Source organism: Prunus dulcis, chromosome 1, assembly GCF_902201215.1.
Source record: "Prunus dulcis chromosome 1, ALMONDv2, whole genome shotgun sequence".
NCBI lineage: Eukaryota > Viridiplantae > Streptophyta > Magnoliopsida > Rosales > Rosaceae > Prunus > Prunus dulcis.
Window position 1 is genome coordinate 27,665,478 of NC_047650.1, and position 59,196 is coordinate 27,724,673.

General features: G+C 37.1%; 9 protein-coding genes, 1 long non-coding RNA gene and 1 other non-coding gene across 17 annotated transcripts in view; 6 read left to right on the forward strand and 5 right to left on the reverse strand.

Moving 5' to 3' along the window:
* The window catches only part of LOC117617620 (probable sulfate transporter 3.3), a 3,740-nt gene extending 648 nt beyond the window's left edge, over positions 1-3,092 (reverse strand). Inside the window, exons 1-5 of the mRNA XM_034347074.1 lie at positions 2,782-3,092; positions 733-1,919; positions 578-626; positions 292-499; positions 7-157 (exon numbers count right to left, since the gene is read on the reverse strand). Coding sequence (XP_034202965.1) covers positions 7-157; positions 292-499; positions 578-626; positions 733-1,116 — 792 coding nt within the window. The 5' untranslated portion in view covers positions 1,117-1,919; positions 2,782-3,092. The remainder of the gene's footprint in view (positions 1-6; positions 158-291; positions 500-577; positions 627-732; positions 1,920-2,781) is intronic.
* A 717-nt stretch (positions 3,093-3,809) lies between these two features.
* TRNAS-AGA lies at positions 3,810-3,891 on the reverse strand. Its single transcript has one exon. It is a non-coding gene; the product is annotated as a tRNA-Ser (tRNA).
* Positions 3,892-5,406: 1,515 nt separating this feature from the next.
* On the reverse strand, positions 5,407-6,073 carry LOC117616004. 2 transcript variants are annotated; one of them, XR_004584092.1, is made up of 3 exons: positions 5,940-6,073; positions 5,809-5,864; positions 5,407-5,636 (listed from the first exon to the last, which is right to left on the reverse strand). It is a non-coding gene; the product is annotated as an uncharacterized LOC117616004 (long non-coding RNA). The 2 variants fall into 2 exon arrangements; XR_004584091.1 differs by having other exon boundaries at positions 5,809-6,073.
* A 4,288-nt stretch (positions 6,074-10,361) lies between these two features.
* Positions 10,362-11,233, forward strand: LOC117614206 (10 kDa chaperonin, mitochondrial-like). The gene is made up of 3 exons (XM_034342931.1): positions 10,362-10,629; positions 10,726-10,865; positions 10,974-11,233. The coding sequence occupies exons 1-3, from the start codon at positions 10,525-10,527 to the stop codon at positions 11,020-11,022; spliced, it is 294 nt and encodes a 97-aa protein (XP_034198822.1). The 5' UTR covers positions 10,362-10,524; the 3' UTR covers positions 11,023-11,233.
* A 3,106-nt stretch (positions 11,234-14,339) lies between these two features.
* On the forward strand, positions 14,340-20,671 carry LOC117637327 (protein ESMERALDA 1). The gene is made up of 10 exons (XM_034372193.1): positions 14,340-15,014; positions 15,713-15,782; positions 16,014-16,081; positions 16,218-16,306; positions 16,809-17,006; positions 17,918-18,122; positions 18,232-18,399; positions 19,014-19,181; positions 19,269-19,459; positions 19,817-20,671. Exons 1-10 carry the CDS (start codon positions 14,649-14,651, stop codon positions 19,977-19,979), a joined length of 1,686 nt encoding a protein of 561 aa, XP_034228084.1. The 5' UTR covers positions 14,340-14,648; the 3' UTR covers positions 19,980-20,671.
* A 1,658-nt stretch (positions 20,672-22,329) lies between these two features.
* Positions 22,330-25,286, forward strand: LOC117636634 (phytanoyl-CoA dioxygenase). Of its 3 annotated transcripts, none has more exons than XM_034371235.1 (9): positions 22,330-22,503; positions 22,622-22,746; positions 22,840-22,900; positions 23,148-23,216; positions 23,329-23,447; positions 24,057-24,204; positions 24,355-24,499; positions 24,606-24,692; positions 24,944-25,286. In XM_034371235.1, exons 1-9 carry the CDS (start codon positions 22,449-22,451, stop codon positions 25,008-25,010), a joined length of 876 nt encoding a protein of 291 aa, XP_034227126.1. In that variant the 5' UTR covers positions 22,330-22,448; the 3' UTR covers positions 25,011-25,286. The 3 variants fall into 3 exon arrangements, with proteins under 3 accessions (XP_034227126.1, XP_034227134.1, XP_034227143.1); XM_034371243.1 differs by having other exon boundaries at positions 24,921-25,238; XM_034371252.1 differs by lacking the exon at positions 24,606-24,692 and having other exon boundaries at positions 24,944-25,238.
* Positions 25,287-26,794: 1,508 nt separating this feature from the next.
* On the reverse strand, positions 26,795-30,445 carry LOC117616502. The gene is made up of 7 exons (XM_034345838.1): positions 30,206-30,445; positions 29,044-29,321; positions 28,788-28,843; positions 28,605-28,683; positions 28,375-28,513; positions 27,486-27,599; positions 26,795-27,328 (listed from the first exon to the last, which is right to left on the reverse strand). Exons 2-7 carry the CDS (start codon positions 29,211-29,213, stop codon positions 27,137-27,139), a joined length of 750 nt encoding a protein of 249 aa, XP_034201729.1. The 5' UTR covers positions 29,214-29,321; positions 30,206-30,445; the 3' UTR covers positions 26,795-27,136.
* Positions 30,446-40,252: 9,807 nt separating this feature from the next.
* Positions 40,253-43,554, reverse strand: LOC117614162 (pentatricopeptide repeat-containing protein At2g01510, mitochondrial). 3 transcript variants are annotated; one of them, XM_034342876.1, is made up of 2 exons: positions 41,445-43,554; positions 40,253-41,369 (listed from the first exon to the last, which is right to left on the reverse strand). In XM_034342876.1, the coding sequence occupies exon 1, from the start codon at positions 43,420-43,422 to the stop codon at positions 41,530-41,532; it is 1,893 nt and encodes a 630-aa protein (XP_034198767.1). In that variant the 5' UTR covers positions 43,423-43,554; the 3' UTR covers positions 40,253-41,369; positions 41,445-41,529. The 3 variants fall into 3 exon arrangements, with proteins under 3 accessions (XP_034198767.1, XP_034198768.1, XP_034198769.1); XM_034342877.1 differs by having other exon boundaries at positions 40,253-40,744; positions 40,847-43,554; XM_034342878.1 differs by having other exon boundaries at positions 40,253-40,635; positions 40,711-43,554.
* Positions 43,538-46,976, forward strand: LOC117614163. 2 transcript variants are annotated; one of them, XM_034342879.1, is made up of 7 exons: positions 43,545-44,061; positions 44,606-44,847; positions 44,954-45,076; positions 45,197-45,313; positions 45,416-45,598; positions 45,818-45,959; positions 46,563-46,976. In XM_034342879.1, the coding sequence occupies exons 1-7, from the start codon at positions 43,668-43,670 to the stop codon at positions 46,736-46,738; spliced, it is 1,377 nt and encodes a 458-aa protein (XP_034198770.1). In that variant the 5' UTR covers positions 43,545-43,667; the 3' UTR covers positions 46,739-46,976. The 2 variants fall into 2 exon arrangements, with proteins under 2 accessions (XP_034198771.1, XP_034198770.1); XM_034342880.1 differs by lacking the exon at positions 45,416-45,598 and having other exon boundaries at positions 43,538-44,061.
* Positions 46,977-49,152: 2,176 nt separating this feature from the next.
* On the forward strand, positions 49,153-50,116 carry LOC117615137 (MLP-like protein 328). Its single transcript, XM_034344149.1, has 2 exons — positions 49,153-49,523; positions 49,651-50,116. The coding sequence occupies exons 1-2, from the start codon at positions 49,337-49,339 to the stop codon at positions 49,914-49,916; spliced, it is 453 nt and encodes a 150-aa protein (XP_034200040.1). The 5' UTR covers positions 49,153-49,336; the 3' UTR covers positions 49,917-50,116.
* A 4,315-nt stretch (positions 50,117-54,431) lies between these two features.
* Positions 54,432-55,316, forward strand: LOC117615171 (MLP-like protein 28). The gene is made up of 2 exons (XM_034344198.1): positions 54,432-54,741; positions 54,830-55,316. Exons 1-2 carry the CDS (start codon positions 54,468-54,470, stop codon positions 55,093-55,095), a joined length of 540 nt encoding a protein of 179 aa, XP_034200089.1. The 5' UTR covers positions 54,432-54,467; the 3' UTR covers positions 55,096-55,316.
* Positions 55,317-59,196: the final 3,880 nt, after the last annotated feature.

Consider the following 59,196-nt stretch of genomic DNA (forward strand, 5'->3'; position numbering starts at 1 on the left):
AAAAACAGAGCTCAAAACAGGGACTACAGCCATTTTTTTGGTGAAATTTTGTATTCCAAGGAGGCTCTTAAGCTGTTGCAGAGAAACTATCACAGCAGCTCCAGCCATAAAACCAATAAGAGTGGCCTTTGAAAGGAAATCAATGATAAATCCAAGCCTGCATCCACCAATACCAAAACATTGATCAATTTTGTTTCTTATAATATTGTCTTTTGTCCTTTCAAGTTTTAGATAAGAAGGCGGCAAAACTACAGCAAATTATGCTGGGAAGTGAAGGTGGGGGCCACTTACCTCAATAATCCTAGGGAAGCTTGGATAATACCACTAAAGAAGGTTGAAGTAAAGGCAAGTTGAAGAAACAAGTTTGGATCTTTTGTGGGAGAAACTTCTTGCATAAGCATTGATCCCATTATAAGAGAAGCAATGGACACAGGTCCTACTGCAAGGTCTCTTGAGCTTCCAAGAACAGCATACACTAAAGGAGGAACAAAGCTGGAATCTACAGGTCCAAAAAAGATCAATTAACAAATGCAACACATTCAGAATTGTAAACAAGTAACAGAAGCAAATTACTCACAGAGACCCACAATTGCAGGTAGATTAGCAAGCTTAGCATAACTGATTCCCTGAAGAAGAAGAAAAAGAAAGAGTTAAATTAAGAACAGGGTATATGTTGTTTTCAAATTTCAATCATGAAATTGGGAAATCAAAGTTGAAAATCAAGCTTTGTACCTGAGGGATGGCTAAACTAGCAATGGTGACACCAGAAATAATGTCAGACTTGAGGAGCTTGAAGCTGTAAGTAGGACCCCATTCAAGGATAGGGAAGACATACTGAGCTCCAAGAATCCATTGCTTCTTTGGTGGCTGTCCTTTGAACTGGTGCAAAGGGTCATCTGGGAAGAAGGTTTCTTTGAGCCTGGCCATGAGCTTCTGCAAGGTGCTTCTATGGGGTGGAGGAACAACCTTGTGAACCTCCAATCCCCCCATTGGTATGTCCATGCAGTGGTGCATATTGTTGTTGTTGTTGTTATTTGGTGTGTTTATGGTGGGATGCGGGTTATTTAACTTTGAGGGAGAGGAGCCCTCTATTTTATCATGTGAGGCTTCTTCCATCAATCAACTTCTCCAGGGGACCGCTAAAAACAAATTAGTACTACTACTACTACAAATCTTGCTAGCTACTATACTATTACTAATTGACTAGGGGTGGCTGAGCCCGCAACTTTTGCTAATTACTCATGAAAAGACACAAAGTGAATTGGTTTATCTCTAGCTCTCTATCTGTATATGTACAATTAGCTAAGCTAGTTAGGCTAAAAGGGGTGCTCAAAGAATAAAATGAAAAGTTCAAAGGGGGGAATCTGTAAAATATTAAATGTGGAGGGAGATGATAAAAGGAAAGCTTACAAGTAAAAAATTTTGTTGAAAGGTACTAGGCCTGTAAAAGATGGTTGAAACATTGAAGAAGGTACATAAACTAGTGTGCCATGCAAATGGGTTGGGTTTGTAATTGGCTGAAGATGATCACCGCGGCAGGTAATATTCTGAGGGATATTCTCAGTGTTCATCTAAGCTGTAAATAAATGGTCTAAACTCTGTAGGAATTTTATGTGGACAGTTGCTAGACATGTTAAATACAGTAACACAATTGTTACAAGTTTACAACTGATCAGAGTAGAAGAAGAAGAACGTCGATCGGTGGTGTTTTCGGTTTGGGTCGGTACCTTTGTTGTGATGAGGATGAGGAGGTGAGCTATAAGCTATAAGAAGCTAGCAGCCTAGCAAGCACCATATTGGTAAATTGTTTGTCATGCATTAAGCAAAATGACAGGAAGCCAGTGTGAGCAGATATGTCCAGTCCAGGTGACGTGCCACAATATAATGCCACAAAATCCATATTCATTCGCATCTTCCTTCTGCAATAAAAAAATTAGCTATACTTTTGTTAGATTTGTTGTACCCCAGAAACCAAAAGGTTAAAAAACATCGATCACCTTTAATTTTGGTTTCTACTTTAGGACAAACATAATTTATTTACAACTTTGGCATGTACAATATTTTAGTCAACAGTTAACTCTAGCTACGAAGAGGAAGGAGGTGCTGCTGCGCCAACTTTGTGCCCTTAAAAAGACCAAATGATGTTATTGTATTTTTTTTTTTTTTTCAATGTCTTAGGGTAGAGAAATGTGCGCATATATACGCCAAGTTACTACTTTTAACATACCTCTTTCTTGCCAACCATATAATATATATGGTGTTGGTATGTGTATAAATATTGTACAGAACAAACTACTTTATATGTCCTTTCATAAAATGTGCATGGAACCGAATATGAGCCATGCCTGCTAATATTATGTCTGAATCCACTTCACAATAGGGTTTGGTCTTGGTTATCTGCATCTCTTTTAGAAAGAAAAAAAAAATTGTTCCTAATACCAAGTGGTATGTCGAGGTAGTGTTACGAGTTGATTCAAATTAGTGTTAAACGTAATATTGATGGACCTCCACCACCAAATTTTTCTTAAGTAATTAATAGCACACGGAAGAAGAAGAATAAAAGATGAACTTCCACAATATCACATCCATAAAAGAGATTAAGATTTCTAGGAACCATAAACAAATAAAAGTGAACACTTTCTTTCATTCTCAAAAGACAATCTTAACAACAATCTTGAATCTAAAATAAAAGCAATGAATTAAATACGGGAAAAATTATTATTTATAATTGAAAAAAAAAGGAAAAAGAAAAGAGGTAGGATTCTAGAAAAAAAAACATACCAAAGTTGATCATCCATAATTAGGTTGGATGTAGTTCGCCTTCCAATTCAAATAATCTACAACCAACTTTAGAAGTTGTTGAGTTTTCCATGAACATACGAGGAACCGATTCTAATTCAAGAATCATCCCCTATATCTTGTTGATATAGAGGCAGAGTAATCAATCTGTAAATATATACTCGAAGCAAACTTTTCCAGGGATTCGTTGATTGTTCAAAGTAGAACAAAACTCAAAAATTCAGAAGACTCTTCTTAATTTCAAAAGATTAAACAACGAGTTTATACAAGGGATAAACCACAACAATACCCATAAATCCAATTTTTTTTATAAGGAAAAATATGAAAAAGGGAAAGACATTAGAAATATAAAAAACTGAGTCGAATAAATTTGAGAAGCAAAAATAGTAAAGTTCAAAATTCATCCCCCACTATAATATTGGTGAATCACATAATAAATATCAGGCCTGAACCCCTAGTTCTTTAGTTAATCATACGTATGTGTGTGTGGCTTGGAAAGTTGGCTTAACCATTACCGCATAATTTGTAAGTAACAAGCTTGGAGAGGTTATTAGCTTAACAATCAAGAATGGCCGGCCAGGCAGCCACTGAAGCTCACCCTCCACCACCACCATTAACTGTGATGATGGTGGAAAGAGATAAGTGGGCCCTTTCGAATATATATTGGAGATTCAAGTGGCGCTAAATTGGAGAAGAATGTTGGAGTTATCCTCAGACACTGAACCCTACTACTTTTCCTTCCTACCCAACATGTTTGAATGATGAGGTGAAAAAGAAGATACTATCTTAGAATATATAAAAAAGGAGAAGTCATTTCATTTGCTTCAATGTTGAGGTGCAAAATGTCATCTTTGATCAGATAATTGGAGGGTCACGCACTTTGTTTTCCAGGGGCCTCCACCCTCCATTGTGCAGTGCTTGCTGCTGTCCATAAAATTATAAAATATATATATATATATATATATATATATATATATATAAAGTTAATGTGTAAGATTAGAGAGTCAAAACGTGGGCGGCAGGATTCGAACCTGCGCGGGCAAAGCCCACATGATTTCTAGTCATGCCCGATAACCACTCCGGCACGCCCACTTGACGATGTTCAGATTCTTTGATCATTATTATTTAACAGAAGAGTTTACTTGTAGCTGGCAGGACCACATCTTTGGACTTGTAAAGGAGATTCCTGTATATGAGAGAGAGGACCCAATTGATATCCCAAAAGAATGTGCAGGATCTAGCCTTTCCAAAAGAAAGGAAATTGCAACAACATTCATGGATCACTCAAATTTTGTTTTAATGAAAGAACAAAATTCATGGTTCAATGTTATATAGAAATTGTCGTAAGTTCACAAATAAGAAAAATGAGGGAAACCCGGAAATGATTAAATTTCTGACTATGAGCAAATGTGTGTTTTGTGTTTATAATGAATGGTCCCCTCCCGAGTTCTGTTTATGTATAGTTCTCGTTAGGTGAAAAATTGCATGTAACAGAGTGATAGGACACAAATTAAGTATATGTGTAAGTTTTTCTCCCTTGTTAGAGTGTTTTGATTGTTTGCACCATCAGTTAGGGTATATTTCATATGTGACATGTCCAGCTAGCTATATACGTGGCAAGCAATGATGGGTTTGGCTTCCTATATTCTCAAAGCAAATATTGACAGGTTTTCATCCATATATGTGTATGAAAAAATAAAAAACTATACACGCAACTTATCATCGCAAAGGTTCTTGAGATAATTTTTCTAAAGCTAGATTCTGCATGAAATTGTAAGCAAAGGTATTGTAATTTGGACATGTCTTTGAAAGATAACGAGAATCCGATTTTCTAGATAAAATGTGATGGTCCTTAAAGGCTACAAAGCTATAAAGGTAGGAAACTATATGTGATTTTAGTGGGAACCTTCTGAACCGCAAAAACCCATCACACGCTATTGGAAGGGATAACGAAGTTATGGCCAATCCCCAATTGGGTTGCAAAAAGATTTTGGCCCTAAGTATGTCAACCATATATATAGATTTCAAAAAGTTTATGGTCCTTCTTATTTTCTTTTTTGCACAAAATGGACAGGAATATGCATGACTTTTATCATGATTAACCTAGCACGAGGAGTGGTCTAGAATTCTTGTATCGTACGAGTCATGACTTGATCCAGTTAGGGCTTAACTTTAGCTGCTTGTCGAGCCTAAAAAAAGTGTACTTTTTGCAGGGACGGACTTGAAGGTTCCCTGTGTATTGTTTTTTAATAAAAGACACACTGATCGGCACTTGCACGCACTTGTAGTTATCTGTAAATTTCTTTTTAGGGATGGGACTTGGTTAGATGAAGTAGACCTCAACTTGAATTTCGATAGTTGAAAATCATAACAAAAAGGTCTTCAATCAAAGTACCAGATAAACTATGACAAATTTTATGTTTAATTTTTATCGTTCATTAACTTAATTATGTGATAGTAAAAATCCGTATACCCATCCTATACCCCACCTGTATAAATTTGAGAACCATTTGAATTAAAGACCCATAAGAGAGATTACTTGAGCCTCAACTAAACCAACATATTCCATTGCAAACTAAGTAGTGCAACCATAAGAAATAAAACACAAAGCGAAAGAAAGAAAACATAGAAAAAGAGCCACAAATAAGGATTGTGACAACAATTCAAGTAATTTCCATGGTATTTTTATTATCGATGTACGTACAAAGAGTGTTCCATTCTTAAGAAGCACAGCAGGTCACAGTTAGCATAACTTGTTCATTTCAGCCTTTGAACTGCTAGCATGGCTTGAGTTTCCTCATTCCACATGTGAAAGACCCCCACCTTTAGCCTTTGTCCTGCAAACAACATAACATCAGTTCTTTTCTCCACTGGCAAATAGCCTCAAATTCATTCGACAAGACATGAAATTCTACAGAGTTTTACTGATAAACCCACAAGGAGTAACCCAACCCACATTTCTTTGAAAAAGACCAATTTTTCCATTCCGCAAGGATAATGAAAGCTTACTTGTGATCGGAAGGATTTGGCCTGAGTTCATGAACAATTGTTGCCACAACATCCCTCTTCAACGAAAGCACTCTAAGTCGCAGCATAAAGAATGCACAGATAAAAAGAGTGAATTGTTGGGAAGAGCTAACCTTTACGTTGTTGATAAACGATGAGAAAGAGTGAGTCGCTAGCTTGATGCATTTGCAGAGATGCCAGACCCGCCCAGGAACCATTTTCGAACTTTGATTGTTGGTCATTAGACCATCTCCAGCGCAAGACCAAAACCGGGGGAAAGGCCCCCTAGGCGAGCCCAACAGCGCTCCAGCGCGAGAGAAGCAGCCCGGGCAACTGCTGGGTCCCACCAGCCTAGGCAGGTCCAAGGGCAAGTTCCGCCTGGGCTTCAGCCTGAGTTTTGTGACGTCAGCGTTGACGTCAGCACACGGTAACTCAAATTTTTTTTACCGTTGGCGCGTGTAAAAAAAATTTGATTTCCGCGCGCTGACGTCAGCTCTGACAAAACCCAACGGGCAAGTGCTACGTGTCGCGACAGAGACGCTTCGATGGTTTTTTTCCAGAAATCCGATGGTCCTCCTTTTTTTGGCTACAAAAATTGCAAAAAAAATCGAAAAAATTCTGAAATTTTAAAAAAAAAATACCAAAAAATTCTGTATTTTTTCCGTATAAATACCTAACCATTTTATTTACTTTTCACACCAAATCTTCATACAATTCTTCTCCATCCCCAATATTTTTTACTCTCCACTCACATTATTCACTTTCCACACCAATTCTCCATACAAACTCTTCTCCTTCCAATATTTTTTACTCTCCACTCACATTTTTCACTTCCCACACCAATTCTCCATACAAACTCTTCTCCTTCCAATATTTTTTACTCTCCACTCACATTTTTCTACTACTTTCCATTTGTATATAATAAAAAAAAACAAATGGCATCTTTTGTCGAAACCGGAGGCTCGTGGTCAACTCAGGAAGATATTGCGTTGTGTCAGTCTTGGGTGAACGTTAGTCATGACCCTATCACGGGCAATGAGATGAAGTTCCATCATATGTGGAGCAAAATTCATGGAGAATTTTGTCAAAGATCGGGTTCCATTCGGACCGAAATGGCCTTGTCTAGTAGATGGAAACTTCTGAATAAAGAGTTAGGGAAATGGAGAAATGCCTTGACAAAAGCAAGGGAGAACATTCGAAGCGGTCAAAATCTATCCGATGAGGTAAAATATTTATAATTGCCATTTTAATCAATTTAATGTAACTTTTTTTTATTGCATATTCTATTTCTTTTTCTTGCATAATCTTTTTTTTTTCTTTTTGCATTTCCAATTTGTCTATATTTTCTTGCATAATCAATTTTATTCTTGCATTTCAAAATAGTTTATATTTTCTTGCATAATAATTTTTTTTTCTTGCACTTCCAATTATTTATTTTTAATAGATCATACAAGCACAAATGTGGTTCGGTGCCATGGGGCAAGGCAAAAAAAGTTTCGTGCATTTTCAATGTTGGGAAGTTGTGAAGGATTGTTCGAGATTCAAAATTATTCCCACCGGTCCTTCGGTTGTGTTGAATGAGACGCCGCTCCACGATTCACCATCAACCGATTCGCCATTGGACTCCCCAATGGAAACGGAGTCACCACTCCCACGTCCGCCGAGACCTATTGGGAGAAAGGCGGCAAAGGCCAAGAGAGGGGGCACTTCGAACAATGAATGTGTACAATTATTGGAGCAAATAGCTAAGAACACCTCACTAAGAATTGAGAGAGACTTGAAAAGAGATGAAGTGGACAAGGCACGAGAGGAAGCATTTGTAATTCAACAGCAGCAGGCACAAGACAAAGACATGGATGATAGAGAGATGAAAATCATGGCCATGGATACGAGCCATATGTCTCCTGAAACAAAGGCCTATTGGAAGCATAGACGAAGGGATGTGATGAGAAGAAAACTTTTCCATGACGACGGACCTAGCAATACGGATTGGTTAAATGATGAAAACCATTAGGTTGTATTGAAACACCTTTGCCATATGTTGTATTGTTGTATTGTTGTATTGTTGTATTGTTGTATTATCCTTTAATTTGTTGTATTGTTTCCTTTTCATTAAATAAAAAAAGCATTAAATAATATGACTATTTATTAAAAACATTTGAGCATCAAAACAAAGATTAATTAAAAACAAACCTTAATTTATTGCAAACAACACACAAAACAAACCATACATAAAAGCATAATAATAATAAAAAAAGCATAATTCCAAAAAACACCACACACAAAATAAAGCATAATTAAAAACAAAGCATAATTCCAAACAAAGCACTAATCTTGACTTCATCCATTGTGATTGCCTTTCATCTCCCACAAGTGCTCGATCAAGTCAACTTGACGTCTCTCGTGAACATATGAAGATTGCATTTCTTCATAACGATCAATCATGGGGTTGTTGAATCGACCATCCCGAACTAACGGTTCGGGCTCCATTGGTAGTCCATTTGGTCCCATCGGCCTTTCATATATTCTTGTCAACGCCGTGTTCATGGGATCGGGTTCAAACACCTCTGGAGCATCGTAGTCATACTCATCCTCCACAATCATGTTGTGGAGGATGATGCAAGTCATCATAATACTCCTCAGCACCTCCTCGTCTAGCATCCGAGCAGCACCCCTGATAATTGCCCAACGAGCTTGCAAGATACCGAAACACCTTTCCACGTCTTTCCTGTAACCTTCTTGAAAGGAAGCAAAGCTTCTTTCCTTCTCGGATTGGGGATTCGGAATTGTTTTCACGAATGTCGTCCACCTAGGATAAATTCCGTCGGCAAGGTAGTACGCACCAGAGTATACGGTATTGTTGATTTGGTATGTGACCTGAGGGGAATGACCTCGCAATACCTCGTCGAACACCGGGGATTGACCAAGGACATTGAGGTCATTCTGAGATCCGGCAACCCCAAAGAAGGCATGCCAAACCCAACAGTCGAATGAAGCTACGGCCTCCAAAATTATACTTTTTTGGCCCTTTCGATTCCCGTACTCTCCTTGCCAAGCAGTAGGACAATTCTTCCACTGCCAGTGCATGCAATCAATGCTTCCAATCATGCCTGGGAAACCTCGAGCCTCTGCTTTTTGTAGCAGCCTTTGCAGGTCCCTCGGCGTGGGTTTGCGAAGGTACTCCCTCGTGTACAAATTTTCCACTGCATCACAGAATCTCACCAAGCACTCTAGGATAGTTGATTTTCCCATCCTTGCAATCTCATCCACCTGCTCTGCAGATGCCCCATAAGCAAGCATCCACAAAGCAGCTGTAAGTTTTTGCTCCGGGATAAGACCCAAAACTCCAACAGCATCATGCTTTTGAATGAAGTATGTGTCGTAATTACAAATATCATGCATGATTTTTTTGAAACAAATGTGGCTGCATTCTATATCTCTCTCGAAACTTATGAGCAGGATATAACGAATTTGGGATAAAGTAATCCTCCAAGAGATTCTTACCCCGAGACTCTCTACGTCTGTCCACATTTGGGGCACGAGGACGACGGTGTTGCCTTGATTGATTAAGCATACACACCGCTACTGCAAGCATTTGTTCCTCTTCTTCATCGGCGTCCCGATCTTCTTCAGCACGTCTACGCCGGATTTCTTCCCTTTCTTTCTGTTGCCTCTCCAACACCCTCCTCAAGTTTGACATTGAGAGTAGAATGTGTTTTGTAAAATCTGAGAAATGAAGGAATAGATAAGAGATGGTGTGAGAGGTATGAGTTGATGGTGTAGTTTTATAGAGGGATTCAGAAGATAGAGATGACACGTGGCACAATTTTAGAGGATGAAAATCTTATCTGAAATTTGAGATTATAATTTTAAAAAAATATCTGAAAATCTTATCTAACAGAGATGACATGTGGCACAATTTTAGAGGGTGAAAATGTTATCTGAAATATGAGATTATAATTTTTTTTAATGAATATCTGAAAATTTTATTTGGAATAAGACACGTGGCAACCGAGATTCTCATTCGAAAATCTTTTCTGAAAAATAATGGACACGACAACCAAAAATATTATGAAAATTTAATTACAAAAGAACACAATGAATAGTATTTGCCTTAGACTTGCCCTAGACTTAGCCCTCATGGGTGGAACCACAAATGGCAAGGATGCCACTATTCACAGTGGCAGCCCTTGCCCTAGACTTAGCCATTCTGGGTGGAGTTGCTCTTAAAGCACAGTCGTTCTGGACTTGATTGTGGCTCGCTTCTTTTTCTCGCGTGGGACCCAGTTAGATTTCATGGGCTTCAACCAGTTCCATACATTTATGGACTTAGTTGCAAGCTTCCGATGGGCTAAAGAACTGTGAGGGCCTTATCTTTAGGTGAGGCCATATCTAAGACCCTCACTATAGATTCTCGAGGAAAGGTAATGACAATGAAGGTAAGACCAAGCAAACAACTTAATGCATTGGGCTTTTTATATTACCAAACCTTCAGACCGATGCCCACAAGCCCACACCATCTAAACAAACCCTAAAACCCCCAAAACCCTAAGACCTAGAACCTTCTATCGTCTGCTAGAACTTGATCGCCAAGTAGTTCCCCTCCTCCCCAAACCCACACGTTTTAAAAGAAAGATCAGCAGTCGCCCTCTTCCCCAAAGAAAAACCCAAATCCAATCTGAGCCAACAACAGTAGCAGTCTCAGAAACAGAGGCACAAATGGCTAGGCGTTTGATCCCAACCCTCAACCGTGTCCTGATTGAGAAAATCATCCCACCCTCTAAAACCACCGCCGGCATTCTCCTCCCCGAGTCATCCACCAAGGTAAATACTACCATTTTCTTCTTAAAATGTGTCTCTGAGTAAATTGTCAATGATTGATGACTTTGTGTGGATTTTAATTTATATGGGTGTGTGCAGCTAAACTCAGGGAAGGTGGTTGCTGTGGGACCAGGAGCCAAGGATAAGGCTGGGAATGTGATTCCAGTGGCTGTGAAAGAAGGTGATACAGTTCTTTTGCCTGAGTATGGGGGCACCCAAGTCAAGCTTGGTGACAAAGAGTAAGCCTTATCGTTCTATTTTGCTCTGTTTTGCCATTGTATGTTTTAGGGGTTTCTTCCATTTATGACTTTTGGTTTGGGTTTTTGGTGGGTTGGTGTTGTGTGCAGGCTCCATTTATACAGGGATGAGGACATCTTGGGCACTCTCCATGAATGAGTCATTGGATTGGATAGTATGTTTTTTTTAAAGGATATTGCTATTCAATTTGAGGGTCAGATGTAACTGATTAATTAGCGGATTGGAATTTCTCATGGATGTTAGTTTTCTTTGAAATGAACTAATGGAAGCCCCTATCAGTCTATTTATTTCCATCTTCTGTTAGGTTTGGATTTTTGCACTGGAAATTATGGGCAAAATTTAGAAATAATTGTGTATCTTATTTGTTGCAAACTAGCCTGTGAATTTGTCAATTATGCTTTAACTCAAGGGATTCACCCAACACATGCCACCATTATAACCAAAATGTGATTTATAAAGTAGCTTAGATTGTGATTGGATTTTGAAAATTCTTCTTGCTTTCATATCCTTGACCTCTTTCTTTTATAAAATGGGATTTGATTTCCGCACTTGTTTCAAATGTGGTGTGTTTTCGGTCAAATGTGTCCTCTTGATTTATTAGGAAAGCTGCGTGATTATAATTGATGCATATTAATTCTCCTAATTCTGCGTACGTACTGTGTTTCAAACCTGATCTATTCTGTTTACTCTGTTTCCATCCGCATCATGGGGACCCATGTATGTACAAATAATGCATGAGGTATGTTCATTTTAAATGTGCAAGCAAACACTATAATTTACTTACTACGTTGTGATTTGAATTGGATTACATAATTCCTTGCCCTTTCCTTTGATTTTCACGGAAATGCTATAATGAGAGGGTTTTTAGTGAGGGGTTTTAATATGTGGTTTCATCCCATCATCCAACAAGAGAGAGAAAATGTCGGAGTTAAATTTTTTAAATGAATGAATAGTGGGATGAAATGAACCCACATTGAACCCCGGAAGCCAAATTCCCTCATTATAAAGGCTCCCTTGATTTCATATTCTTGTTTACCCTCTTTTGTCTTTTAAGTTCTGGATTGGATTTGCAATCTGAAAATCAATTGGGCCTTGAATTTGCTGTGGCATGTGTGTTTAAATCGCATGTTGTGGTCCGCTGAAAAGTTCTCAACGCTTCTGTTATGTGAGCCCAATTCCGAGAGAGGGAGAGAGAGAGATTCCGAGAGAGAGAGAGAGAGAGAGAGAGAGAGAGAGAGAGAGAGAGCTTTCAATATCGATTCGGACTTGCTGATTTATGGCAGCCTTGTCTTGTGGGATTTCCGGATTTGTATTCTGATTCTCGTAACACCGTTTTCTCCTTTAGTTCCTCTCAGCATCCTCATTCCTGTAAATTACTTCTCGTCTTTTTATATATATATTTTTTTTGGACGAAATCTTTTTTTAGTTCCTTCTCGTCTTTTTCTAGTTCCTTCTTATATAATAAGGTTAATTAGTGATGGCTCTTTACTCAAAGTTCCAACTACTACTCTATTAGGAGTTGATTAAAACGTTTAAAATGTCTCTTATGGAAGTGGAAAATGCGTTTGCGAGGGGTTTTAGTCTTTAAGATATATTTCAATTATCATTTCCAAGTTGAACTGAAAATCGTTGTAGTTTGTTTTATAATGTTCCATCCTTTTCACCCCTCTTATTTGTATCTCCATCTTCACTCATTTGAATGAAAAATATCAGCAAATAGAGTTAGATCAGTTGGCCAGGGCATTAAGTATGTGCTTTTGAACTCAAGTTCGAGTTCCCCTTCTCAAAATAGATTGAGAATTTAAATTATTACTTGTATAAAAACAAAATTATAAAAGAAATACCCGCAAAAAATGATCAAAGGGTTCCTGCACTTGTCACTTTCCAATTTCCATCTGTAAACGTGAATGTTGAACACCACAAGCCAGACAGAAGATTCAATGTTAGAAATTAAAAGCTGGCAATGAAGGGGAGCGGGTCCATGTGGATTACATACATTACCTTATGTTTTCCCAACTTTATGAGTTGGATCCCAACGTATAAGAGGACGAGTAAAACAGTTGAGTAGCTAACTCATCCATCCATTTCTAGAGATCTCGTTTGTTCGTTGGGGCTACTTTTATTTTCCCAACTCCATTATAATTGGAAAATCTTTTTTCTTGACAGGATCCCTTAAATTTTGTCTATGGCATTGGCAGTTGGCACATAGCCCATATTTTCTGCTCCCAATGTAAGTGTAACACATATTTAATGTAAAACGAAATCATATGGTAATTTCCATTACACTAAATTAAAAAAACAAGTAAAATATAATTTCCATTTCACATGATTGGCATACATATGAATGATACAACCAACTAGTGCTACAGCCAATTTATTTATTTATTTATTTAAAAAGCATGGCCATTTGAATGGTAATATCCGAATAAAATAATATTCCAAATTGCCCTAAAATTAGTATGTCAAACACAATCCCCCCAATAAAAAAATATCAATAGCACCTCATTATGCCACGTGCCCCTCCCCAACCAAAGGTAGATCCTATTTTAACATAAACAAAAAGGAGTAAATAATTAGAGAAAAATAATAGGGCAACCCTTCTACAGCACACAATTACTTGTACCGGGAGGCACGATATCTCTTTTTATACTGCAATTAATTATTCCTATTTTGCAGTTCCCCCTTAAAAAGAATCGAATAAACAAAGTAATTTGTTATTGTGGGAGTATTTTTGCTCATCACTTTAATTAAGGTATACTATCATCATTCTTTTTAACACTTGATATGTGTTCATTGACATAACAATAGTTTCAAAAATACAAAGTAAAGAGTTAATTATGATTATGCCAATAAACACGTATTAAGTGTTGAGAATGATATGAAAATACAACTTGAGTTAAAGTGATGAAGAAAAATATTTCCATCATGTACATCATTAGATAACAACAATAATAAATGTTGACCCTATCCGATAAAGAATGTTGATATTTCACGTTAGGATATATTCCTCTAATCTAATTTGTTTACCCAAAAAACAGAAACATAGAGTATGTATGGATATTTACATTTGTGATATTCAGAGAAACGTATCTATAAAGAATCTCTGGATCCATTCCACATATACAAGTAATTTGTGGTGCAGTCAACTTTTTGCCATTTTCCTGATAATCATCAGCCGAATTTCCCATTTTGATAAGTGGTCTCTTTTTTTTTCCTGCCCCCCACCATCTTTCACCAAAAACCATCATGTCAAATGCATTCAATCTTAATCAACATTGATTAGCATAATCCTCTCATTGCATCATCTTATCAAATTAAATAAATCCTCATTGCATTTATTTATGCTAAATAGATTTGACAACACTTGACATAGTTTTGAAAAAAAAAAAATTACTTTCAATTGGCTTTGGTCTTCTAGGCATTATTTTTGCAAACAAGTCATCCTCATTTCAAAGCAAAAAAAAAGAAAAAAAGAAAAAAAGAAGCCCATGTCATCCCTGAGAGGAGAAGCACGTGCACGCCCAACTCATTCTTGTTCGAATCTATTTCATTTCAATACAAGCACTTCTTCTTTCTCTTTCTTCTTTTCTGCGTCCACCTTTTCTCTCCCCAACATTTTCTCAGAAGAGACCCAATTCACAAGAAACACAAACACACACAGAGAAAAGAAAAGAAAAGAAAAGAAAAAAAAGACAGAGAGAGGCGGCCACATGACGTAGTACATAGAGCGAGGGAGAGAGAGAGAGAGCGCAGCAGAAATCCCAATGCACCCATACAATCGGCTACCGAGTAGCGGACACAACAGCCCATCGCCGCCGCCTTCGCCGCTCCGCTCGCCCCGGTTCAGACACAGCCGGTCCAAAGCAGGTGGCCGGTTCAACCAGCCGGGTCGGACCCTAATCCAGCGCATCGTCTGGCACCTCCTCTCCGTTCTCATCCGCCGCCAGGGGTTCTTTCTCTTCGCCCCTCTCCTCTACATCTCTGGCATGCTCCTCTACATGGGCTCCGTTTCCTTCGAGGTCGTTCCCGTCATTTCACATCGTCCTGCTCCCGGCTCCGTTTACCGCAGTCCCCAACTCTACGCCAAGCTCCGACCCGAAATGGATGCCGATAACTCCTCCGCCGATGCGGTGCGTTTCGTCTCGTCATTACTTCCCTTTTTGTTGCCCGATTTACTCTTTGAGATCTTGTCCAATAATTGTTTTCCAGCATTACATGATTTCGAATTTCAATCAATCTGTTTTTTTGTTTTTGTTTTTCATTTGACATAATTTCAGGACGAAAATCAATCATGGCAAAGTTATTCTGATTTAGACTACATAGGATTGCTTGGCTTGCCTACCTTGTTTGGTAATTAGTACTATATCGGCCATCCTCCTGCTTATGCTTTAACCTGGAGATTTGAAATCTTTGCGTAAACGAACCATGAATGTGAACAATCAATCTTCTAATTTGCAGATAATCAACCTATTGTCTTTTAATCAATCCTATCATTATTATTTGGACGTACTCATTTTCTTTCTTTGTGCAGAAATTTGACTTATTGCTATTTATACAACAAATAAGTAATTCATCATTGAGATAAAATGACAGGAAAAAGATTTAAAAAAACTGTGGGATACTGAGCTATTACATGGGAAGCATTGCATACAAGTGGCATTTGAAAAAATTGTTTCTTATTTTTCTTTTTGAATCTTCCCTTGTTTCTCTCCCTAGTTAGGCTACTCTTAGAGATCTTGGAATTTCTCGATGTAGTTATGGCTTAGAATTATCTGCCCCTCCTATGCATCCAATCCAACTTGCTGACAATCTATCAAATTCTATGCAGATCTCAACTGTATGGAAACATTCCTATAAAGGTGCTGAGTGGAGACCGTGTGTAAACAAGTCCTCTGGAGGTACGAGTTACCTCAACTAGTTCTTGCAGTTTTATATGATAATGGCTGCTGGTATACCTTTTTTCCCCTACGCTGGAAACTGCATGCTTAATTCATACTCCCCCTTCCTTTTTGATATTTCCATACTGTAACATTATATCATTACATTTACTTTTTAGATAGGCACATTTATATGTTGGTTTCCATCTTCATATGAGTTCCAAACTTGGCCATTCGGTTGCTTTTACGTAGGTTTAGCGGAGTCAAATGGTTATATATACATTGAGGCAAATGGTGGTTTAAATCAGCAGAGGACTTCAGTAAGTTTAATTCCTCGTTTGGTTGTGTATTTCTTTTCTTCTTTGTGTTTGTGCTTTGCCTATTCTGTTCTAAATATTATTATTTGTAACAACTTTCTTGACTCCTTGATACATGGTTGTTGTTGATTCTTTCTAGATATGCAATGCAGTTGCTGTTGCAGGATATCTTAATGCAACACTTGTAATTCCCAATTTTCATTATCATAGCATCTGGAGAGATCCAAGGTTTGTCAACACTTATCATTTTGATGTTGTGTTTGTAGGATCAGGGTGCCTAACAATGAATATCCATATCTATGAACCCTCCCAGGGTATTGAAATTTGCAACTAAAATATGAGGTACATAATAGCAAACAAATCTGAGGTACATAAAAAACAGTATGTGAATTTTGGCAGTGTCGTCTGTGCATCTTGACTTATCCGAAAATTTGACTTGACTCGGTCAATCCTTTAACTCAAAAATAAGAAAGCAGAAGGATGGATAAAAGTGTAAAGATACATTATAAGATAGAAGGAATAAAGTGACCTAAGGTGCTAATACAGCATTTTATTTTCTCTTGGGTTGGCATGAATGCTGCCTCACATTATTCTGTTTGTATGGTTGTACCTTGCTTAAAACCTCGTAGCTTTATGAGGAGTTTTCTGTTGAACTGATACGAATATTGTATTTACGATTTCATTCTCACATAAACACTGGACTCTGATTTTCTTCTTCTTTTCTTTTCAGTAAATTCAGAGACATCTATGATGAAGATTATTTCATCAGTATGTTGGAAAATGATGTACGCGTAGTTAACAAGGTTCCTGAATATTTAATGGAACGATTTGACCACAATTTGAGCAACGTATACAACTTCAGAATAAAAGCATGGTCTCCCATTCTGTATTATAAGGATGCAGTTCTCCCAAGGTTACTTGAAGAAAAGTGAGCGAGAAAATTTTAACTTCAGTTGGTCCCTTTATTTATTTATTTAAAGTTAACTTTCATTATGTTGTCGTGGTACATGTTGTGCTAAACAGTGAAACTTTGCTTCTACATGAGCTATGGTTTAATAGTTTCTATTGCACAAATGGTGTGTATTAGTCAAAAAAGGGGGGAGAGGGGGGAGGGAGAATATGGAGGAAAAAATATAGGGTCTGTAAAATCTGTTGTGTTGCTCGTCCTAGTCATTTAATCTGTGAAAGAGTTGCCTTAGGTATCAACACTACTTGTGTGCAAGTAGAGGTTGTAAATTTCGACCTCAACCTACCGACCCACCTGAATCTGATGATTTTGGGATTGATACTTCTTGGCTGTTTTCTATCCATTCCAAATTCTGCTTGGTAGATGAGTTTGATTAAACTTGTCAATGTGACCTCAACCTGATTACTGTTCATCGATTATTGGTTAATTCTTTATATTGTTTTATAACTATTTTAAATGAGATCCAGTAACTATATGTTCTGCTCCTAGGGGGACTGGTTGGGGGGTAGGACCACTATGCTTTGTTTGGTGTAGAGTACTCGCCTAATCCTCTAGGGCTTGGTCTGATTTTTTTGTACTTGTTACCCTTTTCTCCTCATTAATAAAACACTATCACCCTGTGTTTTAAAAAAAAAATTTGAATAAGCATTGCTAAAAATAGTGTTAAATACTTAATTTATGGTATATGGAACTGAACTAATGTTGACTGTTATACAGGTTTCGCAAGAATTGAACTTTGTTATTGTTGTATCCAGTGCAGATTCTGGAGATACTTATTGTTGCATCAATTTTGTGAAAATGGGTGTGGCATGATTCATGCAATTCTTGTACAAAATGATGCTTAATGTTGGTTATATTTATGGACAAAACAGGGTTATAAGGATTTCTCCTTTTGCAAATCGATTGTCATTTGATTCTCCTCCTGCTGTTCAACGGCTAAGATGCTTGGCAAATTATGAAGCTTTAAGGTTTTCAAGTCCTATATTAACTTTGGGAGAAACTTTGGTTGCAAGAATGAAAGAACGCAGTTCAAATTATGGTGGCAAATATATTTCGGTGCATCTTCGGTTTGAGGAGGTTTGTCTTGATCAGCTATTAGTGTATTATAATTAACTTCTATTTAACCTCCATGAAGAAAATATCATCTTCCTTTAACAAGTGGAATTTACTGATCTCCCATGTGTAGGACATGGTTGCATTCTCTTGTTGTGTTTTTGATGGTGGAGAGCAAGAAAATGAAGACATGAAAGCAGCAAGGGAAAGAGGTTGGAGAGGGAAATTTAGCAAACCTGGTAGAGTTATACGTCCTGGAGCAATCAGGATTAATGGAAAATGTCCTCTCACTCCTTTAGAGGTATATCTTTTGCTTTTGTGTAGTTCCTTCCTGAGTATTTAATTACGTAGTGACTATTCATTCATTCACAAACAATGAAAGAGCGGTAAGTTTTGCACGAATTCCAGTTAAGCAATTTTAGGTTTTGCATGAATTCAAGTTTAGCAGTATAAACTCCATATTGCTAGAAGTTTCATCAGGTAGTCAGTCAGCATCTTCATCTGTTTGTCATTTCATTTCCTGATAAAACAAATGATCATACCTTCAAAAGACAACTGGTCTAGCACAAATTATTTTTCTTTTTGAAAATATTTATTCCCAAGGATTCATAATATATATATATATATATTAGTTGAACAGGTAAACTTATGGCCTCAGAATGGAGGGTTAATCCTCCCCTCCCTAGTCTTTTACCTGTTGTGTCATTCTGTGTTTGAACCCAGCATATGAGGCACTTGCATTGCAAGGCAGTGTCCCATTGTGCCTTCTGCCAGCTGGGGTCCTCTAAATTGCTGTTTTGCAACACTATTCAATTGTTTCTTTCACCTTAAGAAAGACTTTACGAGTTTTTAAATTTCTTTAAAATTCTAGAATATGAATATTTGATTATTTCTTTTTCTGTGTCATCTAATCAGGTTGGCTTGATGCTTAGGGGAATGGGATTTGATAAGAACACATTTATCTATTTGGCATCGGGAAAGATATACAATGCTGAGAAGACAATGGCCCCATTACTGGAAATGTTTCCTAATTTGCAGACAAAAGAGATGTTAGCATCAGATGAGGAGCTTGCTCCTTTCAAGGTCTTAATAGTCTTAGTTCTGTTTCTTTTCTTCCATCTTTGAGGTGTGGTATAATACCATTGTTCTGACTTGAGTTACTATTGCTAGAATTTTTCTTCCAGGATGGCTGCGACAGATTACACTGTTTGTCTTCACAGTGAGGTATTTGTGACAACTCAAGGAGGAAACTTTCCCCATTTTCTGATGGGACACAGAAGATACTTGTATGGTGGACACTCCAAGACTATCAGGCCCGACAAGCGGAAGTTAGCATTACTCTTTGATAATCCCAAAATTGGGTAGGTATACATGATCTTTATGGCTAGTTTAGTCTCATTGAAAAATGCATTTTTACATGTACTTATATGGCTGGAAGGAGGTTACATTTGATGATATTTGTGTCAGAACTAAATTATAGTTCTTTCTTTTATGGGTGTGTGGCTGGAATAGGCAGGAAATGAGAAACGCCTTTTATGGTTTTGGCTAGAGAAGAAGAACAGAAGAAAATACCATATTATGGATTATCATGTATTTGAGTTAATATGAACAAAAATGTCTGGGACACCAAACTACCCATTGTGATGCAAATTTCTGAACTTGAGCACTACCAAACTACCATAGGAGTAACATCTCTTGGTTTTGTTGTTTATTCCCAGATGGAAGACTTTCAAGCGTCAACTGCTGGGTATGAGGACCCATGGTGATTCAAAGGGCTTTGAGCTGAAGAGACCAAATGACTCAATATATACCTTCCCATGCCCGGATTGCATGTGCCGCTTAAACAAGACAGAGGATTCAAGAGCATTGTCAGCTACGTGATTTTGAATGAAGACATTGTGATGGGTGTTCCCCATACCCTTGATTTTGTGAGGACACTTTACTGCTGACCCCCCTTTTGTGTTGCTATTCTTTCATTTTTTTTTTCTGCCCGTCCGGGTGTGGAGAGGGCATATACACCAATTTTGGGAGCCACAAGGAATTTGTTGGAGGTCACAGTTACCTAATTATTTTCCCGGGATTGGATCGTGAGGAAGTTGCGTAGTTTTTATATGATGCCAGAAGAGAAGATACATCAATCCTTCTATCACTGGAGTTTCCCGGGCGTTTGACTGAGGCATTGTTTCATATCTGCAGCTGCTGTATTTAACAAGCTGTGTACTGACAGATCGCATTCCTTCACAGCCTGCCTGCTTTTGCCATGTTTGTAGATTAGTTAAGAGTTTGATCTGCAAGTGCAAATAGGATCAGGTTGAATTTTTTGTACATTTATCCAAAGGTCAGGGTACTCAAATTTCATTTTTTCTTTTCTGGGTTCTTTCCGGGTTTCATATATCTTTTCGTGCTCTCTATCCCCACCTTACAAAGAGGTTACCTTAGTTACTGAAGCTCACTGGATACCTTTAATACTCCATCAGTATATTCATTAATTTTTGTGATTTAGGGGGGGCATGAATGTAATTATAGTTTGGCCGCAACGTTTTTGAAATTGTAATTTGTTGTGTTTCTTCTCAGTGGGCGTGGGCGTGGCCAGAAAGCTTTTGCGTTGTTTTCTACCTTTGCCTTGGCCTTTTAACATTCTGCGTGCGTTTTGATTGTTCTAAGAGCAAGCCAAATGGAGGGCTCTATACGCCTCAAGGCTGCAAAAATGGTACAGCCCCAACTCAAAAATGCAACACCAATGATGATGAATGGTGGGCTCTAAATGGCTCAGCCCACCGGAGGGTTGCAACCACACCCATGTATATAGGAACTCGGTTGAAGCCACTGAAACTTGCTGGACCCACTCATTGTTGGACTATAGGCACGAGTGAACATAAAAAACCTGATGCTCAATCGCGCAAGACTTGCGGCTGCTCCATTACTAGACTTTTTTTAATTTAATTAAAATTTTTTTGGTTTTGCAAATCAACGTCTCTTTAAAAAAAAAATAAAAATAAAAAAAATCACTTTTTTTCTTTCTTTCTAATTTACCATTTTTTTCATTTCACTCAAATTTAAACTTTTTTTTCCCCCTATAAACACTTCTGCAAACAATGTCTATAAATCAAAATGTAGTTTCATAATCTCGTCCAAATATTAATTTTTTTAGTTGAAATGTTCACAAGAAAAATTAATTAACAAAATATAAATATACATGAACAGAAAATAAGTTAACAAAAAATAAAATAAGGACATAAACCAAATTTCATCATAAAAAAATTTAGAGCTCAAATATATAGCCTAGCACCATTATGGTAAAGATACTTTTAGAGTCCCGAATATTCCTTTTGAGCTCTAAAAAAGCCTCTATCCACTATATTTAGACCCCCCCACCATTGGGCTTGTCTTAGGGTAGAACGTGATTTGATCCAATTGTGTCGTTGGTTGAGATTTATTTGTTGTCCGCCTATTCCAAAAATGGTGTAAGCCGAATTGATACACTACACAAATGATCCTGTATATGATAAGCACACTATAATTATAAACAATTAACTTAAATTATTATGATCATTTATATTTTTGAGGCTTCACGACCCAAAAAAGATTATTGATGGTTTTGTTGGAGTGACTTTGAATAAATTCATGTTAGTTTTTGATTTTGAATACAAGTGTTAAATTTATGAAGGGATTCAAACTGAAGTGTAAGTGATAAATTAACTTATGAAGGGGTTCAAACTAAAGTGTAAGTGATAAATTAACTTATGAAGGGATTCAAACTAAAGTTTAAGATAGCGGCGAGGACTCACTTTCTTATTCAACTGCTTAATTAACGTCTGCAAACCAACAAGAGTAATGCTAAACTTATCACATTATTATTCCACATTTCTATACCACATAATGTGGCATATCCATATCATATGCCACATCAATTAAATAAATAAAGTGTATTTTAATAAATAAAATTAGAAAAACAGAAACTAGTATTTTACATGATGTGTTTTATACACATCAACTGCCACATCATGTGGTATAAAATTATAGTATAAAAAGTGTGATAAGACTAGTATTACTATTATTCAACCAACAAAATGTGACTCAGGTTAGTTTTATAATTGACTGAATAATCAAATAGGTTGCGTTGCCCTTTTATTAGAGTTTTTTTTAAATAAAAAAAATTAATAAAAGGAAAAAGGAACTGAAACGTGGCATTTCCCATTTGACAACCCCGCGAGAATATATGGATCCCGATCTATTAATCCAACCTTTCAACGTTTCAATTCTATAGAGAAGATAGAAACACCACGGAGGACAGGACAGGACACAAATTACCTCTTTTGCCTTTCATAATCAGAATCAGAAGCAGAAGCCATGGGCATCGTCGGAAATCTCAGTCCAGACCAACTCCACTCCTTCAACTCCCAAGGTAAACACAACCAACTAACTCCTCCTAAATGTCCTAAGAAAGCATTGTTTTTGACTTTTTTTGACTTGGAAACATGTGTGTTGGGTTGCTAACTTGTTATATAATTTTATGATTGCAGGTTATTTTGTTATAGAATCGTTTGCCAGTGCGGAGGACATCGATGCCATGAGGAAGAGAATGGACCAATTGCTTCACGACTTCGACTGCTCCGCCACCGCCTCTATTTTCTCTACCAAGAATCAGGTGTCTTAATCTTTTTCCTTTTATTATGTAGTTATTTATGTTTATCTGTAATTAAACATTTTTTTTTTTTTCATTTTCAATTGTATTTTGCAGCAACAGTCGACGGACAATTACTTCTACGAAAGCGTCGAGAAGATTTCGTTTTTCTTCGAAGGTATACGACTATATGTTTCAATTTTCAACAACCCTGAATCATTTACTTCTTCAATTCCTGTATTTATGTCTCTTTTTTTTTTGTTCTTTCCGGAAAAAAGAAAGAAGATGATTTGTACAATTTTGAACACTTTTGTACAAGTGGAATTTGGTTCCAAATAGTGAAATTGAACACTTTTGCAATTTGATTCATCCATAATCTCTAGTTTGTGTTGCGCTAAATTGTTGGTACTTCTTGATTTTGGCAGAGAAAGCTTTTGGGAATGATGGAGAGCTACAACAACCAAAGGAACTTTCCATTAATAAAGTTGGCCATGGTAAGCTCTGAATACCTCTGGATTAATAAAATTTAAAAAAATGAATTCTAGTTTTTTCTCCATGCATTTGAAACTAAAACTAATTTAGTAAAGCACGTGCTGTTTGGTGCAGCGTTACATGAGCTCGATCCAGTATTTAAAGGTTTCTCCTATTCTGAGAAAGTTTCAAGTTTGTTCTCCTCCTTGGGTTATAAAAGGCCCATCATCATTCAGTCTATGTACATATTTAAGGTATTACATCTTCTTGTGTTTGAGGCCTAGTGGTGTCACATAATGTCCTTGTGAGGCTCTAGTACTTTTTAAATGCAGGTTGAGGTAGACCTGATGTCTATTTGGCTGAGGAAAGGATTGGTTTTTGACAACTGGGCTAATTGGCTGAAAGAACCCTAAAAATATTGGATTCAATGCATTTAAAATGACTAGATACAATTTAACATTAGAACGGAGACTATGTATAACATATGTGTTTAACAATTTAAACATAGATATGCATGCAAGCATTCACAAGGGGAGGAAGGAGGTACAGACTTGATCGGCATACCTGCCCCACCCCTGTTAGAACAAGTTTGGTGTTCTTTTGTTAGGATGGGGTCTAGAATGGTATCAGTTATGACTACGGAACTGTGAAATTAGCAATGTTATGATTTAAAACAGTAAAATGCAGACGGGCCTGCTAAATCTTAGTTGTATAATTTCAAATTTCATGATTTGTTGTGGTACATTGTTTTGTATGTTCATGGGTTTGGCTATGTTAATATGTCAATATTGGTTGTTTTTCTTCAGATGTGCAAATTATCCTGAGTTTATTTGCAAACTAATGCACAAGAATGTTATTGGCAGCAACCAGGTATTGGAGGTGAGGTAGTACCGCATCAGGATAACTCATTTCTTTATACCGAACCACCAACTTGCACAGGGCTGTGGCTGGCTCTAGAAGATGCAACAATAACGAATGGCTGCCTGTGGGCTATACCTGGATCTCAAAAGAGTACCATTCTCCTCTCCCACCTCTTATTTCCTTTTCTGTTTCTTCCTTAGAACACATTTTTTCCTATTTCAAGTTTTATGGTTGTGAGAAAGGCTTTGAAATTGTTTGGTGTATTCAAACTTTCTTGTAATTTTTCTTTGTGTTTTACAGATGGCCTTGTCAGACGGTTCATTAGAGGTGAATGGGGCGTGACCTTTGATCGTCCTTCCCCTGTGTATGATCAAAAGGATTTTGTGCCTATTGAAGTGAAAGCTGGGTCTTTAGTTGTTATTCATGGTGATCTTATTCATCAAAGGTCAGTTCAAATAAACTCTTTCTGTTGACCTTTAAATATTTTGCCTTAGTTGGGTGGTCTGAAGATCCAACTTTTCCTTTTTTCCTGTCAAATGCTGGGACTACAGTTTTGAGAATCAGTCCTCAAAATCAAGGCATGCGTACAGCTTGCATGTGGTGGATACTGATGGCTGCAAATGGGCTCGAGATAATTGGTAATTACATCTTACATTGGAGGATTACTGATCTTTACCTCTTGTTGTAGGAGTGACTTGTGCAGTCTACATTGAAAAGAATAATAGTCTGATGGCATTGCAAATTGATTTTTATTCTTAAAGTGAAAAAAGTAACTTCTATTATTGAAAGGAAGAATAGTCTGATACTTAATACTTGTGGTTTTAAATAAATTTTCTTATTTGCTTGAGATCTGAATTATTCTAAAGAAAGTGGTTTTATCATGAACCAGGATCAGGCGAAAAGTGGAGCCAGAGCCTCTCTATGTATCTTCGTCGGACCTGAAATTCGATCTCTAGATCTGTTATAGTATATCTCAATTCTCAAGCAGACCCATTGTCTACTTTGGGAAAATTGAGGTATCCGCATTGTGTATTACATACATCTACAAGGAATTCTAAAAACGAAAGTGGATAAAAGCTGTGCCATTTGTTATTTTGGATGAAAACAGCTTTGAGCCATTTGTCATTGTAACTTATAATCTTCTCTTAGTTGGTATTTATAGGCATTTACCGCGGTTTAGACTATTGTTCTAACGGTGCATATTATTTGTATGAAAATTTAGTATCAAAACAGTACCTCCTAAAGTGAACATATCTCTCTGATTAGAAAATGCAACTTCTAATTCAAATCGGGACATTTGGAAAAGGCCAAAGGAGAGATAAATATTTTTTTAAAAAGCCAAAATGGACAAAAATGCTCTTATTTATTTTGGATTTCCTAAGGAATCATTTACATTTGCACGTTTTTGGTTTAAAAGTTGAGGGATCTTTCTGTCTTTTTTGGAAAAGTTTTGGCTTTTTCCAAAAGTGAAATTTTTTTTGTGGTTAAAACTTAAATTTACTATTCTATTTTGTATCCTTTTGGCGTCCTCTTTAAAACTTTATAATCTAAAAATTGATATTTTGAAGATCTCTTGAATGGTAGATGTAATTTAAGCTATGCAATTGCAGTCCAGATCCCAACATTTTTTTTTTCAGTGAGGAAGAGTGGATCTATCATCACCAACTGAATATCCCTTTTAAGAGAAAAGATGGAAGACTAGTTAGAGCATCTCCAATCGATATGTTAAAAGTGCCACATAGATATTTAATGGCTATAAATAACATCTCACGTCACTCCAACCGAATTGTCAAAGCTGATGTGGAATGAAGGCTAGAAGTTTAACCATTACTTTTGACATCTTAGAGCATCTCCAAGGGAAATGTCAAATACCAAACATCAAATTTAAATTTGATGGCTGATGTTGACATCTTACATAGCTTTACACTTCACCGGATATGTCGAATTAAATTATTATTTTATTACATTTTAGTGTTGATTTATTTTTAATTAAAAAGAAAAGAAAAAAATAAATAATAAAATATTCATTTGACATCTGGCTTTTGGGATGTCAAAAATAACATCTCAACTTCCAGCCTTCATTCCACATCAACTTTGACACATCGGTTGGAGTGATGTGAGATGTTATTTCTAGCCGTTAAATGTCTATATGACACTTTTAACATATCGCTGGGAGATGTTTTCAAAAACAAGATGTCAAATGAATATTTTATTATTTTTTAAACACAGCTGGCTGTTATTTTCATTTATTATTTTTCTTTTTTATTATTTTCTTCTTTATCTTGAATGATTTGACTTTTACAAATTTTTTCCTTCTTTCTCTTTCCAATTTATTTCCTATCTTGAATGAACACTGAAATGTAATAAAACTATGTAATTGTCAAATTGCCACATTAACTATCAAATTTAAATTTGATGTTTGGTATTTGACATCTCCCTTAAAGATAACTCAAAACATTTCGTTTTTCCTTTCTGAATCACTCATAAGCCTAAATTTGAGGCATCGAACTAATATCAAAGTATATTCTTATGGTGTCTCAATCAATTTACCCACAATACTCCAATACCTCTTTTGTTTTTCATTTTTTCTTCTCTTCTTAAAGAAGATATTATGCAGAAGTTGGTTAGGTCAGTTAGTCAAAGTAGTGAGGTCATCCTTTGTGCACCCAAGTTCGAATCCTTCTCCCCGTAAATTAGGTTAAATTAGAGTAATTTAGACTATTGCTTGTATTTGAAAAAATAGAGAAGGTATCGCAAATATGTTCATAAAGAAGCTACTAAATAATGGGTGCCAGTATCATATTTACACGGCAAACTTGAGTAACATAATGAACGGACGATTGACTACATCTTTAAGACGTTCTGAAAATTACCCCAATAGGGGTCGAGCCCATGCACGAAGCTGTTCTGACTTCTGAGACAATACCCTCCCTCGTACAGTTGTACAGTTGTACAGTTGTACCTTGTCCCTTCTACCATTTTAGTTACATAATAATCATGGTAACCCACCAATTGAGTCAAAAGAATGATGGATTGGATTGAAATTTGGATGTAGTAGTAGCTCTCTTTGGCTGTTTAACTACTACTCCAGAAGCTTATTGCAGGTGCTAACGCCAACAGCTGCAGCGAGATGCCAGGCAGCATGAAGGAAGGGAGTCTGAGGGAACATGTCATCAGCAACAAAAAGCACACCTCCCACTAGTGATGACATCTTATGTACATTGTGGGCCGTCCTTAGCTCTGGATCTTTCAATGCTCTTTTCGCAAATGCTACCTGGAAAACAAAACAAGAGAATTGATGAGTAAAGTACAATTTTTGTAGAACCAGGAGCTTAACATAAAAAATTTCAGGTTGCCTATGGCTATGACTAGTTACTTAACACGAACTTTTTCATATGATTGAACAGATTACAGGAAAGTCACAAAGTTACCTCCATTATTCCAGTGTGAACGGCTGAAACCATCAGAGGCTGGATCGGTAGAAATAATGCAGAAGCTGCCATCAGCAATTTTGGGTTTTCATTTCTGAGGGCTCTTGAGAGACACTGCAAAAATATGAGTTGATCCATTTCCGATTATATCAAGTGGGCAACTGAGTAACTTTTAAGAAAGGAAATACACAGATAGAACTAATACTTTGTACAGGAAGATATGAAATAAATTAAACATGTAGGAAAACTATATAAGAAATCATATATTGTGGTGTTAGTTTCTGAACCTCTTTTGGTGGTCTGATTGGTTTTTGTTCCTTGAATTTTTTTTTCCCTTGATTATCATGATAAGTAGGCTTTTGCAGCAAATTCATTCTATTGGAAAATAAAGGTTACATTGCAGATAATTAAGAGTTAGGGGACTCATGACACTGACAAGGTGTAATCCATGTAAACTTGCGAAAGATGAGTAGAGTATGTACAAATTAATCCTAGAGCTTCTTCAGAGGAACAAAATCCAGATAAATGTTCAGAGATGAGGTGAACAAGCAACATATCTCAGACTCTTAGTGAGTAATGCAGAAAACCAAAAAATGCTGAAAAATTCTGAAATCCAGTAGTTACTCCTATCGACCAACTCACCTTCACACTCAGAAGAGAAATATTTTCAGTTTATAAATTAAAAAGGCCCTCTTAAGCGCTAACAATTCTAATTCAGATGCATCATTCCATACATTCATGTTTGAGTGAAGAATCACCATTACAATCTTTTTAATGAATTTAATTTTGACTAAAGCAGTTTGGCATCATCCAGAAACAACTTCATGGATGTTGATAATAAAGCGTGTGAAACCAACTATTATTTATTCAAGGAATTTTTCTGACTTACTACTGTTGCTGTGGCTATCATTGTATAGTCGGCCCATCTTAAATATTGCCTTAGTTTTCCTCTTGAAGAATGATATAAACTTGAGGCGACTCCAACTCCAATTAATGAATTAGCATATATCTTTGAATTTAGATTCTTCCTGTTTCCGCAAGGAAGAAAAAGTTAATTAAAAATGATGGATCAATAAGATTACATATATGTCCATCAACTGTCTTACATAAAAGTATTACCTGGGGGCATGGATTCCAAGAACTATAAAAGGAAGTGAAGTGAGCACATTAGCAACTGTTTCTACAACACTGTGATCGCCTAACAAAATGGGAAAATGCGTTAACAACAGCTATGTATTTTCCATACAAGAGATTGGATTGCAAGCCAGATAAAGATAAAAAATGCATTTATATTTATAATACCTTGAATGCAGCCCTGGATGGGCTTCAAACATGGCGGTCTTTGCTGCCATACTCGCCTGGAGAAAATGCAGACAAAGTTAATAGCTGTGGAATTGCTTGCATTTGTTCTTCAATGTGTAATTGAATGCATTATAATTATTTTAAATAATTAGTACTCATAGCTTAATCTTGTCTATTTGATGGCAATCACACCTCCCCTAAAATATTATTAGCATATGCTGATAAACAAGTCTCATTAATCAGGTTTCTCACTCACTGCATAAAAAGTTGCTGATTTGCTCCAACAGCCGAACTTCCACAAGTTGAGTGAGGAAGGTCCCCATCTTGAGTAGTCTCCTCTGATTCAAACAGTGAATACGGCACCACACGCACCCCGTGCATGCCCTCTAGGGCTCTACTTGGGTTCAATGTACTCTGGGGACTCATAAGTTCTTCTGTAATAAGGCAAGCAATCTTTTGCCAGCAAACACTTGCTGGCAATTGTTGGAAGAAGTGTCCCAACTGCGAGCCAATATGCCTCTTAAAAGGGTACCACTACAAAACAACAACAATAATTTTACAAATTAAGAGCAGAGCACATGATAATGTTGAGCAACCATTGAAGCTTGAAATTAAGGGAATTTAAATATATAAAAAACCACGAAATTTGCATCCCATATATAATGATTTTTTATATATATGGTTTTAATTCTTTCTCTGACTGAAAGAGCCCTCTTTGGCTAGGAAAACTGGAAAAGGCAACTCTCCATTAGCATGGGAAATCCAAATGGAGAGGTTTGATTTCTTTAAATCGAACAGTTCATGGCGTGAGATCACATTCTACAGGGAGGGAGGGGGTCGACAAAGGTCCTACACTCAAAAGAACCCTCTACATTTCAACCAGCCCCCTAAAATTTGCAAGACATTCCCTTTGGCTAGTTGTAAGATCCCTCCTTAGAAAGCCTCCTCAACACACACACACACTCCCCTAGCTTCTACTAGAGAAACAATTTTAATCAAAATGCATAACACACCCATACTCCAAACTCCAAAGCTCAAAAAAAAAACAAAAAAACAAAAAAAAAAAACAAAAAAAAAAGAAGATATTTTGAGCTCAAAATCCAACATAACTGGACGACAACCCAGAAGCAGTTCACATTACGAAGCGGTGTTTTATCAAACAGATTATAAGCACATCCATGTGCATAACAAAACCCCGAATCACAACCATAACCCATTATCCGATTTTCTTCAGAAAGCAAATATTAAATTCGCCACCGATAAAATACACCCGAATTCCGAACCAAAACAAAAATTCCATAGTGGTTCATTAAGTAAAAAACAAGCAAGCAAGCCACCAACATTGACCTTAAAAAAACAACACAACAAATTGTGCGAATCCTAAGAGAGAGAGAGAGAGAGAGAGAGAGAGAGAGAACCTGGGAAGATGTGGAAGATTGGTGGAGCTGGGGAAAGAAGAGGAGGTGGGTTGGGTGTAAATAGAAGGGAATGAAATGCTCAAATAAATAGAAAGAGCAAAGGAAGGTTAGATTGAAAGGGTGGTTATTTCAGTTTGAGTTGCAAAAAAGAAAGAGAGAGAGGGAGATGCGCATGACTCAGGAATCTTCCTCCAATGTCCGTCGTCCCTGCTCTCGCATATTCCCAAAATCGTATCAAAATGTGCCGTCTCATAATATCCTTCCAATATTCTAGATTAATTGGGCAAAGGCCCATATACGATTATCTAGGCCCGTTGGGCTCTTGTCTGATAGACTGATGGCCTATAATTCAGTCTGAGATCAGATTGGGCCGAAGGTGGCCCATTGTCTGTCTTTTGGATCGAATTGACATCCACGATCATCGAATATAAGTGTAAGGGCCGGCCTTACCACTCTAGTCAACTCGTCTAACCCATTACTACCATTATTTATTTTTACGGAACGTGAGACAAGATTCAAATCAAGACCTTTGATTGATTGATTTTATTTTTGTTGGCGATCACAGATTGATCATTGATATAGTCAATCTTGCTATCTTGCTTTGACTTGATACCGTTAAAATTGATATTATATTATTATGAACAAGATCTGATCATGGTGGACTAGCTAGTGTTGGTCTCCCTTCCCAGCTAATGAAATGAAGTAGGCCTCTCCTCTCCTCCTGTTCCTGTATAGTGGTGGTTGAGTGAGCTGGCATTCCCAATTTTGGTGATGGCAAGCTATGAGCTGCATGCGCTGGTCTACAGCACCAAATCTGAATGTGACTGATTAAATATCACACGCTTCCAATCATGACGCTGATAAAGACCTACGTACACCTTATCAATTTTACTCAACACACCCAAAATTACTACCTGCCATTACCAAACTATACTCTATAAATAAAATTTACTTAACTAATGCTAATATAATATGTTATTAATGCACGTGCTTATTGTTTACTTAGCTAGTAGAGTAAAATCCCTATATATAAATTATAATTTATAAGGAGTTTCTGTGCACAAGCAAAAGATGATACGGCCACCGAGTTGGTTTAGAAATGCTCCATTTTTCACAAACGTATATAGATTAGATTTGAAAATATTCCGGGGACAACGGCTATTAATACTGGACAGTCCCACACACCACACCCTCTCCAACTCCAAGCCAGCAGCATGTATGATATTCATTATAAATATACATATATATATTTATATATGTACAACAACATCAAACCCCACAAAAAAAACCAAACAGATACCGAAAAGCAAAGCAAAGCAAGGAAAAACAAAGCAGTGGTGAGTGGTGGGGTGAGTAAAAGGTGCAGACTCCCAAGTTTTTCAGAAGAAGTGAAATAAGAAATATAAGAAGGTTCCAGGAATCAAGGGTCAAGATCATGTGCCTAGCGTAGACCCGCCAGACAAGGAAGAATTGCACCACCAGAGGTTTTTAAGCTTTCTCTCCTCTCCTTCACTCAACAATTACTACCCAAAATAGAAAAAACCCCACTTCCATTTCCACTAGTGCACAGTAGAAGCTAGTTAGAGCTCACATCAAGGTTTTTATGGTTTTTATTAGTCTCTGCCATTACCATTTTTAGTTGGTGCAATGAGAGCTGCTTCTGCTGCTGCTGCTAGAGAAGGCCTACAAAGCAGTGGTGCGACAACAACAACAACAGGAGGAAACAGACATGGGCATGGTGAAGCTAGAAATTTTGCAATCTTCTTCTTCTGGGTCATTTTAATTTTTGCTCCAACAAGTAATTTGGTGGTTTCTGCCAGTAGAACCAGTACCAGTCGTGGTGATGAGTTGGGTGGTGGCCGGTTCGTGAGGTCACCGCCAAGGAAAACCCGTTTCCTGGGCAAGGTATCGTTTTATGCACCTTCAAGTACTCCATCTCATGATGTTCATCATTTTGTGGGGATGAACGGTGGTCCGGACAAGCTATATGGAGATGACAAGAGAATAGTTCATACAGGTCCAAATCCCCTTCACAACTAATTGATCATATTGAAATTTCAATATCAGTGGTTGGTTGGGGTTTGATTTGCTGCTGCTGCTCCTGTGTATTCCAGTACTACTAGCTAGGGTTGAATGCTACTAGCTTAGCTATAGCCTATAGTTAGCTAGAATTCTCATCAAGTGAAAAAAGACTGTAACATGTTTTATGTTATCAGTTTTTGTTTTGTTTTGTTGTTGTTTTGATTAGGTAGAAAGAATGAGAGCATGGCTTTAGCCTTTTTCAGTAGTGTTTGATGAGGTTATGGGCAGGGCAGGCAGCAATGCTGAGAGTGGTAAGAGAAAGAAAATGGGGAGGCTAGTGTTAATGCTCTTGTTTCTTTTTGCAGTCATCTTCTTACAGCTTTCTGTACCTTCTCTCTTTACCATTCATTTAATTGTGCTTCAATTCATTTCTCTGCACGTATAGTTATTATTCTTCATCTGTTGTCCTCCTTTAATTCTTTCATGCCATTGTTCATTTCCAGCACCCCCATAACCCTAGACATATAACATTGAAGAAAATCAAAATCCCAGGCTAACAATAGTACTACAGGGTCGAATACTAGTTTGGTTACGGAGATCCGACCGTCCAATTAATGCTCCTTCTCCATGATTGTGCGTTATTACTGAGGCGTGCAATATAATTAGACCTAATCACCCAGCACTGATTCAAAGCAAATGATCCTGACCATTGCTCCTCACTGCACTATTGGAGAAAAATATCAACGTTAAATAACGAGACACGTGGGCAAGTAGGGCTTGAGCTTTAAAACTAGGTAGCTTAGCTAGGCTGGGTTTATAGAAATTGATATTTTATTGGCTGGGGTGTGGGACTATTTTGATTGATTGTTCCTAGAAGTCCTCATCTGTATTTGGAGACTTAAATGCACCCATTTCATTTTTTCTTCCAATGAGGATGCCTGTCTCTATGGGCCAACGCGCTTCCTCACCTCAGTCAGGACTCATTAGGGTTTCTATTCTATTCCCCCAACATGGTATTAATGGTGCTCAAGTTTTTGCATGGAGCAGAGCCCTCCGGGCACTTCACTCCCCCACCCACCACCACCCATTCCATCTCTTCCTTGGTCGTCCTTGCCTTTATTTTACATTTACTATAGGAGCAGGAGGAGGAGGGTGCTCTTATTAGACTTAAATTATTAAGGGCAGCCACAGCTCCACTTCAGATTATAATATTGGTTGTTCTTCAATGTCACCTGTGGACAAAACAAAGTTCAACCTCTCAAGATTGGATCAACAATTAAAGAAACCCATAGAAACTTCCTTGGAATGAGTTGTGTAAGCTGAATCTGTGAAACCTATAAAAAAAAAAAAAAAACAAAAAAAAAAAACAGCTCGCCTCCCCAAATCAAAATTGGCCAGAAAACAAAAGATTCTCATAATTAATTAATAATGTAATTAAGTAGTTTTTGATTAGTTCAAAAATGAAAAAATTGTAGCTATCTCTCTTCTCACCTAATAAAGATGTCGAGGGTTATTATTTTTGGGGAAAGTGGTATTTCCCCATGAGATGAATGTTTGCTTGGAATCATTCATAAATGTGTGAGTTAAAGAGGGTCTGATCGAAATGCAACTACCTCATCTCTCTCTTTGTCAACTCCCATAAAACCCGTTTATTGCTTCCACCCACCCCAAGATTTTGCATTCCATCGCGAGCTAGGGTTTTTTTTTGAAATTTTAATTTAAATATTTGGTTCCATCAACATCTTCATTGAATAAATATGGTCTTTTTTTTTTTTTTTTTTTTTGGTTATCAAGAATTTAGAAATCATAACCAAGGAAGGGCCCCACGCTGGTCGACAAGTTGGCTGAAAGCCAAGTTTATCACAACATCATGAACCACCAAAAATATACTTCATACATACATAATGTTATCAATGTAGATCGCCTTCTTCATCATTACAAGTTACAACTTGGTGATGGTCGATTGGATTGTGGATATATTTAGTTAGTGATAATTGGTTTTTGTTTAAGCCAACCATTACCAAAGTAGCATCAATTTCAACAAAATAGGAAGGGAAAAAAAAAGGCAAGTAGCATCAATGGTTTTGTTTTGGGTCAGAGCCAAGTTGGAACATAATAATATAAGATAATGCACTAACAAACAACTAGGAAGAAATGGGCATGGTGACCGTGGGAGTTAAAATGGAGAGAAAATTGCTTGCACTGATTGACCAAAGCAGCGCAGGGTTTTGTTGGTATTTCCTTTCGGTTAACGACAAAGACATGTTTCTTGGAAGAATGATATCTGGGCGTTTGGTCCCTTTACCCTTCGAGTAGTAAATATATGGAACTTCCAAGTTAGAAAGTTGGCATGCCGTGCATACAGAAAATTTAGTTGCAACTAGAATAGTACTGTTTTGCTATCCGACTACCATATCACGACTGAAATAGTACTGTTTTGCTATCCGGCTACGATACCACGAGTATAAATTTGGCTTTTGTTTTGTGACAGGGCAGCTTGAAAAGAGACTTTATTATTATATGGGTCGTCGACTCGTAAGTTGATAGATACGCAGGAGAAACCAGAATGACAGAATAATGAATGAGATTGCTTTTACAACTCTCAACTTTTCATTGATTGTTTTTCCCCTTGAATCTTTAACGATTAATTACAATTTGTTTTTTTTACCAATAGAGGAACATCTAATCCCACTTTTCTACTCATGAATTGATTTATTGACTTTAATATCTTTATTCCTTAAAAACAGTAACTGCACCCACTTGAGTCCTTGACAACAAGATGCAGTCTAATTATAAAGTACTAGCACACTTATTTATTTACTTTTAAATATGCCAGATTATAATAAGGTAGAACTTTATAACATATAAAGTTGAATTGAACGAAGTTTGTGAGTGTAACATTATTGGAAAATGTGTCACCCCAAAAATTTCCTTTGGGACGGTTTTTTTGTTAAAGTATAAGAGATTTAGCTGAGTTTGTTACTTAAATTGTGAGCCTTTGGATCACAGTCCAAATGGACAGCTAAGATGTAGTCTTAGGTGTAGTAGATTTGTGCCAAGTGTAGCTATCTCATAGGGTAGCTAATTATTGGTTAGATTTGATTGTGTAAGAGAGAATATTCTTTCTTTTTTACTGTTATATTGGATTGCACAGATTGTGCATGACTAAGAGTGAGAAATAGACTGATATTTTTCATCTTCTTCTTCTCCAAGTTTTTCTCTCTACATTTTCACATGAGCTCCATTGATCTATAATATATAACATGGCAGATTAAAGTCTGTAAATGCTAACATGGTATCACTGAGCCTAGTTTGATCGTGTAGCTGGGCGTTTGAATTTGTGAAGGAAGTGTGCTGCGTTTTCTGTCAAATTCTGCTCTCTGTGAAATCTGTCTAATATGGCAGGATCTGGAAGTGGTGAGCTGCGTGCTCCAATCTTCAATGGTGAGAACTATGAGTTCTGGAGCATAAGGATGAAAACCATTTTCAAATCTCATGGGATTTGGGAGCTGGTTGAGAGAGGAATAGAAGGCTCAGATTCGAAGGGAGCTGATGAATCTGATACAAAACAAAAAGAAAAGGAGGAATCAAGTGGTTCTGGGAAGATGGCTATAGCTGAGATCCTGATGAAGGATGCTAAGGCCTTGGGGTTGATTCAAGGAGCAGTATCTGAGGTGATCTTCCCCAGGATTTCTCATGAAGAATCATCTCATGGAGCCTGGAACATCCTGAAGCAAAAATTTCATGGTGATAAGCAGGTAAGAAGTGTAAAACTGCAGGGTCTTCGTAGAGAATTTGAATATACTAGAATGAGAGAGGATGAATCTCTATCTGCTTATCTTACAAAGTTGTTTGATCTAATAAACCAAATGAGAGGTTATGGAGAAGAACTATCTAGAGAAAGAATTGTGCAGAAAATGTTAATTAGTCTGCTGCCTGGATATGATCCAATCTGTTCTGTAATTGAACATTCAAGGGATCTAGATGTAATTGAGGTTCAAGAGGTGGTAGCCTCATTGAAGAGCTTTGCTCAAAGATTGGAAAGACATCATGAGAACAAGACTGAGAAGGCCTTTGCTAGTCTGAGTATAGATACCAAATCAGCTAAGGCCACTGGAAATCAGAATTCCAAGCAGCAGAAGAATTGGAAAGACAAAGGGAAGAAGTGGGATAATAAACCTACTGATGGAACTAAAACTCCTTGCAAACATTGTGGGAAATTGCATTATGGAGAATGTAGGTTCAAGGGCAAACCAAAGTGCTATAACTGTGACAAGCTTGGTCACATTGCCAAAGACTGCTATAGCAAGAAACCTGAACAGCAGCAGCAGCTTCAGTTTGCTACTCAGGTTACTTCTTCACCAACCATGTTCTATGCTAACAATGCAACTGAGAAAAGGTCCATGGAAGAGGTATGGTACTTGGACAGTGGGTGTAGTAACCACATGACTGGCAGAGAAGATGTTTTGATTGATATTGATAGGAATGTGACTGCAAAAGTTGCTATGGGAACAGGACAGTTGGTTGATGTTATTGGAAAAGGAAGCCTGACGGTTGAAACTAAAATGGGAAGGAAATATATCAAGGAGGTGCTATTGGTATCTGGTCTCAAAGAGAACCTACTCAGTGTTGGACAAATGATGGAGCATGGATATTTCCTAATTTTTGGAGATAACAAGGCAGAAGTCTATGATGATAGCTCTCTTTCAAATCTGGTGGCTAGAGTGGATATGAAAGGAAATAGAAGTTTTCCTTTGAAACTTCAAACAGACTTACATATTGCTCTAACTGCAAGCATTAACCAATCAACTTTGCTTTGGCATAGGAGAATGGGGCACTTAAACATGCAGAGTTTGAAACTGCTGCAGAATGAAGACATGGTGTTTGGTTTGCCAGAAATCAAAAATACAAATGCAGTACGTGAAGGCTGCACTTTTGGAAAACACTGCAGGAAGGCATTTCCAAAAGAGGCAACCAGCAGAGCTTCAACTCCACTGGAATTGGTACACACTGATGTGTGTGGCCCAATGCAAACTGTTACCAAAGCAGGAAACAGGTATTTCCTCACCTTTATAGATGACTGTACAAGAATGTGCTGGATCTATTTCTTGAGATGCAAATCTGAGGTATTCACAGTGTTTAAGAGGTTTAGAGCCACTGTTGAATTGCAAAGTGGATATAAGGTGAAGAAACTAAGAAGTGATAGGGGAGGAGAGTACACCTCTAATGAGTTCAATAAATTTTGTGATGAAATGGGAATGGAGAGGCAGCTTACAGTGGCATACTCACCACAGCAAATGGTGTGGCTGAGAGGAAAAACAGAACCATAGTGGAGATGGCCAAGTGTATGATGATTGAGAAGGGCATGCCACTTGAGTTCTGGGCAGAAACTGTGAATACTGCAGTATATGTTCTAAACAGAAGTCCAACTAAAGCTCTGGACAAGAAAACACCATTTGAAGCCTATAGTGGGAGAAAGCCAGGACTTAAACACTTAAAAGTGTTTGGATCTGTGTGCTATGCACATGTTCCAAATCCACAGAGGCAGAAACTGGATTCAACAAGCAACAGATGTGTGTTTCTAGGATATGGCAGCTGTGAGAAAGGGTATAGGCTATATGACATTGCCACTGGAAAAGTGATTATCTCAAGGGATGTGGTATTCAATGAAGAAGCTAGCTGGGATTGGAATGCACAGCAAGAATGCAGTGTTTCAGTGCCACTTACTGATGCTGTGTCTGAAAAGGAGAAAGGGAGCTATGACACAGTTGTGAAGCAAGCAGAACATTCAATTGAGAATGAGTTGCTAACAGAAGACAATGAAGAAAGATCTGTGGTTGACACAGGTACTCAAGATATTGACCACACTCCATTGAGATACAAAAGTCTTACAGAGATCTATGAAAGATGCAACATCTGTATCATTGAACCAGAAACCTTTGAAGAAGCTGTCAAGGATGCAGCATGGCAAAAGGCAATGGAAGCAGAACTTGAGATGATTGAGAAGAATGAAACTTGGGATTTGGTAAAAAGACCATCTGATAAACCTATAGTTGGTGTCAAATGGATCTTTAAAGTCAAGCTAAATCTGGATGGTTCTGTTCAGAAAAACAAAGCAAGGCTAGTAGCTAAAGGCTACACTCAAAAGCCAGGAATTGATTTCAATGAGACATTTGCACCTGTTGCTCGGCTTGACACAGTTAGAACACTGATTGCTCTGGCTGCTCAGAAAAGGTGGAAACTGTTTCAGCTTGATGTAAAGTCAGCCTTCTTAAATGGAGTGCTACAAGAGGAGGTGTATGTGGATCAACCTCCAGGATTTGTGGTTCAAGGCAAGGAAGACAGAGTCTATAGACTCAAGAAGGCTCTTTATGGTCTCAAACAAGCTCCAAGAGCTTGGTATGAAGAAATTAATTCATACTTTGCTACTGCAGGATTTCAGAAAAGTCCTAGTGAGGCTACATTATATGTGAAAGCTGCAGAAAGTGGAATCCTAATTGTTTCACTATATGTAGATGATATCATCTACACAGGAAGCTCTGAAGAATTGGTGATGAGTTTTAAAACTGAAATGATGAAGAGATATGAAATGACAGATCTGGGATTGTTGCATCATTTTCTGGGATTGGGTGTGATACAAGCTGAGCCCTACATCTTCTTGCATCAGAAAAAATATGCAAGAACACTGTTGGACAAGTTTGGTTTAAAGGACTGTAAAGCAGTGTCAACTCCACTTGCTATGAATGAGAAGTTATCCAAGGAGGATGGAAGTGAACAGGCTGATGAAAAGCTGTACAGACAGATTGTTGGAAGCTTACTATATCTGACTGCAACAAGGCCAGATATCATGTTTGCTGCAAGTCTCTTAGCAAGATACATGCATGGACCTACAAAGAAACATATGGGAACTGCTAAGAGAGTACTTAGATACATTCAAGGTACTCTAGACTATGGCATTGCATATGAGAAAGGAAAAGAGGCAATGCTGGTTGGATATTGTGACAGTGATTGGTCAGGCTGTGAAGATGATATGAGGAGCACATCTGGCTATGCCTTTCACCTTGGATCAGGTGTTTTCTCTTGGGCATCTGTTAAGCAGAGCAGTGTTGCTCTATCCACTGCAGAGGCAGAATATGTTAGTGCAGTTGAAGCTACAGCTCAAGCAGTCTGGTTAAGGTTTGTTCTATCTGATTTTGGTGAAGAACAAGTTGAGGCTACAACAATCCTATGTGACAACACTTCTGCAATTGCAATAACAAAGAATCCTGTGCATCATCACAGGACAAGACATATAAGCAGAAGATTTCATTTCATCCGAGATGCTTTGCAAAATGGTGAGATTGATCTGCTATACTGCAAAACTGATGAGCAGAATGCAGACATCTTCACTAAGGCTTTGGCAAGGAATCGATTTGAATATCTAAGGAGCAAGCTTGGAATTATTTCAGCTAAACACTTAGAAGGGAGTGTTAAAGTATAAGAGATTTAGCTGAGTTTGTTACTTAAATTGTGAGCCTTTGGATCACAGTCCAAATGGACAGCTAAGATGTAGTCTTAGGTGTAGTAGATTTGTGCCAAGTGTAGCTATCTCATAGGGTAGCTAATCATTGGTTAGATTTGATTGTGTAAGAGAGAATATTCTTTCTTTTTTACTGTTATATTGGATTGCACAGATTGTGCATGACTAAGAGTGAGAAATAGACTGATATTTTTCATCTTCTTCTTCTCCAAGTTTTTCTCTCTACATTTTCACATGAGCTCCATTGATCTATAATATATAACATGGCAGATTAAAGTCTGTAAATGCTAACATTTTTTATATAATGCTTATATGAAATTTTGGGTCTGAGAGGCAACCGAAGATCAGGTGGAGGGGATGAGAAAAAAAAACAAGGGGCGGAAACTGAGAAGGGGCTTGGGGAACTCACAGAGGATAAAGGGTCTCGTAGCAGATGAGAGGCAACAATGCAGGCACGGAAAGACCAACAAAGCTAACATTTGCAAACATTACAAAACAACATAAAATGAACATAACCTGTGCAGGGGGAATTGGTAGCTTGCACCTGTTAATGTACATGTATACTGAAAGTGCTCAAAGTACAAATGCATACATGGTCTTTACATAGAGTAAACAAACAAGAAAATACCAAAAACATTGCTTGGCTCTTTACCTCAAAGCCAATATTTGCTAGAAATCATCCTCTAATTCTCGTAAATTTTGTCACCGCATATTTCATATCAATCCTCTCCACAGGTGAATCTTCGATGAATGCCATGTCTAAAGACAAAAGATATACACTTCTCGTTCAACAAAATGATCTTCTTCATTGCCTAGCAAATTTGTGTCACCAACTTAACTGTTGAACCATGTAATGAGTCACCAATCCAATCTCTCAAACCCAGTTCTCCTGCAAAATGTTCATCTTTCGGCTTTATTCTAGTGAAAATTTCTGTTAACATTATGCCATAACTGCAAACGTTACCTCTTGTAGATACTACCCCCTTCTGTAATAAGCTCTGAGAAAGAATAAGAACAACATTCATTGCTGAACTCAAAATAGGTTTCTTCATAATAAAATAATAAAACCATATCCAAATGAAGAAGAAAACGGTCATAACCTAGATGATAGATTAGAAACGTCACATAGTTCCACGGCCATATATCCAAATCGTAGAAACAGTCTTGATTAGTATTGAAGATGCTCTGTTTCCCTAGAGTTTGGAAATGTCAATGTCAGATACAGGTGCAACCATACCTTCCTCAAGAAGGACAATGCTTTGCCTTTTTATCACAGCGAGGCAGATACTGAATAACCATGATGGAGATATGCAAATATTGAGGCAACATCCACCACTACCTTTAGTCTCTGCAATCTATCTTGAAAACAGTTGTGAGAGTATAGCCATTTCTCAAGGCTCCCATTAGGCGTTTATTCTAGTGCCAAGGATCTTGATGAGATTTTTGTGGCAAACATTACGCACTGTTTCACAACCTGAGTCAAAATTCCTTGGTGATGTATACGAACTGAAATTAAACATTCTCCACCAAAAAAATTGCTTTCCTCAAACCTCTTAGTGCCGTGCAGAAGTTCATGTAGGAAGTCCACTTTTTCAGCATCGCCAAATATAAGATATCTGTTGCCTGCCGTTGATACTTTGTCAATACAAGTGCACAAGCTAGTTCAGGTATCATTGACGTAGGCAATATAATAGTTACCTTCGAGCCATAGCTAGTATCTATTATGAGCTCATCCTTGGTTCTTCTTCAATCACCATATGCCAGTCATTAGTATTTCTTGCGATCACCAAAAGTTGTTGCATGAACAATCACCATTTCTAAAATGATGAAAACGGATTTTATCTCTCATGACAATCTCCCTTTTGGTAGTTTTAGATACAAATTTACAGAAACTATGGCAGTCGTCACAAATCCTCAGATTCTTCACCACCCTAATTGGGCATTCAGGCCTTAGATTTATAAGACTAAATGCAACGGCAAGCTTTTCACTGTGACTGCTCAGTGTGGCTTCCTTTTCCTCCATGTCTACATCATGAAACACGGAGCTGGTATTTGGAATGTAACCTATACTCTTCAATTCTCTCAATAAGTGCTCCAACTTCTCATATATTTCTGATGACTCTGGGTGCAATCTGTCTCCACCATAGAAAATGTGGAATTTCCCATTACATTCAACGGAGCTGTAGGCAGCTATTTTCTTAACACCTCTTTTTCTCATTCTGAGCCTCACCTTATCAACAAAATCCCATCTTCCAGCAGCCGCATATATGTTTGACATTAAGACATGATATGAACCAATATCTGGAGCTACTTCAAAAAGTAAATCAGCTGCATGCTGGCCCAGTTCAACATTTTGGTGGATTGTACAGGCACCCAATAAAGCTCCCCACACCCCAGAATCCGGTTCAATTGGCATACTTCTTATGAAATTATAGGCCTCCTCAAGATGTCCTGACCGGCCTAGAAGGTCAACCATACATGCATAGTGCTCTATTTTTGGTCGAATATTCTTGTTACCAGATTGGACCATGTGACTAAAATAAGCCTTGCCTTCATTTACAAGCCCAGCATGGCTACATGCACACAAAACTCCAAGATAAGTGACATGGTTTGGTTGCACTCCATGTTTTTGCATCCTCGAAAACATATTCAATGCCTTTTCACTTTCCCCATTTATGGAATACCCTATTACCATAGTGCTCCAGGAAATAACATTTCTCTGAGGCATATCCTCAAACAACGCCTCAGCCATGTCTATGCTACCACATTTCACATACATATCAAGCCGTGCATTGGCAACAATTATATTGCAAACAATCCCATATTTTCTCATGATCCCATAGATTTCTTGCCCATTCTCCAAACACCCTAATTGACCACAAGCTGAAAAGGCACTCACAACACTAACAGCATCAGGCTTAATTCCAGCTATATCCATCTGGCGAAACAATGCAAGAGCCTTACCAGCATTGCCATTTTGTACACAAGCCGCAATGAAAGCATTCCAAGCAATCAAATCTCTCTCAACCATAGTTTCAAATAGAAAATCCGCCATACCCAATTCTCCGAATTTCGCAAACATTAGTATCAGCTCAGTCCTCACCATAGCAACGAATTCCAACCCATATTTCACCACATGGGCAAGGACAGCTGATCCAGCCCATAATTCGGGCAGTTCAGCACATGCCTTGACCACAAACGTGTAAGTAAACTGGTCAGGACGAACAACCAGAAGGTGCATTTGTCTATAAACAAAAGCCGCCTCCGTAAAAATACCATTTTTGACATAGGCTTTGATAAGGGTGTTCCATAGAAAAACGCGTGGCTTGTGCATTTGGTCGAATAATTGGCGGGCATAGGACATGTCCCCTAAAAGTGTGAGATTGGTGAGAAGTTGGGTGATGAGGCTGTTCTTGATAGAGAGGCCTGTTGTGAGGATGAGGGCATGAATTTGCTTGAGGTGGTTTGGGTAGGAAGAGCATGATTGTAAGAGGGTGGTGAAGACTTGCTTGGTCAGAGCAATTGGTGGATTGGAGGGGTTTTGGGTTTGGGTGAGAGAAGAAAATTGGAGAATTGAGGCAAGTGGTTGAAGTGAGAGATTGAACCAAAGCTTGGTCATGCCCATCATGCAATGGCTTCTTCTGGAGCTCCATGGTATGTGCATCACTCTTCTCATTCTCTCAACTAACCGAATTGTCGTTGCTTGTTCTTAAGAGGAACAGAGGAGGACCCAAACGTTGTCGTTTTTAGCTGCCATTTGACTAAACTGACATTTCATCGATACGCTGCAGATATTTTGTCCGGCTGCCAATGCAAGGTCCTTTCAGTAATTTCGAGTCTAGCGGGTGAAATGTTCTCTCAGCCACAGCGAGAAGTTTCTCTCGGTCCTCTGCACTGCTCAGCGCTCTCAGGCTCTGAGCCATGGCTGCCCAATCACCATGTGGATGGTCATGGAACTCACCGACCCACGCCACCGTCACAGTTAAATGCTCTTCTAACTCCTCAAGTCTCTCTTCCTTCCACTCAGCTCCACAAAAACGGCCTCGTTTCACGGCTTCTTCTTCTCCTTCTTCTAGTAGCTCTAAATCTACTGCCAAGCAGGGACTGAGAAAGCCCCTGAAATTGGATAGTGCGAGTCCGAATCCAAGCAAATTAGTTAGAAGTTCAAATGGAAATCGATCTGAAGACGAAAATAGAATAACGACCCTAAGCTTCAAGTCCTTCTTTGGGAAACGATCTCTGTGGCGAAGGATATTTTTCGCCTCTAAGAAAGTTCGAAGCATCATTTTGCTCAACGTTATCACCGTTGTTTATGGTAAAGTTTCTTCCCTTTTTTTTTTTTTTTTTCTCCCTAAAAGTTGAGCATTATTAAAATTGTAATATTTCCATAAATCATCTCTGCCTTATGTCCGGTTGCTCATAAAATTAAAGAAAAGAACAAAAAATTGTTACATTTGACAATGTGTAATGGTAGCTCAAGAAAAATATAGGGTAAAGGGCAAGTGAAGTGACTGAACACAGAGATGATTTTGAGTTTTAGTGGGAGAATCAATAGGAAAGCACAAATAAGTCAGCGTGGAAACTTGAAAGAACTCGTTGTTCAATCAGAAGTGAAAATTATATATGTCTTCCCGCTAGGAAGTAAGAGCTTACTGTGCATTGGTATTGAGTTGGCAGAACTTACTTTCTATTATTCAAGAGATGTTTAACCACTGATCCATAATGCAAACCAACTGCGGCCTTTTCAACCTCTGGAAGTGAAAGCGATTTGGGTTATGAAGTCCAGGCTCGTATGGTGTATTGAAAGTGCATGAATCACAATTTTAATTTGTTCCACTCATCTTTTTCACTTGTTGCAGCTAGTAACTTCTCGGTTGTGAAAGAGGTGGAAGCGATCATGGACCCAGCAGCCTTTACTGTTGTTCGGTTTGCTGTGTCGGCCATTCCATTCATCCCATTTGTGTTCCGAGCACGAGGTGATATTCATACCCGTAATGCAGGGATTGAGTTGGGTTTCTGGGTCAGTCTAGGGTATCTCATGCAGGCTCTTGGATTGCTAACATCAGATGCTGGTCGCGCATCATTTATATCCATGTTCACTGTAAGTCTCTTAGTTAACCTTCTATGCATATATAGGTGTGCAAATTGATTGTTTGCTGGGTGTACCTAAAGGTACAATGTTGGCATTTTCTGGGTGAATTTAACAGGTGGTTATAGTTCCATTGCTTGATGGTATGTTAGGAGCAATAGTCCCCGCTCGTACCTGGTTCGGAGCTCTCATGTCTATCATAGGAGTTGCAATGCTGGAATCCAGCGGATCTCCACCCAGTGTGAGTTGTCTTACACTTGATAAGATGTTTATAGAATCATCTGTGATTTTTTATATAATTGGTGATCGGTCTTTCTCTCTCTTGCTCTTAGTAAAATTGCATGCTTCCAAACCTTTTCAGGTTGGAGATTTGTTGAACTTCTTAAGCGCTGTGTTTTTTGGTATCCATATGTTAAGAACTGAACACATTTCAAGAAACACGAAAAGAGAAAATTTCTTACCTCTGCTCGGTTATGAGGTTAGTATATATTGTCATTATGTCCATGTTTGTTAGATATGAAATGAATTCTACTTGTTAATATTCATCGGTGGTCTTCTAAGGTACTAAGATTCCATTTAGGTATGCGTTGTTGCTATCATGTCAACAATGTGGTATTGCGTTGGATCAGGGTCCGGGGGCCTTCAAGATTGTAACCCATCATTGTGGACGTGGAAGATATTCTGGGAGTGGATGGTGGTGTTTCCATGGATACCTGCACTGTACTCGGGCATATTCTCGACTGGTCTATGCTTATGGGTAGAGGTATGTGCAAATGCTCATCTGAGGTTGTCAACCATTTGATCTTGCGTTGCTGTGTTTCCTGGGATTCATTGGATACACAGGTTATGTCAAATGAACATTTGTAGATTATAGGACCTCTGGTTGAGGATACTCCTTATGCTCTTGCTAAACCAAATAAATCCCAAGCATTATTTGAAACGTTTTTAGCTTAAATTTTTAAATAGAGAATTACTTTTACAGATGGCTGCAATGCGTGATGTATCAGCCACAGAAACAGCAATAATTTATGGCTTGGAGCCAGTCTGGGGTGCTGGTTTTGCGTGGTTTCTCCTTGGGGAAAGGTGGGGCACTACTGGTTGGATTGGAGCTGCACTGGTGCTAGGTAAAGTAAATTCAGCTATTATTGTTAAACTACCAATTACCTAATATTGGCTTACCATTAGTAGATGCAATGCTTATGATTTAACATATCTACTTTAGGACTATAAATCTGCTGCTCACCTTCTAACCAGCTTGTATCTTAGTAGAATTGAGTATTTACGTGGTTATATAGGATTTCAGTAAAGCTTAAATTGGTCAAATTCAAGCTTGAGAAGAATAAGAATTTCAATAATTAGGTTCAGTATGTTATTTAAAAATCCATGAGTTAAAGTTTAAATGATTTTATTGGAATAGGAACGTACATATCCTCTTCATTGTGCTCTTTCCCAGGATAGAAGAATTAAATTCTTTTGTTATTAAATGATTTTAAAGATGTGCTTCTGAAACCCTGCACCTGCCTGTTGTTGCTTGAAATGAGAAGGGTAGTGTGCTCAACTAGTCGGTTTGTCAACTAGATGTTCTATTGGCTAAAAGTTTGACAAATTAACCTTAATGCGTGCCAATATTCAAACTCAAACAGGGAAATACTGATTAGTTGATGTTTATAATTATTAGTGGTTGCTTTCCATATGCATTTACATGTCTGGTTCATGTTTATCTGCAGGTGGAAGCTTAACAGTACAGATATTTGGATCAACATCGCCTGCAAAGTCTTACAAAGAGGAAAAGGACAGTAAGAAACTCGATTACCCTGTGGTTTCAGATAAACACAATCGCCTTTCTGCCTCTCCAGTTACTGTTATTTCCAGAAAGGATATTCCTGATATGCTAAATAAGTGAGGAGCAAGATCGCATGTGTTCCAAAGATAATTCTGTATAATCCATTTTACTTGCCCTTGTAATTATGTAATTGTTAACTGGATCTCAATTTTGGATGGCTGATGGGTGGATGGTTGAGGGCTCTGAGTCTCAGCCTTTATATGTATATACATATGCTGATATGCTGAATATGCACAATTACAGATTACTTCATACATTATTTTAAGGAATGACAAAATATGGTGCTGCTTCTAAATTATAATATTTTTTCGACAATATTGCTTCTTTCTTCAAATTATTGGGAGCTATTAATTTTAAATTCTGGAAATGGGAGTTGGTTATGACTTTTATATTCTGATTAAATAAAGAATCAATCCAATTAGCCCAAAAGGAAAAGAAAAAGGAATATAAATTTTAAGTGTGTACCTATAATAATATTTAGTATTTGTTAATAATGCTGGTGATGGTTGATGAGTGAGATCATTCATCCCTGCCTGCCCACTTGATTATCTCTATTTTCTTATTGCCAAGTTGTCTTAAGCCGTGGGGTCTGCCTAGATTTTGGTGATGATGAAAGCAAATCAAGTATTGTCGAATTAAAAATATTTAAAAAGAACTCACGAGTATCATGAGTCACATTTTATAATTTAAGAATGGATAATTCTAATTTAATCGAATGTCAATATTAACAGTTCACTACACAACTGTCAATTCATGCTGATACATTACATGCCTTCGCCAAACGCTTTCTCATATTATAGATCTTTTTGGTTTAGATTTAGAGGGCGGTCCTGGTAGAAGTGGGCCATTCACGTGAATATGTTTAAATCCTGCCCTCTAAAATAATCAATATCTGATTTGGAATCTTCTAAAAATCAATAAAGATATGAAATTGAATGCGGATGTGGCCATTCTATAGAGAGATTATAGAATATTATGGTAGTATGGTTATGTAATATATTTTATATATGTGTTATAATATAAGACGTACCATGTAGTATTCACAAAATTTTTTGAGTGTTGATATACTTTCCAATCAACTTTATCTTTAAACTTTTAAAGACAAATTTAATCCTATTGTAAAATGACTTAAAAGGACTTAAGGAAAAAGAAAGAGGAAAAAAAAAATACATAGAATTCTCAAGTTCTCACGAACCCTATCGTTTGACAGAAAGAAAAAAAACATAAGAAAGCTACGACTCCTTACTCATGATTCTTCTTATGATTTTTCAGTGCTCAGAACTTAATTCTCAAATAATTTTCTTATCTTTTTTATTCATTCAATCAAATTATTATTATGAAGAAGAAAATAACAAGAGAATTGATGTTGAAGAGAATTTTGGTGAAAAAGTAAGGAAATCCTATTTGAACAGAATTTCTAAGATCTTTATGATTACTTAAAGCATTGGGAGATGAGTATTTCTTGGACTCTGATTTTTTTCCTTAAACAAATTAAAAATCTGAAACCCTGGGGATGAATCAACAATTCTATGATTTGGGCTCTGTTGATTACACAAAAAACGTTCCTTACAAAACCAGTTTGGTTGAGGATTTTTTGAGGCATGAGAAGATGAAGAAGGCTTTGGGGGTTAATGGATCGTTGGTTTTTGAGGAATGCAATGATTTGGTGAGGGATATTTTGCATAAAGATGTGATGAAGAGTGAAATACATGGTGAAATATTTGATGAAGAAGAACAAGGTCTTGATCTACTAGGGGAAGTTTGATTTGAGAGATGGTGTGTTTTCCATTGAGGCAGAGAGAGATGTATAGTAAACATGAAAGACATAGAGAGATGAAGTGTGAGAGATGGAAAATAAGATACAGCAAAAATGAGAAAGAGATGTGTAGGCCATCAGAGAGAGAGAGAAAACACGAGCAGAGAGAATAAAAGGAGAGAGAAAATGAGGTAATAATTAAAAGGGTATTTTAGGAATATTGGTGGGTGGAAAAATAAGATTGTGTTTTTTAAAATTTATATGGTAGGTGGGAAAATAAGGTGAGGAAAAAAATAAAATAAGTGGGTGAAAATAGCAGCACCCAATTTTTTTGAGATTGATTCACTCAGTAAATACTTTCTCATTTTGGACAGTCTAGCGGACGACATGACGGGCCAAAGACTGGAAAAAAACTTACATGAAACGGGAATAGCACTATTTTGCTATTCACGACCAATAACATAATGACATATGAAAAAGTTATCCTACATGTCATTGCATTATTAGCCGAAAATAGCAAAAAGTGTTATCCCAGTTGAATGAGAGTTTTTCTCGGAGACTGGCCTTTCTGGGCCAATAACTGTTTTGACTCAGTCTTTGCTTTCTTGGAGCGTCGGCCACCACTGTAACTCAAAAATAAAATCACAAAAAAATAAAAGAAACACTGTAAACAAAACCTTTATTACTTGTCTTCTCCTCATATATTGTGATCATTAGTAAATGTGTTTCATGTGTTTCGTGAGTTTCATGATGTGAAGCAACCACCTGCCACCGCTTAAAGTTATAATATAAAATATCAGGCAATTTTACTGTATTGACATGTATTTAAGGAGAAGCCAAGTTATACGTTGTTCAACATTCTGCCTCACACATATCAAATTTCAAAACTGATAAGCATAAGCATGGCTCTGCACGGTTTTATTGGGACTCAAATAGAACTCAAGTCACCTGCTGATAAGTTCTACAAAATCTTCAAGGGCCAAGCCCACCTCATCCCAAATGTTTCTTCTGGCCATATCAAAGGCGTTCAGGTGCATGAAGGAGATTGGGAAACGCACGGCTCTGTTAAGATCTGGAATTATCATCTAGGTAATTAAGTAACTATATGGTGAACCCACTTAGGAGAAGTTTAATTATTTTCCGTTTCGTTGTTAACTATATCATTAGATGAGCTTATATATATATATATATTTTTGTTATGAAATAAATGTGACAGGGGACGAAGTTGGGACTTTCAAGGAAAAGGTTGAGTACGACGACGAGAACAAGGCGGCAACTCTGACTGGATTGGACGGAGAAATGTTCAAGTATTACAAGAGCTTTAAGGGCATTTATCAGTTCGCTCAGAAGGGTAATGTTAGCGTTGCCAACCTGACGATTCACTATGAGAAACGGAATGCTGATGTTGAAGCTCCAGATAGATTTGTTGGTCTCATGGTTACCCTCGTCAGGGATCTTGATGCTCACTTTGCCAAGGCATAATCGAATATCAAAAGCATACATATATATGTATGTTAATGCGTGCTTTTTCTGGTTAATATTATAAGTAATGCTTTGTTTTATGTAAGTTTTTCTTTGTGGCAAGTGCATGAAGGGATTTCATATATATGTGATATATTGTGATGTATTAGCTATGTGGGTTATCACATACATAAAATAAAATGCGTGGTGTGCTATATATATATATCTCCAGTTCTTGCTCATCATTCATATATCAAGTACAAAATGGACTTAAAAATCAACAATATCCAACTGGTATATGTTGCGCGCTTGGATTCAAAGTATTAAAAGATCAACAAATTTGAAGTATGTTGCGTGCTTGGATTCGAATTTCACATTGAACACATAGCCTTGTTGATGAAAAAGAAACAAGCTAAAAGTAGTAAAAAAGTAGTAGAAGCAGCTGGAAGCTCTTTCCTTCATCATTTGCACTCTCCTTTTCCCTTTTCGTCTCTCTCTTTCTTTATCTCTCTGCCCTTCTTCCTTGTGAATTTGCTGGTTTACTTTAATATTAACGAATCTACATAAAGAAAAGAAGGTGTTGCTGGATGCCACAATGAAGGATAGATTCCACAAAGAAAAAAGTTTTCACGTTCTTCCATTCCATAAGCAACACTGAAAAATGCCCTAATAATGTATGTGAAGGTAAAGAGTCCCACATTGAAAAGTTAAGAAACCTAACAAGGGCTTATAAGGAGTTGGGTTACTCCCCCCATTGCTTATAAGGAGTTGGGTTACTCCTTATAATCCCTTGGCCTTAAGTAGTAATCTAGTTTTGCACTCTCGCATAAAGCATTTAGAACTTGATTTTCACTTTATCAGAGAACGGGTTCAGCGTCATGATTTGGTGGTTCGATATGTCAATACTGAAGACCAAGTTGCCGACATTTTCACAAAGGGCCTGCATAGTCCATTGTTTTTGAAACAAAGCTAAGTGCTTCTGTCATATAAATATTAGATACTGTTCCTTGTAAAGTAGATCGAAAAAGAGAGAAAATTAATAAAAGAAATTGCAAGCTTCTTCTCAAAGTTTCTTCCTACGTCTTCATTGAACTTTGTTATCAGTATGGACGAAACTCTCATGACAACTTAATTCAAAACGTTCTTCCATTCCGTAAGCAACACTGAAAAATGCCCTAATAATGTATGGACGAAACTCTCATGACAATTTAATCCAAAGCAAACACAACTCAACCAGCCGGCAGTGCAATAAGCATCCAACCCAACCAGTCAAACCCTGAACCAGCACAGCACCCTTCCCCTCAAAACCCACGACGTAAGTAACGTAATTAAATTCATCTCTGTTGATTAATGGGAAGTCTAGGTCTTGCTGGAGGATGGGAACAACACACACTCACCATTTGTACATTTAATTAATTTGGTCATTATTCAGTTGAATAGCACATTTACAAATAATAATAATTTGATAGATAATGTGAATTTGGAAACTAAATTATTGATCTTTTAAATACATTAATTTATTTTTTATATAAAAAATAAATAAAGGCAAGTGCAAAAGGTATCTATCATTCTCGAAGTTTTTTACGCCACCTGCCTTATACAGCAAAAGGTAATTTTAAAATTTGGAAATGGGAGTCGGTGTGACTTTTGAAGAAAAAACGAAAACCCAAAGGGGAAAAAGTTATACATTATTATATGCGTACCATAAATAATGAATATGTGACTGATCAATCGAAGATCTAAAATGTTTATTTTATTAAAGAGTCGTCGAATTTGACAGGTGTGGATCATCCCTGTCTGCCCATTTGATAATTTCTTATTGCCAAATAGTTAATAAGCATGGGCTGGTATAGGTCGGCATAATTAGATTTGATGAGGATGAAAGCAATAATTGAGTTTTCGTTGATTTTACATCTCAGAAAGGTTACTCATCTCTCGTAGTTTTTGCACTTTTATAAATGTGAATCTTATAAAGTATTATAACTCATAACCATTTTTCTTTTGTAGGCTTGAAGATCTGGCATTGCATGCATGAACACATTTTCCGATGTGTATATGAATTGAAGATCTCACATTGCATGCATGTACACTAACTATGAATTGAGAGAGTTTTTCTTCGGACAGTTGTCCAGCATTCACTTTACCTAATCAGGGATTAGTAAAATCCAAATGAAAAAGATGTGATCATTGAAAAGGTAAATATTTTTTATTCTAAAATACAATATCAAATACAATATTTTTCCCTAATAGAAGATTTGGCTAATATTTGTCCTGCACCGGTGATGAACCGAAAGTAATTGCACTTGTTCATGGATGTTGACAGATAGCAATAGCACTCTTCTTACCAAAAATATTTATAAAAAGAAAAAAAGTCCGTTTTTATATAAAATCAACGACGGTTTTTACACAAAAAAAAAAATTGTCATCTTTATATCAAAATAACCATAGTTTTTAATAAAATCGTCGTCTTTACAAATAAACAACGACGATAAAAAACCGTCATAATTAATGTCGGTCGATTTAATAAAGGTTTTTAAAATATCATAACGACCGTGGATCCCGTCGTCTATTTCATTTTGTTTACTTGAAAACTGGAAATACCGTGTAAAAGAACGATAGGCAAACCTTTATTTGGTCATATATATATATATATTGCAATTAGTGGCAAATCTAGGATTCAAAAGTCAAGTAGGCGAAACTTACTTTAAAAACTCGATGGTACGAGTGAATTTTATGCATAAAAATAAAAAGATACACCTAATCAGGAGGGACGTAATGAGCTTTACCCTCAAATATGCATATCTATACATAAATAAAAGCTTAACAAAAAAATAAGAAGTAAATGCAATGCAACACAAAACTAAACTATTTAAATCTAAAACTTTACCCTACGAGGCTTAGAAATCTTAAATTCCTCAATTATATCTTCATTATCAATATTATTAGCAAACTTTCTTTCAATGTGGAGAATTATGCAATCAGAAAGGAATTTATCAGCTATGGTGCTCCGAAGTCTATTCTTAATAATTCTCATACATGAAAAAGCTCGTTCCGTTGTTGCTGTAAAAACAGGAAGAGTCAACACCAACTGAATCAACCTATAAAGCAAATGATAGTTTTCTGCCAAAGTTGTTTTCGCCAATTGTTGACATAACTGAGGAAGAGTGGTGAGGTCCTTAAAGCAGGGAAGGCGATGCATATTGTTTTGAAAATACCTCAACTCAATTTTTAAAGCTTTCAAGTCACTTGGATTGAAATCAGCGGGATAAAATTTCTCAGAAGTTTACATAGATGCCCAATATTGAATGATTTGAAGGAATTACGAGGATCCAATGCTGAGCTAAGAATAAGAAGTTCAATTGTTTGCTTTGGAAATTTGTCATTTAACTCCCTCAACATGCAATCTATCACATCATTAAATACATCAATGCGATAGTAATGTTCAACTGTAGTAAAATCTTTTTGTTGACAAGAACGATGTGTGCCCATCATTTAATGAAAACTCATATCAGGAACATCAATACTGTGTTGTTCACAAAATGATACCACACTCATGAATAAATCATCCCAGCCATGTGCCCTCATATTTCAGAATTGTGATTTTGTGTTTTCAACAAAGTTTAAAGCACTTACAGTATCTTGAGTTTTTGTCTGAAACACTTGACAAAGAAAGTTGGTCAATTCCATAATTTTATCCATTAAAAGAAATGAAAACACAAACTCAAAAGACATAATAGCAATATAGTTATTCTCTGCATCGCCAAGAAATTGTTGGTTAGGTCCATAATCACTGATTTCCTGGATAAGTATTTTAGTCTCTTTAAATAAACTCATCAAACTTGTAATAGAGGCAAAGTGAGATCCCCAACGAGTGGCTCCAGCTCATTTCAAACTACGATCTTGATTAAGTCCTCTACCTGTCTCAAGTTTCCCATAATCCAACAACTCTTTGAGTTTAGCTTTTCGAATTAAATGAACTCATTACGGCGCTTAGCAGAAGCACTAACAAAATTCACAATGTTAATCAACATTGAAAAAAATCTTCATACAACTTTCACATACTTATATTGCTTTTTATTGTTTTTGTTAAATGAGAAAGTTTGAGTGAGCTGGGCTATTGTTTTTGTTAAAGGGAAAAATTTGAGTGGGTTGAGTTTGAGTAGGCAGAAGAAATTTGATTGTATTGGGTAATTTTTGGATTGGAAAAAAATGGAGTAGGTGGCTGCCTATCCTGCCCATAGGATAGGACGGGTTGGATTTGAGTAGGCAGAAGAAATTTGATTGTATTGGATATTGGGTAATTTTTGATTTGGCAAAAAATGAAGTAGGTGGCTGCCTACCCTGCCCTCAGGGTAGGACCGCCCCTTGCAATTATTATGTTAATATGAATTCATATAAAATATATCTTCAATAATTTATATAAAATAAACGTGTTGATGTGTTTCATGTGATTCATGAAGTATGCATGTTTCAAGCACTATATTTTTAAAGTTATCCAATAAATTAACAAATATTGCACCATTTAGGTGTCGTCACTCAGACTCTCACTTGTATTTAAGGGGAGCCCAAATTATGTTCATTAACATTCTGCCTTGTACACACATCGATCGCTACTTATACTTAGAATTAGTATCATCACAACAACAACTGATAGACATGGCGCCTCTGAAAGGTAAGGTTGAGACTGAAATAGAAATTAAGGCACCAGCTGAGAAGTTCTACAACATCTTCAAGAGCCGGGCACACCACGTCCCAAACATTTCTCCTGGCAGCATTCAAGGAGTTCAGGTGCATGAAGGAGACTGGAAAACACATGGTTCTATCAAGAGTTGGAATTACTCAGTAGGTAAGGTCATCTATATACATCTTACATGTAGTGGGTGTACATCTTTAATTCCCTACCTAACAAAATACAATTATGTCTTGTGAAATAGGGGACGAAGTCGGGGTATTCAAGGAAAAGGTGGAGTACAACGATGAGAACAAGTCCATAACTCTGAATGGGGTGGAAGGAGATGTCTTCAAGTATTTCAAAAGCTTTAAGCCTGTCTATCAATTCACTCAAAAGGATGAAGGCAGCATTGCGACCTTGTCGATTGCATATGAGAAATTGAATGACAATGTTGCAGCTCCAGACAAGTACGTTGGTTTGATGGTAAATATTGTCAAGGATCTTGATGCTCACTTTATCAAGGCATGAGGAAAAGCATGCAACGGTGAAAAGAGCTACGTACTGCTTGCTGGTTCATCGTTAAAGTTCATGAATTATATTATCGTGTTAATTAATGCGTGCTTTGTGTAATTACAAGTAGTTAAAAAATGCTTTGCTATGTATTTGTGTCAAGGGATGTCATATGTGATATTGTGATGTATTAACTATGGTTATCACATATATAAAATAAAATGAGTGGTGTGCTGATGTGTCCAGTTTTTGCTCATCATTCGTTATATCAACCACAAATAGCCTTAATACTTAACAATTATAACAAGTTACAACCCAACTGGTTTGGACGAAAATGTTCAATTAACTATTTACCCCCAAAGATAAAAACTAAAAATATTTAATGTGATAGGGAACTTCCATTACTTCGATTTGCCAAAATACAATTGATGTTTCAACAAAAGAAAAGATTGATTGATGTTATTGTCTGATAACTATGGTTATCACATATACAAAGTAACATGAGTGGTGTGATGCATCCAGTTTTTGCTCACCATTCGTTATATCAACTACAAATAGCCTTAATACTTAACAGTTGAAAAACATTGAAAAAAAAAGATTGGGGATAATTATTGGACAAAGCCAAAGCTGAATTGCGGAGAAGTCTTCCAATTTTAGTTTGCAGTTTCCATCTAATGCATTTTTTATTTGCTTCATGGTGTGACTGGCACTCAAATAGCCTCCATAAGTTCTAAGACTTGGTTGAAATATCCCATTTTGCATGTAATGTCTACAACACATTGTGGCGTTAATTAGTTGGATTGATCTAAGTTTTTGTGTACTCCCAAACAGTCATGAGTTCAAGTTCTTAAGATAATTGCGTGTGTAAGTTTCCCCCTCTCCAATGGCGGAGCCAAAAAATCTATTGAAAGAGGTCAACCTCAAATGACAAGATTAACACAAAATAAAAATAAAAAATTCATCTGATAATAAAATCCTTTGTATTAATTTCTATATCATTCCAAAATATCACTACTACAAATAAGCAAAAAGACGACGGTAAATCACCGTCGTGTATTGAGTTTTTCAGTGGTCGTGGAATCCACCGTCATCTTTTCCCTCATAAACCACGACGCTAAATCACCGTCATTGTTAAAATATAAAACGTCATCAACAAATAAAAAACGACGTCTTTATTCTACAAAAAGAACGAAAAAAGCAGTCGGGGATGAGAATAGACGACAAACTCTCTAAAAAAACCGTCGTTAGAAAGGAAAAATATGACACATATTAACAGAACAAGGCCGCAAAATAGACATACAACGACGCAAATTAAAATAATACGCCGTTAAATATAATTTTCACGACAACAAAAAATATGACGCCTTTAAGAAAATTAGAAGACGACGTTATTGATTCCTACTACGTCGAATATATAAAAACAGCCGTCGTATAATACATTTTCCACTTCGATTTTTCTATAAAACATGACGGGGAAATAGTTGTCAGTGTCATTGTTTACGACGTATGTATTTATATATTAGACGTTGAAAAAAACAAACAACGCCGGTTACGAATATATGAGAGTCGTATTACAAAATTTATACGTCCTATTTTCAGAAACAACAACGACGATAAATTAGACGTTGTTAAATAAAACAACGTCGAAAAAAAATAAAAAAAGACGTGTTTAGTCTGCATAAGTTTTAAAAAATAGTCGAGGATGAGAATAGACGACCAACACAAACAAATCACCGTCGTTAAAAAGGAAAAATATGACATATTAGAAGAAAAGGCCGCAAGATAGGCATACAACGACGATATTTAAAACATTACGCCGTTAAATATAATTTTCACGACGTTATGGAAAACTACTCTGTCTCTTATTGAAAACTACTACGCCTTTAAATACATGAGAAGACGACGTTATTGAAAACTACTACGTCTCTTATTTACAAAAGGCCGTCGTGAAATAAGTTTTCCACTTCGATTGGTCTAAAAAAGATGACGTAGATATAGCTGTCTGTGTCATTATTTACGACGTATGTATTTATGTTGTTGACGTTGAAATGCTAAACAACGTCGGTGGCATTTATATAGTCGACGTTGTATTTATATGTATTCAGTACTCACGACGTACTTATTAATGTAGACGACGTTGAACTTCTAAACAACGTCAATATTTACGACGCATTTAATAAACCACGCCGGTTCTAAATTAATGTTCAGATATTTAATCTCATTTTTAGACGTCGGTATTATGGGATTGGAGTCGTGTTATTTTGGATTACATGGCTGTTCTTAATCCTTCCCCGACGCGATATCCTGGATAATTGCTTCACAATAGCGTCGTGGTTCTTCATTGTTACGTTGCTTTAAGACGTCGGTAAATATGCTGAATAAATGGTTAACCATAACGTCGTGTTTTATTTGAACAGACGTTGTTTTTTTTGCAGAATATAATGATTTAATCTGGATCCAGTATTTTTTGCACTGATTGTTTTGTGGCCAAAACCTGTATAATGAAAGTGAAGAAATCACATTACAATATATTATAAAATGAATGTCATACACTGCCAATTACATAAGCATCATTCAATCCATATATATATATCTTCACACCCATCTCGAATATTTTGACCACCTAACTCACCCACCAGTTCATCAAATGTGTCAACATTTGGCATCCCTCTAGTAAATGGCTCACACTCAATTATCACATCACCTAAGACTTCATCACCAATAACATCATTATATTCTCTATTAGGCATTGATAAAACTACCGACCAACCACGATGCATCGGGTCGTCAAAAAAAAATATTTGTTTGACTTGAGAAGCCAAAACAAATTGGTCATTCCTATGTCCAATTTTACTCAAATCTACAAGGGTAAATCCAAGTTCGTCGACTACAAGACCAGAACTATCTATCCAATCACACCTAAAGACTGGGATTGTAAACTTTTGGTAGTCAAGGTCCCAAATTTCTTGAATGACACCATAGAAACCCATATTTGAGAGAATTGGTTTTTTATCCTTGGCACTAGCAACTTGCATGGTTTGTGCAAGTAAATAAACTCCACTATTTTGAGTTGTCCGCACATCATCTTGTGCCTTGATATTGAATTTAATACCTTTAATAAGATAGTTCCTATATAATGGCACTGCCATGTTTGGACCAGCTGCTAGCCACCTTAAATTTTCTGATACGCCATTATTGTCTCCCTCAAGTTCACTTTGAACCTGCAAATTAATCAAATCTTAATTCAATCTAACATAGAAATAAGAAGAAAATTAAAAGAGAAATATGTTATTCAACAACATATACCTTGAAGCGTAGCCATTGAATGAAAGTGCTATTGTGCTTATCCTGCAGCCACTTTGTTCTCTTTCTAAATTTTGGATAAGCAGCCTTGATGTGGATCATATGTTGCCTACATGACACGAAAAATTCAAGCATTACGGTCCCAAATATATAAGATAAACATAAGAAATAATTTAAAATGGAAACTTGAAGAATAAAACTCATACGTACTCGATATAAGGTAGGACTTCCTCTGTATTCTCCAAGACATATAGATGTGCTTGATTCAACAGTTCCTGATCAACTACGCTCACTGTGCAACCTGATAATGGCTTTGAAACTCCCATCTTTTGGCTTGAAGGCACTCCAACTGTATTAACATCAGATAAATGCTGAGTACAAAACTCTACCGCTTCTTCAGCTATATACCGCTCAGCAATGCAACCTTCGGGACGAGTACGATTCTCAACATACCCCTTCAGCACTTTCATATATCTTTCAAACGGATACATCCACCTAAAATATACTGGCCCATATAGACGAACTTCTCTGACAAGATGTACTACTAGATGAACCATGATATCAAAGAATGAAGGGGGAAAGTACTTCTCAAGCAAACACAGAGTAACTACTACATCTTCTTCCAACTTATCTAGCTTGGAAACATCAACAGTTTTTGCACATATAGCATTGAAGAAGAAGCACAAACGAGTTATTGCATACCTTGCAGGCTTCTCTAAAACAGAACGAATTGCCACAGGGAGCAATTGTTGCATTAAGGTATGACAATCATGTGATTTAAGGCCAAGAAGTCTTGAATCTTGTAAAGATACAAGA

Excerpts from the sequence above, each read along its gene's own strand:
- LOC117614206 (XM_034342931.1), top strand. The coding sequence starts at position 10,525 with ATGGCTAGGCGTTTGATCCCAACCCTCAACCGTGTCCTGATTGAGAAA. Across the intron at positions 10,630-10,725 it reads TCCCCGAGTCATCCACCAAG|CTAAACTCAGGGAAGGTGGT; the intron begins GTAAATACTACC and ends GGGTGTGTGCAG. Across the intron at positions 10,866-10,973 it reads GTCAAGCTTGGTGACAAAGA|GCTCCATTTATACAGGGATG; the intron begins GTAAGCCTTATC and ends TGTTGTGTGCAG.
- LOC117637327 (XM_034372193.1), top strand. The coding sequence starts at position 14,649 with ATGCACCCATACAATCGGCTACCGAGTAGCGGACACAACAGCCCATCG. Across the intron at positions 16,082-16,217 it reads TAAATCAGCAGAGGACTTCA|ATATGCAATGCAGTTGCTGT; the intron begins GTAAGTTTAATT and ends GATTCTTTCTAG. Across the intron at positions 17,007-17,917 it reads CCAAGGTTACTTGAAGAAAA|GGTTATAAGGATTTCTCCTT; the intron begins GTGAGCGAGAAA and ends TGGACAAAACAG.
- LOC117636634 (XM_034371235.1), top strand. The coding sequence starts at position 22,449 with ATGGGCATCGTCGGAAATCTCAGTCCAGACCAACTCCACTCCTTCAAC. Across the intron at positions 22,747-22,839 it reads TTTTCTCTACCAAGAATCAG|CAACAGTCGACGGACAATTA; the intron begins GTGTCTTAATCT and ends TGTATTTTGCAG. Across the intron at positions 24,693-24,943 it reads AAATGGGCTCGAGATAATTG|GATCAGGCGAAAAGTGGAGC; the intron begins GTAATTACATCT and ends ATCATGAACCAG.
- LOC117616502 (XM_034345838.1), bottom strand. The coding sequence starts at position 29,213 with ATGAGTCCCCAGAGTACATTGAACCCAAGTAGAGCCCTAGAGGGCATG. Across the intron at positions 27,600-28,374 it reads TGATAGCCACAGCAACAGTA|TGTCTCTCAAGAGCCCTCAG; the intron begins GTAAGTCAGAAA and ends ATATTTTTGCAG. Across the intron at positions 27,329-27,485 it reads TTCACACTGGAATAATGGAG|GTAGCATTTGCGAAAAGAGC; the intron begins GTAACTTTGTGA and ends TTTGTTTTCCAG.
- LOC117614162 (XM_034342876.1), bottom strand. The coding sequence starts at position 43,422 with ATGAGAAGAGTGATGCACATACCATGGAGCTCCAGAAGAAGCCATTGC.
- LOC117614163 (XM_034342879.1), top strand. The coding sequence starts at position 43,668 with ATGGCTGCCCAATCACCATGTGGATGGTCATGGAACTCACCGACCCAC. Across the intron at positions 45,077-45,196 it reads CCAGCGGATCTCCACCCAGT|GTTGGAGATTTGTTGAACTT; the intron begins GTGAGTTGTCTT and ends AAACCTTTTCAG. Across the intron at positions 45,314-45,415 it reads TACCTCTGCTCGGTTATGAG|GTATGCGTTGTTGCTATCAT; the intron begins GTTAGTATATAT and ends GATTCCATTTAG.
- LOC117615137 (XM_034344149.1), top strand. The coding sequence starts at position 49,337 with ATGGCTCTGCACGGTTTTATTGGGACTCAAATAGAACTCAAGTCACCT. Across the intron at positions 49,524-49,650 it reads GATCTGGAATTATCATCTAG|GGGACGAAGTTGGGACTTTC; the intron begins GTAATTAAGTAA and ends TAAATGTGACAG.
- LOC117615171 (XM_034344198.1), top strand. The coding sequence starts at position 54,468 with ATGTTCATTAACATTCTGCCTTGTACACACATCGATCGCTACTTATAC. Across the intron at positions 54,742-54,829 it reads GAGTTGGAATTACTCAGTAG|GGGACGAAGTCGGGGTATTC; the intron begins GTAAGGTCATCT and ends CTTGTGAAATAG.